The sequence below is a fragment of the Callospermophilus lateralis genome, chromosome Y (assembly GCF_048772815.1).
Source record: "Callospermophilus lateralis isolate mCalLat2 chromosome Y, mCalLat2.hap1, whole genome shotgun sequence".
In the NCBI taxonomy this organism is placed as follows: domain Eukaryota; kingdom Metazoa; phylum Chordata; class Mammalia; order Rodentia; family Sciuridae; genus Callospermophilus; species Callospermophilus lateralis.
The window spans coordinates 10,522,755-10,583,702 of NC_135326.1; the positions used below are offsets into that span (position 1 = coordinate 10,522,755).

General features: G+C 41.6%; 1 protein-coding gene across 2 annotated transcripts; it reads right to left on the reverse strand.

Moving 5' to 3' along the window:
- Positions 1 to 8,472: 8,472 nt before the first annotated feature.
- On the reverse strand, positions 8,473 to 59,895 carry LOC143639744 (uncharacterized). 2 transcript variants are annotated; one of them, XM_077107785.1, is made up of 5 exons: positions 59,731 to 59,895; positions 50,472 to 50,598; positions 50,239 to 50,299; positions 47,526 to 49,618; positions 8,473 to 9,991 (listed from the first exon to the last, which is right to left on the reverse strand). In XM_077107785.1, the coding sequence occupies exons 1-5, from the start codon at positions 59,755 to 59,757 to the stop codon at positions 8,922 to 8,924; spliced, it is 3,378 nt and encodes a 1,125-aa protein (XP_076963900.1). In that variant the 5' UTR covers positions 59,758 to 59,895; the 3' UTR covers positions 8,473 to 8,921. The 2 variants fall into 2 exon arrangements, with proteins under 2 accessions (XP_076963900.1, XP_076963899.1); XM_077107784.1 differs by lacking the exon at positions 8,473 to 9,991 and adding an exon at positions 41,406 to 43,420 and having other exon boundaries at positions 47,369 to 49,618.
- Between the last annotated feature and the right edge of the window lie 1,053 nt (positions 59,896 to 60,948).

The following is a 60,948-nucleotide window of genomic DNA, read 5'->3' on the forward strand; positions in this document are numbered from 1 at the left end:
CTGGGGATTGAGCCCGGGGTGCACAACCACTGAGCAACATCCCCAGTCCTTTTGATTTTTTATTTTGACACAGATCTTGCTAAGTTCCTTAGGACCTCATTAAGTTGAGGCTGTCTAGGTTTGTGATCCCTCTCCCTCAGCCTGCTTGGCCACTGGAATTATAGCCGTGTGACACTGTGCCCAACAACACTGGTATCATACCCTTCTTCCTTAGGTTTTTTTCCTTTCCTTTTTTTTTTGAATGGGGGGTGTCCTCTGAATTGAACTCAGGGGCCCTCAACCACTGAGCCACCTCCACAGCTATAGTTCGTACTTTATTAGAGACTGGGTCTCACTGAGTTGTTTACTGTCTCACTGTCTGAGGCTGGCTTTGAGCTCACAGTCCTCCTGCCTCAGCCTCCTGAGCCATTGGAATGAAGGCATGAGTCATTGCACCTGGATTTCTTTGGTTTTAAAATTATGTTATTTCTTTCAGTTACTTATAGATGACTATAGAATGCATTTATGCACTTTGATATATCATACATACATGGGATATCATCTCTCATTTTTCTGAGTGTGCATGTTGCAGAATCATATTGGACATGCAGTCACCTATGTATGACAGTACCCTAAACACAGAGAAATCCAGCTTGGGTTTTCTGGCTTACTCCACCCAAGGATTAATCATGGGGAGAAAAGCTGAGTTGGATTTAAAATTCAGTGCTGTAAAAGAAGCTTAAGAAAAAACGGGACAAGCTGCAAACACGAGGATACACTTGCAGAGCTGCATCTGCTGATGTGGACAGTGGTGGGTCCACAAACACAGCAGCGGCAAACTCACCACCTGAGCTAGGGGAGTGCTAAGTGCTAGAGCGCCTGCCTAGCATGCACAAGGCAGGATTGGGTCTATGACACCAGGAAAATAAAAAAAAATAAACTCCATTAATAATAGGGCAATGTATATTTTGAGAAGGTGCCTCTCCAAACAATAAATACAAACTACAAGATTTTATAATGCTCTTTAACTTGCCTATGTACAAATATTGAACTAGTTCTTCCACCCCTGTTTTCGCATAAATTATCTAATATACATTTTCCAAGTCAACTCCAGTTTAGTTCAACTGAACTAATAATAATTTGGAAGGTGTGAGTTAATGTTCTTATGATGATCAGCATCATTTTAGAATCTTAGAGCTTGAAGGACGTTAACATACAGAAAGACATGAAGAAGCAACTCTTGCATCTGATATGGTGACACCTGGAAACTGGACACAAACAAGGCACATTTTGATTTACATCAGAGATTCAGGAAACACCCAGGAGCTGAGCATGATAGCATATTTCTGATATCCCAGTGGCCATAACAGGAGGATCACAAGCTTCAACCCAACCTCAGAAAGAAATGGAGGCCCTTAAGAAAATCTTAGCAAGATCCTCTATGAAACAAACAAACAAAAACCAAACAAAAAATTAAAAAGGACTAGGGATGGGGCTCAGTGCTTAAAGACTCCAGATATAATGATGGTAATGTTCCTTTTCTCTTCTCCATTCCCTGACCCTGGTCATTATTTCTCTAAAACCTCTCTCAATTTTTATTTTATCACAACATATGTAAAAGTCATACAATTTTGACGACACAGAAAGCATCAGAATTCCATATAGAAAAAGTTTTCATATTATGAGACCTGAGTTTTAAATCTGATAAAGCCTTTACTGCAAAAAATGGACAATATAACAAAAATGTACTTAATGGAAGGGGAGAGATAAAAACTCTAAAAAAAGAATTAAAATGCTGTGGCTAAAAGTTAATGCAACTAACATTTTTGCACACACAAAAATGCACAGTATATATAAGATTATGTCATAATATGTGAGATTTTACTACAGATGCAAAGAACTTAAAATACAAAAAAGTTGAATCTAACAATAACAGAGATTTAACCTTGCTTTCACATCTTCACACTGATGCCATCCTTACATCCACTCTAGGGTGCATTTTTATCACCTGTGAATAGCCAAAATGTAGGCACATACACTTTTCACACTCCCACAGTTGTTTTCTCAAATGAGAGTGGTTGCTGAAGGCAGTGAAGACTACATCAAGCTGAGGCAGCAGGATAACAAGTTCAAAGCCAGCCTCAGCCACTTAGGATCTAAGCAACCAAGTGAGACCATGTCTCAAAATTGTAAAGAAAAAAAAAAATTAAAAAAAGACTGGGATGTGTCTCAGTAGTTCAGCACCTCTGAGTTGAAAAAAATAATAATAAATAATACAAAATATTCCCGCAAATCTGAACAAGTCTAACTAGATCTGAAACAAGGAATGTCTTTTCACATTTCTACATACGAGGCTTTTCTCCAGTTTGAGTTCTTCCCTGCTGTTTAAAGAGGCCTTGACAGTTGAAAGGGGACCATATCATGTCAAGAGCAGAAGGGGGGAAATTCAAGATGGTGGGTCAGAGACAGGCAGCATCCTGTGTTGTTCCGTGGCCTAGGTCTCACCTCATCGGAATACAGGATTTCAGAGAGCGTGAAAATCCACTATAGAGTGGATTTTCACAGAAATCACCACGCTGTAAGCCCAGTGCAGAATTCAGAGCCTCAGCGTTCAAATAAGACTCTGGACTCCAGACCCAAATCCCACAGCTCTAGCCACAAGCAGCTCTTGAGCGGCTCAGCAGAAACACCTCTCAGCCCCACTGCAGAACTCTAGGCTGCACCCCATTCCCACACAGGCCACTCAGCTTCTACCTACCAACAGCACAAGGACATCATCCAGCTCCCCTTACATCACTGGACACCCCAGCTCTGGAAGCAGAGTGGCTCCATTCTGGATCACCTTTCTCCCCATATTTGGTGAGCATGGCTGGCAGATTGGAACTCCCTCTGAGCCACATATCATCCTGCCAGATCCCCAGGTCATTGTCCACCACCAGAGACTGTAAACCTTTTTACAAAACTACCTATTATATTTTAAATAATAATTGAATCCAACATTTCTGCACATTGAGACTAAACTGTAAATGTCTTCATAACAACAAATTGTTCATACGTGATGTATTGTTGATATTGGGATCTGTTAACATCGTCCTTCCCCACAAAGGAGGGATCTTGCAAACCTACAAAAGCACTACAAATCTATTGGGTAAAAACAATAGCACCTCAGAACCACAGAGCTGGAAAGGAAGACACACAAGGAACATAAAAAGACAAGGGAAGAAAGTGCCCAAACAAATCAAGACAACACCTCATTAGAATCATTGACAGCTACAGCAGAAAAATGGACGCAGAAAGATTTCAGGATATACATGGTTGAAATGTCCTTTGAACTCCAGGAAGATATAACAGAGCAGAGACAAGCAGTAAAAGATCACTTTGATAATGAGCTACATAAACAAATCCAAGAAGTAAAAGATCACCTCAACAGGGAGACAGAGGTTCTAAAACAAACAAACAAACAAACAGAAATTCTTGAAATGAAAGAAATAATAAACTAAACTCAAAGCTCAAATGAAAGCATCATGAACAGAGAAGACTACTGGGAAGATAGGACATCAGACAATGAAGATAAAATGTATAATCTTGAAAGGAACATAGACCATAGAGTGAAAATGGTGAGGAACCAGGAGCAGAACACTCAAGAAATATGGGATAGCATGAAAAGCCAAATTTGGGAGTTATTGGGATAGAGGGAAGCATAGAGGACCAAACCAAAGGAATCAAGGATCTATTCAATGAAATAATATCAGAAAACTTTCAAAACACGAAGAATGAATTGAAAATCCAAATTGAAGAGGCTACAGGATGCCAAATGTACAAAATCAAAACAGATCCATACCAAGGCACATAATAATAAAAATGCTCACCATACAGGAGAGGGAGAGAATTTTACAAGCCATGAGAGAAAGGAATCAGACTATATATAGGGTAAAATGAGTTGGGATACTGGCAGATTTCTTCATCACAGACCCCAAAAGCTAGAAGATCCTAAAACAACATCTATCAAGCTGAAAGAAAATGGGTGCCAACCAAGAATATTGAATCCAGCAAAAGTAAGCTTTAGATTTCAAGATCAAATAAAATCCTTCCATGATAAACAAAAGTAAAAAAGAATCTATAGCTAGAAAACCACCACTACAAAACATCCTTGGAAAAATACTCCATGAAGAGGAGAAGAAAAATAACAATGAAAATCAAAAGAGGAAGGTAGTACCCCAAAGGAAAAACTAATCAAAGAAGAAAATCAAGTCAAGTTAAATAACAAAAATAAAAAATATGGCTGGAAATACAAACCATGTCATAATAATAACCCTCAAAGCTAATGGATTAAACTCACCAATCATAAGACATAAGCTAGCAGACTGGATTAAAAAAAAAGAAGAAGAAGAAGGCACAACAACATGCTGCCTCCAGGAGGCTTATCTGATAGAAAAAGACATACACTGACTGAGGGTCAAAGGTTGGAAAAAAACCATACCACTCACATGGACTGTACAAGTAAGCAGGGTTTTCCATACTCATATCAAATACAGGAGACTTCAAGCCAAAGGGAATGAAACGGGATAAAGATGGACATTACATACTGCTCAAGGGAACCATACACCAAGAAGATGTAACAATCATAAATATATATGCCCCAAACAATATTGCAGCTATGTTCAAAAAAACTCTTCTCAAGTTCCAGAGTCAAACTGACCACAACACAATAATCTTGGGTGACTTTAACACACCTCTCTCACCACTGCACAGATCTTCCAAACAAAAGTTGAATAAAAAAACTATAAAACTCAATAACATAATCAATAATTTAGACTTCACTGACCATATAGAATATTTCAACCTGCATCAAACAGAAACACTTTCTTCTCAGTAGCACATGGATCCTTCTATAAAATAGACCATATACTATGCCACAAAGCAACTCTTAGCAAATATAAAAAAGAAGAGACACTATCATACATTTCATCAGAACATAATTAAATGGAATTGGGAATCAAAAACAAAATAAAAAGTAAAAATTTCTCCATCACCTGGCGACTAAACAATAGGCTACAGAATGAACAATGCATTGCAGAAGGAATCAAGGAGGGGATTAAAATTTCTTAGGCATAAATAAGAACATATAAAAAAACCGATGGAAATCTGAGACACTATGAAAGCAGTACTAAGGGGAAAATACATTGCATGGCGTTCATTCTTTCAAAAAAAAAAAAAAAGTTAACAAATAACCTCACACTAAAGTTAACAAATGACCTCACACTACCTCTCAAAGCCCTATAAAAAGAGGAACAAACCAGCAGCAAAAGCAGTAGAAGGCAAAAAATAATTAAAATTAGAGCTGAAATCAATAAAATTGAAACAAATGAAACAGTTGACAATATGGACAAAAAAGTTGATTCTTTAAAAAAATAAATAAAACTGACAGACCCTTACCCATGCTAACAAAGAGAATGAGAGAGAGAGAGAACTCAAATTACCGATATACGTGATGAAAATGATAATATTACAACAGATCTGACAGAAATACAGAGGATAATAGAAGACATTAAAATTAACAAGCAATTTCTTCAGTCATACGATCTGCTCATATTGAATCAGGAAGACATACACAATTGAAATTGATCAATATCAGGTGAGAAAATAGAAAACACAGCTTACCAAGATTGTGCAATATGATTAAGTGGGATTCATCCTAGAGATGCAAGGTTGGTTCCACTTACACAAATCAATAAAAGTAATTTATCACATCAATAGACACAAAGATAAGAAACATATGATCATCTCAATAAATGCAGAAAAAGCATTTGACAAAATACAGCACCCCTTTATGTTCAAGACACTAGAACAACTAAGGATAACAGTAACATATCTCAATATTGTAAAGGCTTTCAATGCTAAGCCTCAGGACAACATCATTCTAAACAGAGAAAAATTGAAGGCATTTTCTCTAAAAACTAAAACGAGACAGGGCTGCCCTCTTTCACCACTTCTATTCAACATAGTTCTTGAAATGCTGGCCAGAGCACTTAGACAAATGAAAAGAATCAAAGGGATATGTATTGGAAAAGAAGAACTTAAATTGGCACTGTTTGCTGATGATATGATTCGATATCTAGAAGAACCAAAACACTCCGCCAGAAAACTTCTAGAACTAGTAAATCAATTAAGCAAAGTAGCAGGATATAAAATCAACACCCATAAATCAAAGGCATTTCTGTATATCAGTGACAAAGCCTCTGAGAAGGCAATGAGAAAGACTACCCAATTCACAATATGCTCAAAAAAAAGAAAAAATACTTGGGAATCAAATTAATGAAAGAAGTAAAAGATCTATACATGAAAACTACAGAACCATAAAGACAGAAATCAAAGAAGACCTCAGAAGATGAAAACATCTAACTTGCTTATGGATAGCAGAAATAATATAAACAAAATGACCATGCTACCAAAAGCATTATACAGATATAATGCAATTCCCATCAAAATCCCCAAGGCATTCCTCATACAAATAGAAAAACCAATCATGAAATTCATCTGGAAAAATAAGACATGCAGAATAGCTAAAACAATCCTTAGACTGAAGTAGGTGGCATCTCTGTACCAGATTTAAACTATACTACAGAGAAATAGTAACAAAAACAGCATGGTGTTGGCACCAAAACAGACTGGGAGACCAATGGAACAGAATAGAGGAAACAGACACTAACCCAGAAAATTACAATTATCTTATATTAGACAAAGGTGCCAAAAACATACACTGGAGAAAAAAGCATCTTCAACAAATTGTGCTAGGAAAACTGGAAATCCATAAGCAACAACATAGAATGAAATCCCTAGGTCTCAACATGCACAAAGTGCAAATCAAAATGGACCAAGGACCTAGGTATTAAACCAGAGACTCTGCATCTAATAGAAGTAGTCTGTAATATTCATCATGTGAAATTAGGCCCCAACTTCCTATAGCCCAAGAATTAAAACCAAGAATCAATAAATGGGATGGAATCAACCTAAAAAGTTTCTTCTCAGCCAAAGAAACAATCTGTGAGGTGAACAGAAAGCCTACACCCTGGGAACGAGTTTTTACCCCACACACATCAGACAGAGCACTAATCTCTATTACATATAAAGAACTCAAAAAGCTAAGCACCAAAAAAACAAATAACTCAATCAACAAATGGGCCAAGGACCTGAACAGACACTTCTCAGAAGAGAATATACAATCAGTCAACATGTATATAAAAAAATGCTTATCCTTTCTAGCAATTAGAGAAATGCTAATCAAAACTTCTCTAAACTATCACCTCACTCCAGTCAGAATGACAGCTATTATGAAGACAAACAACAATAAGTGTTGGTGAGGATGCGGGGGAAAAGGTACCCTATTACCTTGCTGGTGGGACTTCCAAATTGGTGCAGCCAATTTGGAAAGCAGCGTGGAGATTCCTTGGAAATCTGGGAATAAAACCACCATTTGACCCAGCAATCATTCTCCTCAGACTTCCCCAAAAAACTTTAAAAACACCATACTACAAGGACACAGCCACAAAAATGTTTATAGCAGCACAATTCACAAGAGCTAAACTGTGAAGTCAACCTAGAGTGAATGGATTAAAAAAAAGTGGCATATATACAAAATGGAACTTTAATCAGCAATAATAAAGAAAATAAAATCATGGCATCTGCAGGTAAATAGATGGCATTGGAGAAGATAATGTAAGTGAAGTTAGCCAATCTCCCCCCCAAAAATGCCGAATGTTTACTCTGATATAAGGAGGCTAACTCATAGGGGGTACATAGGGGGGAGCATGGAAAGATTAGATGAATTCTAGATAAAGCAGAGGACTGAAAGGGAAAAGGAGGGGACAGAGGATTAGCAAGGATGATGGAATGTGAAGGACATCATTATACAAAGTACATGTATAAAGACATAAATTTGGTGTCAAATTTCTTTATATACAGATATGAGTAATTGTGGTATATATGTGTAATAAGAATTGTAATGATATGGGGTAAAAATGGGAGCTCATATCCCACTTGAATCAAAGTGTGAAATATGATATATCAAGAACTATGTAATGTTTTGAAAAACCTACAATAAAAATTAATTAATAAAAAAAAAGAATCGTAATGCATTCTGCTGCAATTTCTTTATCCCAAATAAATAAATAAATACATAAATAGCAGACAGGTTTTCCCAGATGTAAATACTTTTTAAAAAAAATTTTAAAAATATTTATTTATTTATTTAAGTTTTCGGCAGACACAACATCTTTGTATGTGGTGCTGAGGATCGAACCCGGGCCGCACGCATGCCAGGCGAGCGCGCTACCGCTTGAGCCACATCCCCAGCCCAGATGTAAATCCTTTTATGTCTTTGAATAAAACTGTCAAAATTAAGTACTGCCCAACATTGCTTATGCACAGGATTTTCTACAGTATTTTTTTTTTTTTTAATACAACTGAATAAAACTAAAACATCTGAACCCTTTGTATTTCTTACTTTCATAGGGTTTATTCATTTCGGCATGAATCTTTCCAGTACTCAGAATAAACTGCAAAACTTAAAAGATTTCCCACATTTTTTACATTCATAGGGCTTCTCTCCATGAGAATTTTCATAAAAGAAAAATAGGTCTAGAACATGAAGCTGAGTATAGCAAATCATTCCCATTCAGAGTGTTTGTTTTCCGGTGAGGAAAATGGCTTTGAAGACAACAAGGAAAATGGAATGATTTGCCATATTTTTTCACATTTAAACAGTTACTCAGCCAGATGTGGTGATGTATGCCTTTAATCCCAGAGACTTGGGAGGCTTAGGCTGAAGGATCACAAGTTTGAGGCCAGCCTCAGCATTTTAGAACAACCCTAAGGAACTCAGCAAGTCTCTGTCTCAAAATTAAAAATATAAAAAAGAATGAGGATGTGTCTCAGGGGTCCCTTCATGTCTGTGAAAGAAAAAGCAAGAAAAAGACTTTTCCACATTGTTGGTATTCATTAGGCTTCTCTCCAGTATGCGTTTTTTCATGTCTGTGAAGATGATAGGATTGAGCAAAGGCTTTGCCACACTGCTTACATTCATAGGGCTTCTCTCCAGTATGCGTTTTTTCATGTCTGTGAAGATGATGGAACTGAACAAAGGCTTTGCCACACTGCTTACATTCATAGGGCTTCTCTCCAGTATGCATCCTTTCATGACTGTGAAGATGATGGAACTGAACAAAGGCTTTGCCACACTGCTTACATTTATAGGGCTTCTCCCCAGTATGAGTTTTTTCATGTGAGTGAAGGTGAGTGGACCGAGTGAAGGCTCTGCCACACTGCTTACATTCATAGGGCTTCTCTCCAGTATGCATCCGTTCATGTCTGTGAAGGTTAGAAGAATAAGTAAAGACTTTTCCACATTGTTTGCATGCCTTAGGATTCTGTCCAGTATGGATTTGTTCATGTCTCTGAAGGTAAGACAAAGTAGGGCAGGCTTTACCACATTGTTGACATTCATAGGGCTTCTCCCCAGTATGAGTTTTTTCATGTGAGTGAAGGCGATTGGACCGAGTGAAGGCTTTGCCGCACTGCTTACATTCATAGGGCTTCTCTCCAGTATGCCTACGTTCATGTCTCTGAAGGTAAGATAAAGTAGGGCAGGCTTTCCCACATTGTTGACATTCATAGGGTTTCTTTTTCGTATGAGTTTTTTTATGTGAGTGAAGGGCAGACAATTGAGCAAAAGCTTTGCCACACTGCTTACATTCAAAAGGCTTCTCTCCAGTATGCGTCCGTTCATGCCTGTGAAGGTTAGAAGAAGTACTGAAGACTTTTCCACATTGTGCGCATTCATTGGCCTTCTCTCCAGCATGGATTTGTTCATGTTTCCGAAGGTAAGATGAAGTAGTGTAGGCTTTTCCACATTGTTGACATTTATAGGGCTTCTCTCCAGTATGTTTTCTCTGATGTATTCGAAATAAACTTCGGTAAGCAAAGTCTTTCCCACATACGTTACATTTAAAAAGTACTTTTCCAGTGTGTGTGATCATGTGACTGTGAAGACTTCTGGGTGAAACCATGGTTTTACCACTTTCTTTACCTTCATGGGATTTCTCTCCAGAATGAGTTCTTTCATGTTTTCTAAATAAAGTGGAGGAATGAAAGGCTTTCCCACATACCTCACATTGAAAAGCTTTAACTCCCCTATGTGTTCTTGTATGTCTTTGAATATCTGTGGGAGAAGATGAGGCTTCATCACATTGTTGACATTCATCAGGTTGCCACCCACTATGAGAATCTTCATGCCTTTGAATGTCATTGGAACAACTGATGACTTTCCCACATACTGTACTTTCACAGGGTCCATCTCCAGCTTGTGTTAACATTTGTGTGTGAACACTTTTGAGAGAAACCAGAGATTTCCTGAATTCTTTCAATTCACATGGCTTCTCTTCACACTCTTCATGCTTGAGGCATTTGGGTCCACATTGAGATGTGATCTGCCTATGAAGGAATGAAGGGCATATGAAGTCTTTGGCACACATACTGCAGTCACATGAATTTACACTATTAAAAATTTTCTTTGCTTAAAAATTTGTATCTGATGACCAGCACATTATTAATACTTGATTATTTCCTGATGTTGTATTTATTTAAGGTCCTAGGTTAACGTTACTTCCAACATGAGGTAAAGCTGAGGATTTTCAAAGTTCAAATTACCAGAAAAATAAAGAGATTGAGAGGAAACAATGCTTTGAAACACAGCTTGCCTACAGTCATTATCCAAATAGTTATACTCACATATGCATTTTGATAATACTTTTTTGCATTTCAAGCACTTTGAGTAGACTGAATATCTATATATCTATATCTATCTATATAATTTACTTCAGTAGACAATAGACTTTATTGATTTAAATGTGGTGCTGAGAAGAAAAGCCAGTGCCTCAAGCATGCAAGGCAAGCTCTCTGCCACTGAGCCACAACCCCAGTCCCAGTGAAGTATATATTTCTGGTAAAAAATCTTAGAAGAATAAATACATTTAAAGTTGTGCAAATTTCTTGCATTGGTTTTAAAAATTATATGACATCCCCAGATTCCCTCAAGGATCCCTCTTGTGAGTACATTTACCTTAGATTAGTCCCAAAATTTTTGATCTGTTTTTCAATGTTCTTCTCATCACATTTGTTTCCTAAAATGCCAAACAAAAACATTATAAATTTCTAGGAGCTAGAAATGCTTTTCCAAATTCATGGTGCATTTTATGCTACATTAATTCACCAACTGATTGTCTTTTCATGTTCTACATAAATAAAAAAATAAACACAAATTCTCTAATTAAGTAAATACACAAATTATTACCTATAGATTCCAGGTTTCTGAGGACTTCCAGCATCACATCTCTGTAAAGGTTCTTCTGGGAAGCATCCAGCAAATCCCACTCCTCCTGTATGAAGTTCACAGCCACATCCTCAAAGGTCACTGAGATCTAAAATATCCCACAAATGTGTAGTGGAGGACAGCAGAGATTTGACAGCATGAGAAATCTATACTCAATATGCATGATGTTCACATGATTCCCTGGCCTCTCAATTAATTCCACGATTTGGTCATTGAAATCTTCAGTGCATTTAATTCCTCATAGCCACTCCAACACTAGACTTGGGCCCCACACAAGGTAAATAGTAGAGTGTTGTACACCCTTCCTTTGTTGAGTTCACAGGAAGTAAGAGGGGCTCCCAGGTCACCCTTACCTTATTTGTTGATTGCATCTCTATCACCTTCCTACCTACATCCGGTGCAGTAGAGAGCTAATATTAGCACTCTCCTTATTACTTAACATTAGAAAAGAAAGCTGACTGAGTAGGAAACTGCTGGGATCACAAAACTCAGCATTTGAAAGATCTTGCCAACCACCATGACTCACTGGGCCTACACAGTTAATATAGACAACATGGTATTTACTGATCTCCTGTTTCCTTCTGAAAGTCAATTGTTCCATTCTTAAAGAAGTGCCTAGAATCAGCCCCAACCCACACCCTCAGAGTATGGAGTCACTAAAGAGTTTCCCTCATAGACAACAGTTAGACAATCTTCCACACAGGTTGTCACAATGTGTTCACTTGGGACTAACCTCAACTTGGGTGATTATACTGAGGACAACTAGAAGTTTGCAGGTGCTTTACTCCAAAAAAAAATTTACTCAATTAGTAATTAAGCACAACGATTAATAAATGCAACAATATAATAATTTTTGGTCGTTAATGTCAAAGCAGAATGGGGTGTGTCAAAAGATGGCATGTATCTCAGAAAGAACATGATGACCCCAAGATGTCACCTTGTACAAACAACAGCCTTACAAAATTATATCAGTTTGAAAAATAGTTTTCTTAACAGACAGCAGAAAATCCTTTCCCAAACCTCATGGCAACCATGAATGTCTAATGATTCTCAAACTCTTCTGAACACAAGATGTCTCACTCAGATCATTTACAGTCATGAGACACACACCACTGATCTGCTCAAGGACACTTTGATCAAGATAGGCCACATGTACAATGGTGGTCTGTCATGAAAGAGATTCCTCATTCCTGTAGCACAGCTGGTACAAGGAAACTTCAGGCACAAGCACTTCCAGGATGTGTTAAAGCAGCAGGTTTGCAGTCCAGAATCCTGAACTATCCCACGCTGACTCCTTGTGAAACAGGCCACTCCATGTGGGTCTCTAAGCAGGCTATGATTTCTGCACAGTGTGGAACAGCCCAAAGGAACACCTACAAGAACACGACCCTGCCACTCAGAAAGAACCATGCTCAAGCACTTAAGACACATGACATTTGAAGCAGGACAGTTTCAACAGAGGGTAGTAGGAGCCCAAGAGAAAGCCTTTAGTGGGCTGTTGTTCATGGCATGGAAAATTATGAGTGACAGTAGGTGTCTTGGAGACAGAGCACAATGATGGTCTAGGGAAACTGAAATCTAAGTTGCAAAGGGTACTTCATCCCACTATTCTGCAGAAAAATATCATTTATTATACATTTAATTGTGAAAGTCTAAAACATTTCAAAAATTTGAAAAATATATAATTAACCCACCCCTCCTCAAAAAAAAAAAAAAAAAAAAAGGCAAGACATGTCAAACAGGCTTCCATGAGACACTTAAGACCTGACAGCAACTTTCTACTGTTATTTCCAGACAACAGAAGTTGAGTTAAAACTTCCTAATTCTTTCTATTTATATTTACTTTTTTAGTTGAAGTTGAACTAAATAGCTGTATCCTATATATTTATGTAATGCTAAGGACTGAACCCAGGATTTTGCACATGCTAGTCAAGTTCTCGACCACTGAGTCAGAACCCCAGCCCCCCTTCTAATTCTTTATATGGCATATTTTACCATATTATCAAAATAAAATAGATAAATAAATGTATTAAATAGAAAAGAAAACTATGAAAGACTCTCATGATCATGAATGCAAAATTCCTCATCAAACAATACTTTACTGAATTCAAAAATAAATAAAAAGAATTATAAACACAGCCAAGAGGAAATCATTACAGCTCTGTAAGACTGATGCCAAATTTAAAACTTAGTTAACATTTTCCAGGGACCAGCATACTACTGTGGGAAGTCAAGCCCAGTGGCACAGATCCACTCACATCAGCCTCTGCAGGGCCAAGGAACGCAACACACATGCAAGGCTGATTCAGAATTAAAAAAACCAATTAACATTATCCATCACAACAAAAAGCTAAATAATAAATATTGATTATATCAATAGTTAAAAAAATCAAGAATAATGAAAAAAACATTCAAGCTCAAAAAAACACAATGTCTTCATAGAGAGACAGCATGATCCTCTATGCTACTGGAATCCACTGAAGAATCATGAAAAACAATGATGTGACATCAGTGTTGTCATGTTAATAAACAGGACAATGATTATACTATTGACAGCAGGAAGCTGGGCATGGAGGCCATGCCTGTGGTCCTTGCCAATCAGGGGGCCGAGGCAGGATGATACCAGGTTTGAGTCCAGCCTGGGCAATTTAGCAAGACTCTGTTTCTAAACAAAAAATTAAGTTTTGGAAATGTAGCTCAATGGTAGAGCAGTCCTGAGTCCAACACCCAGCACCAAAATGAAAACAAAAACAAACACACACCACTTATACAGAACCAATAAAAGAGAAATACTCATATATAAATCTAACAAAAATCTGTGTGACAAAAACTGCTAACTTCTAATAAAAATATTAGAGACATGGAAAATATTTGGAGACACTTTTATGTTCACAGATGGGAGGCCTCAGTTACCATCAATTCTTACCAATTTTAATTATGGATTCAATATAATCCCAATAAAATTATTTTAAGCTATGTTTTCAGTAACAAAAGATCCAGAACAACCAACACAGTAATGAACACTCAGTTCACAGGATGAACACTACCTGAGGTTAACAGCTACTAAAAATCTACAATCATCAAGACACAGTGGTATTTGGCACAGTATAAAATATTCCACTGATCTTTGACAAAGGAGCAAAAGACAATCAATGGAAAATATACTCTCTTGGACAATGCTGCCAAAGCACTGGACATGAATTAACATGTAGAGAAAGAAAACATTCTCATTTCACAAATGTCACAGAGCTCCCATTGGAGCCTCAGTCTCAAAGTAGCACACACAGCTGGGGCTGCAGCTCTACCAAAGCACCTGCCTGGCACATAGGAGGCCCAGGGTTCACTTGTCAGCACCAAAAAATTGCCTATACATTCTAGTACCTAATGCAAAACTCCAAACTTCACTAAAATAACAAAGAAGTACTTACAGAGCAATCTGGGCTGGCATGACAGCTTCATATACAACATCAAACACATGATCTGTGAGTGAAAAACTTGTAAATTGAACTTGATCAAAATGAAGTTTGCGTTTTTCAAAAGATACCATGAGAGAATGAGAAGACATGCTGGAGAAGTGGACAAAATGTTGTCACAACACATAATGACACTGGGTTGGTGTTCAATATACATGAAGAATACTCTGTAAAAAAATGTAAGCAACAAACTTGGAAGTGGGAAGAAGATTTGGGTAGACACTCATTCAATAAAGAGGCACAGTTAACACATGTGTGAGAAGATGCTCACCTGCATATAATTAGGAAACTTCAAAATGAACAATGAGGTGCCACCAGATACTCAACTGAAGGGGTGAAATGCCAAACACTAAAAGCTCCAAAAGACAGTGAAAACATGAATCAGCAAGAACCCTTCCCTTGCTCATGTGAATGGAGAGAAGAACACTCTCTCTGGAAGACAGTCACGCTCTTACAAAATAAACATGGTGCACTCTACAATTAATTCACCACACTCCCAGGTGTCTATGCAAATGAGGTGAAAATTATGCACAGAAAACTTCTCAGCAGTGACTACAGCAGCCATATCCAGAACTGCCCAAAGCTAGAAGCAAGGAAGATGCACCTTTCAATGCTGAATGGACGAGCAGCAGTTTAACCACACCAAAGAACATCACCCAGAAAGTGAGCTCTGCAGCCTGCAAAGATACAGTACCCTTAAAGGCAGACTGGTAAGTGAGAGAAGCCAGTCTGAAAGGCCAAGTGCAGTAAGATTCCAAGTCAAGAACATTCTGGAAAAGACAGATGCACTGAAACTCTTCTGTATGACATTATTATGTAGAGTATGGGACACACAAAATACACCACACAGAGGAGCAACCCTAAGGTCAAGGATGGATTTCAGCTGATGATAAAGTGTTGCTTCATCCACTCTCTGAATCAAATGTAGGATACTGATTCAGTAACTAACAAGCATCCAACATCAATGCAAAATATTGAGATCAGTGTAGAGAAGGGTGTTTGATACTATATGTAATGGCTCATTTGAATTGTCAACTGCATTGGATTAAGAGATACCTTATGATTAAGAGGCCTCTGGGTGTGTCCCTGAGGGTGTGTCTTCAAATGACTGGCATGTGGCACAGAGAACCAAACTAGAGAACCTCCTTAGGTACAGGCAGCACCATCCAATAGGGTGGTGTCTTAGGTGGAACAAAAGTTGGAAGAAGAAGGAAGCAGCAGCAGAGAAAGCCCCTTTCTTCCCCAATGGCTGCTGCAATGGCCTGAGGACATCAGACTCTGCCTTCTTCACTCTCCCAATGTGGACTCTGCCTGTGATTCTCCAGGGAGTTTCCAGAACCTTTGGTCTGGACTAGGGCAGCACCACTGATCCTTCTTGTTCTGAGGCTTCAGCCTCTTGGACTCTGCAGCTACTACTTCTCAAGCTCTCTACCCTGCAGACGGACACTGTGGACTATCCTGCTTTGGGTCAAGTAGGCCAATCTAATGAGTCCCCTTTTATAATCATACTTCCTCTTGATGCTGTTCCTCTAGAGAACACTGACTAGCAAACCATGTAAGCCTAAAATTGCTCTGAAAAACCAAATTGATTTAATAAGGATGTGAATGAATAAGGAAGTGAATGAGAGCCATAAACCTTAACAAATATAAACATAAGAAACAATATTACATAATGAATACCTTTCCCAAATAATAATGCAAAAAATAAAGCAAAGAGGAAAAGTCATAGTTACAAATTTCAAAACTATGGAAAAAAGCAACGAAACTGATTTTCAATACTATTTTCATCTGGAAAGAAACTGAATGATAAAAATTTTTTTTAATATATATTAATTCTTTAGTTCTAGGTGGGCACAATTTTTTTATTTAATATTTATGTGGTGCTGAGGATCGAACTCAAGGCCTCACGCATACTAGGTGAGCGCTTTTTCTCTGAGCCACAATCCCAACCCCTGGATGATAAATCTTTATAAGTTATTCCAACTGCTGGTGTGGTGGTGTGCACCTGTAATTTCAGCCACTAGGGAAGTCAAGGCATGGAACTGGCAAGTTAGAGGCTCTATCAGCAATTTAGCAAGACATCCAGAATGATCCTTAGCACCACAGATAAATTAACAAAAATAAGGTATTTTGCCTCTCTACACTATACAAAATAAAAATAAAAATAAATAGGTACATAATAAATAGGAAGGGCTGAGGACGTGCTCAGTGGTCAAGTGCCTCTAGGTTTATTACCCAGTAAAACACCTGCCCACCTCCAAAATGCTAGCTACACATTGAAATTTATTTTTTTTTTAGGACAACATAAGCATGAGCAAGTCCGTGGCTTCAATCCCAGCACTCAATACATCAGCAAATAAGTAAACCCCAGTCTACAATACTAATTTTCTTGGGGTGGAGAGTAGCTCAGTAGTAAGAACTTGATAGCCCTAGGTTCAATCCTCAACAGTCCATGTACACTCACACACACAAAAAAAAAAAACCCTGAAAATATATGTAATGAGTGATAAAAGATTATAATACAAAAGATACACAATGAGAGGCAACAAAAATAAATGAAAAGACAACACAATTTCTTACAAAAAAGACTGAACTTGCCCATGATCTACACTCTTTGAAAAAACAAAGAGCATTTCAGTAAATTATGTGAAATTCAGGGCATGGATTATTGTGTTTTTGAGGGTGAACTTAGAAAAACTATATCTAAAATGAAAATAGTACACTGAATCTAAGACCAGTGAAAATATTGTACAGGACAGAGAGACTAGAGAGAGCATTTATGTTACTCCCAAGTTTCATAAGCTAAAAGGCCAGCTCCCAAATGGGTGGCCCTAGGAGGAGGTAATTAGGAGGGAACAGCAATCAGGTGACATGGTGGGAATGCTTGTGAGAGGATCAGCACCCTTACTTAGACATATATAGCTCTCCTTTTCAGAAAACAGGTGTCATTTATTATTTCACTGATAAAGTATTCAGTGATTTTTAAATGATCACAGTTGGGTATTTTAAGTATTGCCAAAATTGTCCTTAAAACTTCCAATGAAGATGGGTGTGATGGTGCACATCTGTAACCCCAGTGGTCCAGGGGTCAGAGGCCCAAGGTGATGTAGCAAGACCCTGACTCAAAAGGAAGAATCTAAAAGGGGCCAGGGTTGTGGCTCAGTGGCTAAGCCCCTCTGGGTTCCATTTCTGATACCAAAAACCACACAGCTAACATAAACCTGCCAAGTCCAGACAACAACAGTGACAAGAAACTGTGATTCCTGTCAAATTCAAGAGTTTGTCAACAATTGTTAACTAATTTACATAAAATCAAATTCATAAATTTATCTACCACAATTTTTGTAGAAATGAATTCATTTCCTGCAGCAATAATGGTAGACAGAGTTTCTCTGTATTTTAAGTGGCATTCTGGAATCTAGGACATGGATTTCAATTGGAAATCATTGAAAAGACAAGATCAAATCTCACCAATTTTCTATGCATACTCAGGGGTAGCAAAAGATAAAATAGATGTGTTTATTTTGTTGTTGTTGTTGTTGTTTGATTGATTGTTTTTCTGTTCTTTTTCTTTGGTTTGGGATCAGAGACTAAACCCAGAGGAACTTTACTGATAAGTCACATCCCCAGACATAAGGCCTGGTTAAGTCACTAACGCTGTACTCAAGTTTGCAATCCTACTGCCTCAGCTTCTGGAACATCAAGGATCACAGATGTGCACCACTGTACCTGGATGTAATTGTTTTCTCAATGGAAATGTAACTAGACTTTTTAAAATCCACTTCTTTCTTTCCTATTTAATATTAGTCCATCCCATTTGGCTCTGAATAAATAAACCTGGGCCTCAGATAAGTGAGCACATCATTTCAAAGTGATACACAGAAAGCTTTGGTGCTGAGGGAGCACACATGTGTCAGGCTCAAGGGGCAGGGAAGGTCCCTGACATCTGGGACATGACCTCTCCTGGTCTTGCTTCCTGAAAGCCTCTAGGATCACCCTCCCAGGGACCTAGACCATGACTCCAGTCTACGAGGCTTTTCAGGTTTGCACAGCTCTGCACTGGGGAGGGTGGTCCTTATGCTCTGAGAGAGGTTTCGCTCCTTCACACTGTGAGACTAAAAGGGCAGGAATCACTGGTGACCTGGCCCCTTAGCGCCAGCATCCACAGGCTGACTGGCCACCTCTCTCCAAGGAATGGGAACAGAGCTTGGGAAAAACAAGGTCCCAGGGAAGTAGCTGTCTAGATGAGGCCTTTTCCAGGAGATTCCTCAGCCCAGGGCCCCCAGCAGCTTCCCTGAGAGGCTGCACCCCACACCTCAGGCTGTCCCCTAGGAGGAACTGACCCAGGGCCTGAAGTTCTGTTCACCCTGCAGGGACCAGGGCAGCTGTGGGCACATTGTGGCAGCTCCAGGAGAGGACAGTGGCTGAGGACATAGGACCCTGTGAGACGTCCAAAGGGAACCTCTGCCCAAGAAATCTGACATGGTGTCTACACCTAAGGAAGATAAAGGGAGAAGCACAAGATTTTTACAGCTGTGATCTCAAGTTCTCTATACAATTGCATATACATCAAAGAACCTTCAGAGTATTTGAGTTGGCTAACCAGACCACCATGAGGGTGGAAAGGCAGGATTCTGTAGGGAGAGCAAAAATTATCTTGGGCTATCTTAAGCCCTTTAATAGCCAATTATCTTAATTTCTGTATCAGACCACAATTCTCAAAACTATTAAATTTCTCAGAATATATCACTACTCTTACCGGACATCTAGTCCCCACCATCTACCAAAGTAAGAATGTAATAACAACAGTCAGAAGAAAAAGCATTCGACAAAGTACAGCATCCTTTTATGTTCAAAACATTAGAAAAACTAGGGATAACAGGAACTTTCCTCGACATTGTAAGAGCTATCTATGCTAACCCTCAGGCTAGCATCATTCTGAATGGAGAAAAATTGAAGGCATTCCCTCTAAAATCTGGAACAAGACAGGGATGCCCTCTATCTCCACTTCTATTCAATATAGTTCTCAAAACACTGGCCAGAGCAATTAGACAAACGAAAGAAATTAAAGGCATAAAAATAGGAAGAGAAGAACTTAAATTATCACTGTTTGTGCATGACATGATTCTATACCTAGAAGACCCAAAAGGGTCTACAAAAAAACTACTAGAACTAATAAATGAATTCAGCAAAGTGGCAGGATATAAAATCAACACGCATAAATCAAAGGCATTTCTGTATATCAGCGACAAAACTTCTGAAACAAAAATGAGGAAAAACACTCCATTCACAATATCCTCAAAAAAATAAAATACTTGGGAATTAACCTAACAAAAGAGGTGAAAGATTTATACAATGAAAACTACAGAACCCTAAAAAGAGAAGTAGAAGAAGATCTTAGAAGATGGAAAAATATACCCTGTTTATGGATAGGCAGAACTAACATCATAAAAATGGCGATATTACCAAAAGCTCTCTATAGATTTAATGAAATGCCAATCAAAATCCCAAAGGCATTTCTTGTAGAAATAGATAAAGCAATCATGAAATTCATATGGAAAAATAATAGACCCAGAATAGCAAAAGCAATTCTAAGCAGGAAATGTGAATCAGGCGGTATAGCGATACCAGATTTCAAACAATATTACAGAGCAATAGTAACAAAAACAGCATGGTACTGGTACCAAAACAGGCGGGTGGACCAATGGTACAGAATAGAGGACACAGAGACTAATCCACAAAGTTACAACTATCTTATATTTGATAAAGGAGCTAAAAGCATGCAATGGAGGAAGGATAGTATCTTCAACAAATGGTGTTGGGAAAACTGGAAATCCATATGCAACAAAATGAAACTGAATCCCCTCCTCTCACCATGCACAAAAGTTAACTCAAAGTGGATCAAGGAGCTAGATATCAAATCAGAGACTCTGCATCTGATAGAAGAAAAAGTTGGCTCCGATCTACATATTGTGGGGTCGAGCCCCAAATTCCTTAATAGGACACCCATAGCACAAGAATTAATAACAAGAATCAACAAATGGGATTTACTTAAACTGAAAAGTTTTTTCTCAGCAAGACAAACAATAAGAGAGGTAAGTAGGGAGCCTACATCATGGGAACAAATATTTACTCCTCACACTTCAGATAGAGCCCTAATATCCAGAATATACAAAGAACTCAAAAAATTAGACAATAAGATAACAAATAACCCAATCAACAAATGAGCCAAGGACCTGAACAGACACTTCTCAGAGGAGGACATACAATTAATCAACAAGTACATGAAAAAATGCTCACCATCTCTAGCAGTCAGAGAAATGCAAATCAAAACCACCCTAAGATACCATCTCACTCCAGTAAGATTGGCGGCCATTAGAAAGTCAAACAACAACAAGTGCTGGCGAGGATGCGGGGAAAAGGGTACTCTTGTACATTGCTGGTGGGACTGCAAATTGGTGCGGCCAATTTGGAAATCAGTATGGAGATTCCTAGAAAAGCTGGGAATGGAACCACCATTTGACCCAGCCATTGCCCTTCTCGGACTATTCCCTGAAGACCTTAAAAGAGCTTACTACAGAGATACTGCCACATCGATGTTCATAGTAGCACAATTCACAATTGCTAGATTGTGGAACCAATCCAGATGCCCTCCAATAGATGAATGGATAAAAAAAAATGTGGCATTATACACCATGGAGTATTATGCAGCACTAAAAAATGACAAAATCATTGAATTTGCAGGGAAATGGATGGCATTAGAGCAGATTATGCTAAGTGAAGCTAGCCAATCCCTAAAAAACAAATGCCAAATGTCTTCTTTGATATAAGGAGAGCAACTAAGAACAGAGCAGGGAGAAAGAGCAGGAAGAAAAGACTAACATTAAAGAGAGACATGAGGTGGGAGGGAAAGGGAGAGAAAAGGGAAATTGCATGGAAATGGAGGGAGACCCTCAATGTCATACAAAATTACATACAAGAGGTTATGAGGGGAAGGGGAAAATAAACAAGGAGGGAAATGAATTACAGTAGATGGGATAGAGAGAGAAGATGGGAGGGTAGGGGAGGGGAGGGGGGATAGTAGAGGATAGGAAAGGTAGAAGAATACAACAGTTACTAATAGGGCATTATGTAAAAATGTGGATGTGTAACCGATGTGATTCTGCAATCTATATTTGGGTAAAAATGGGAGTTCATAATCCACTTGAATCTAATGTATGAAATATGATATGTCAAGAGATTTGTAATATTTTGAACAACCAATAAAAAAAAAAGAAAATTTTTTTTCTTCCTTCCTTTCTTTCTGTAGCCCACCAATCTGATGATCCTACCAATGCAATTGGTTAATGTAATGATACACAGTTTCTTTTAGTTCATGTAGGCCAGGCACAGTGCCACACAACTGTAATCCCAGTAGCTTTAGAGGATAAGGGAGGAGGATTGCTAAATTCAAAGTCAGCCTCAGCAAGTTAGTGAGACCATAAGGAACTTGATGAGATCATGTCTCAAAATACAATCTAAAAAGGACTGATTGTGGCTCAATGATTAAGTGCCCCTGAGATTAATCCTTGTCTTTCAGGGTGGAACACATACATCATTTAGGGACACTTGAATCCATGTTCCTGAGTATGGTTATTAATATTTAAATCAAAATGAACTATTTTCCATAGCTGGGATGCCAATGACTTTAATGTCAACAGCTTGAGAAACTGAAGCAGGAGGGTCAGGACTTACAGGCCAGGCTGGGCAACATAGCCAGACCCCATCTAAAAATCAAATTTAAAGAGTTGGGGATGAAGAACAGAAGAATGAATCAAACACTATTATCCTATGTGCATATGTGACTACAGGACTGGTGTGAATCCACATCAAGTACAACCAGAATAAGGAGCAGTTACACACTATTTATGTGTACTATATCAAAATGCATTATAATTCCATGTATAACTAATAAAAACAAATTTAAATAAATAAACGATTTATGTCAAATTGGGGCAGGGGGGCTTGGATCATAACCCAAGATTCAATATCCCTAGGTTCTATGAACAAATGCCTTTTTCCTTTTAAAGTAATTATTTTGACCAAACACAGGGAACTGTTAAGTGATTATTCTTTCCCCTCAAGTATAATAATCAGAAATAGAAAACAAATGCTTTCAAAAGTGTTCTTCTTACCAGGGACAGTGGCACAGTCCTTGTTAGAATGGCCATAGGCCTGAGCCTAAACAATTCCATTTTAAAAGACCTGCAGTTTCACCAGGCACATCCACAGATCCCTCCAGTAAGGCCTCAAACCAGTTCCTTCCCTTCACCCTGATAAAGAGAGTGAAGCCTCTGCCAGGCTCTCCTTGCCTGATAAGAGGGAAAGGGAGATCACGGTGGAGATGATCCCAGGGTAAATGATGTCATTGAAAATAGGGTGGTAGGTGATAAGGATTGAAAGCGTGATCAAAAGCCCCCAAATTTAGTATAAATGATAGAGCTGATGAAAAGGAATTCAGCCATCAAAAACAAGGATGCACTCGAGCTGGAGAGTCTGATGAGGACCTGACATCCCATCACATGGCATCTTTCCTGAGTCTCTGCAGGATCCTCTCTGCTCTCAAACTCTACTGCCTCCTCTGGAACTTGGTGAGAGCTGCACCTCCTCCCTAGAACCCCCTCCTCAACGGGTCCTCTGCTCCACACCAGGAAAAGCCTGCCTTGGTTACAGACCTGGTCACTGAGGTCTGAGTGAGTGTGCATCTGCTGGACTCAAAGCCAAGACATAAGACCTTTGAACTCAGCATGCAGAGGGAATGTCTGTCATGATTAAGTGGGTTGTCCAGTGCTTAGAATGAATCTAGAATTGTTGGCTGTGAATTAATTAACCTAGAATTGTTTGCTGTGTTGATTATGTCTGTGGCAATGCCTAGCATTAAGGATTGTTGTTTTCTTGATTAAGAACCTATACAGTTAAACTGTATTGAGTAATTTGAGTGAATAGAGCATTGAAAGGGGCACAAGTGTGTGGACATTCTTCATTTCTCCCCTGGACTGAATTAGTCACAGTTTTGCCCCCTCCACACAGCCCTGTAATCTCAGAAACGTTGGAGGCTAAAGCAGAAGTGAAGCCAGATTTACAGATAGGTAGTTAGGCAAATTGGGTCTAATATTGGGTAAGATGAATACAACAGAGGCCCTTATAGAGAATGGACTCCTGGCAACCAGAGCAGCAATTGAAATGTTAATGTCCCCAAGGCAGGAATCCATTCTAAGGAACTGTTAATCATAATCCAAAAGCCACCCAGTGCCCTTCCTGCCCAGATTACTCCTCCAGCCCACCAATCTCTCACCTTTTGGACCTTCCCACCTGCATTCTATCACTGCAACATAATGAGAAACAAAGTGTGGGAAAGCGGAAAGAAGAGGCTAGCTATAGAAGAGGGAAGACCTCCCCCTTACAGGGATTCCACCTATTGTTCCCCTTCTTCCTGCGGGGAGAAGTCTTTTCTGCTGTCCTTTAATAAACCTTCTACTTTCCACTCTCCACTTGCCTCAGCGTGCTTCTCTGGTGTTATACTTCAGCATTCGGGGAAGCAAGGACTTGTCACTGGTAAACAGCGGTAACAGAAGGATCACAGGTTGGAGACCAGCTTCCACACCAAGTGTGTGCAGATCTCAAAATTCAGTAAAAGTGGAGGCTGGGGATGTGGCTGATAAAGCTGCCCGAGTTTGGATCCCCAATTAAAAGAAAAGAACTATTCTCTCCAATATTTCACTAGATGAAAAGTGACAATTAGCGGACGGTGTCCATTTGTCCATTTGGACCGAGTGGGAAGAACGAACGTCTGGCCGAGCTGTGAGGTGGGGGGAAGGTGGGTTTTAGAAGGCAGGAGGCGCCTGCAATTTGGAGGACCTCCAGCAGCCTCCGGAGGAGCTCCCCTGGGAGGAGGAGGGTGCATTGTGGCCCTGCTTCCTCCACGTTGGGAAGAGTGGGTCGGGCCACCAGTAGGGAGCAAAGGGGACACCAGGGACCTGAGCCGCCCTTCCAAACCCAGGGAACCAGGGGACAGGGTCCAGGGCCACCCTCCAGCGGTGACTCTGCCACGCTCAGCAGCTCACCTCAAAAACCCCAAACCCAGCTCACCCCATGAGACCAAGGGACAGGGCCACGACTCCGCCGCTCTCCCCAGCTCCCAGGGGAACCAGGCCCCAAGGCAGGTGGTGACGAGTGCCTTCAGCCCTGGTCGCAAACTCACCATTTTTTGTCTTCTGTGGTGACCGGGCGTCCTCTCGAGGAACCTCCAGGCACCCAAGATGGGGGTGGGGGGGGACACAGGCAGCGCAGAGTCACCTGAGTCCCTGGAACAGAGAACTCTCGGCTTGAAGGATGAGAAGCCTAGTCGCTGAGGAAGAAAAGCCCGCGAGATTGCGGAAGCCCGCCCTTCCTCTCCCTCTGCGCACTGATTGGGCAGTTCCCCCAGAATCCCGGATAAATGGCCTCCAGTCCCGCCTCTGTATCGTGACTGACAGCCAACGTCATCCAATCACTGGCCGAAACGGGATAGAGTGACAGATTCTTGGCCCAAGCCCTTTTCAGGCGGAGCTTCCCCGCTGTGCTGGGAACTAATCCATGTGGGAAGCCTTGGCTTAGCCTCTGGTACAGAGGTGAAACCTGGCGCTGAGCTAGGCTTCAGCCATAGAGTGCTTTCTGAGCATGGCGAGGGCCTGGGTTTAACCCCAACACAAAAACAAAGCACAGCTTCTCAGGGAGGCTGAGGCTGGAGGAGCCCAAGGTCAGGTCATAATCTGCAAACAGTGAGACCGTCTCTTTTTATTTTATTTTATTTTTTTAAGTTTTAGATAATACAATCTTCATTTCTTTCTTTTTATGTGGTGCTAAGGATCGAACCCAGTGCCTCATGTGTGTGAGGCAGGCATTCTACCACTGAGGTAGAACCCCACCCCGAGAGACCCTCTCTTAAAATAAAACGAAAAGGGTGGGGATGTAGCTCAGTGGTACAGGTCAAGCCTCACTGGATTTATTTTATATATATATATATATATATATATATATATATATATATATATATATATATATATACACACACCCCTCAGGCAAATTAGAAAGACACGGTCTCCATATTTTTGAAACACTCTTTAAAGCTATCATATATATCACACATATATATGATATCTACTCATGAAAAGAATTTGAAATTTTTTTTAGTAATTCTCATTACCTCCTGGCCTCTGATCTTTGAGGAGGCAGCCTGAGCTATAAAAGGAAACATTTGGGGTTGGGGCTGTGGCTCATTGTTCCATCCCCAGCAGAGAAAGGGTGGGGTGGGGGGAGGCAGGCAAGCCTTTCAAACAGCAATGTGCAATGGAAATAAAATGGGCGCCTTGTGCTCAATGTAGATAGTCTACATTCTACAATTATCAATTCTTATGTACAGATCCCACAAGTCTGCTCAGCTGTTTGCCCTAAAAGCAAAAAGAAAAGGTGTTGATTGAAAGCAGGAAAGGAACTTTGACCAGTGCAGCTACACCAGGGAGATAAGGAAACACTGTCTTACCCTGTGTTTAGGTGCTGACAAGGGCTTTGAGATTTTCTATGAGGGAAATCATTGTCATGAATGTATAGCGGAAATTGTATGCAGAAGTTAGTATTTATTGTAAAAGAATAATATTATATTATTATTGCAGTAGGTGATATGCAAATAATATTATAATATGTAAAATTGTATTAGGTTAGGTTTCAGGCATCTGTAGTCTCATAACATGTCTGTGAGCTCAAGCTCATTTGCCTCCTTGAAACATGTCATTATATTGCACAGACTGACCTCATTATTTTCTCTCAGTATAAAGTCCCCCTCTTGTCTACTCTTTCCATGCCAAAGTTCAGATGCACCAACATTTTCTGGAAAAGCCACAAGCCCATCTGCATTCTGCCTAGGAAGCAATGTACCCCCAGAAGCTGACCCAGCACTCTCAGCTTCCTGGGTTTCAAATGATAGTCAAACCAGAAAGAAATAATAACCCTGCTCAGCTCTGCAAGAAAGCCTGCATATAAAACACAAAAATGTGCCACTTGGGGCCAATACAGCCTGTCATATTAACTCCTATAATGGAAAGTAAATACAATTTTATATTCTTCTCTTAAGTTGGACTTTGTGAACTCTTTCACATCCTGCACAGTGTCTCACATTCATTCTACCTAACAATATTGCCCATGGACAAGGGGGGCTCTTGTGTAAAAAGTGTGGAAACATGGGCACATAGCTGTCCAGAGCTGAGAACTGAATCCCAGGTGCTTTTATTGTCCCCCATGTAGAGATTGAATTGAGGGTGGGGGCACTTTAGCACTGAGCTACATCCCCAGTCCCCCTTTTCATTGTGGTTCAAAGACGGTGGGTGGGAACATAACTGTGATGGATCTGAGAAAATAACCCCAGATGGTGACTCCAACCTGTTATCAGACCAATAAGGAAATAAGAAGTACAAGCATGGTGGTGCAGGACAGTAATCCCAGCCTCTCAGGAGGCCAAGACAGGAGGATTGCTTGCTCAAGCCAGCATCAGCAAAAATAGGGTGCTAAGCATCGCAGTGAGATCTTGAGTCTAAATAAAATACAAAACAGGGCTAGGGATGTGGTGAAGTGGCCAATTGCCCCTGGATGAATGGAAGGATGGGTGAATGGGTGGGAGGATGCATGGACTGATGGGAAGATGTATGTATGTCTGAATGGATGGCTGGATTAATGGGTAGATGGGTGGGTAAATAGACAAATCCATGATGCATGGGAGAGAAAATGGGCAGATGGGTGGAAGCAGGGATGGCTGGTACATATACAGATGGATAGATATATACACAGATGCATGCTCATGGATTTGAGTAATGATAGTGATTTGCTAATCCTGAGAATAAAGGGCTCAGAACATAATACAGTTCTAAAAGCCTGTATGACATCATGTACACAGTTTAGCCAAAATAAAAAAAATTCACCGCACTCTCTAAGATCCTTTGGCCTTCAAAGTCCCCCACTCAGATCATCTCTTTTGCCCCCATTTTGGCCCTGTCTCCCCCACACCCCACTAAGACATAATTTTTTCCCTAGTCCCCAGTCATACTGGGGATCAGGGTTTCTGTGAACTCAGGATATGCAAGTGTCTTTTGCACCCATAGCTTTCAAATCCTTTGGGTCCAAACCCAGCAGTGACATTGCTGGGTCATATTGTGATTCAATCCTAAGCTTTTGAGAGGCCACCACATTGTTCTGCCAAGGGCCACCTGGAGCCCTAGGAGCTGGGAGAGGCAGGAAGGAGCTTCCATGGAGCCTGTGGAGGGAGCTGAACACTAGTGTAAGAGGTGGGTCCTGTCCACATCTGTCTCTTAGAACCCCTGAGTGGGATCTTGTGTAGAAACAGGGTCTCTGCAGAGGTAGTTAGTGAAAGGTTCTGAGATGGGTTCCTTCTGGGTCAGGGGGCCCTTATGCAATGGCAGTGTCCTCACAAGAGACAGAAGAGAGGACACAGACACAGAGATGGAGTCACATGGAGACAGGCAGAGAATGGAATTATGGGGCCACCAGGAGCCCCAGTAGCTGGTAGAGGTAGGCAGGAGCCTCCCTGGATCCTGTGGAGGAAGCTCATCCTTGTGACCAGTGGTCTCAGCCCTTGGCCCTTTAAGGCTGGGGGAGGGGTAGTAGTTTTTTTATTTCAATCTCTTTGTTTTGGGTTATTAATTATAACAGCCCCAGGAAAACCCACACAGACTCAGTATCATCTCAAGTTTTTTGAGAGGGCTAAGACCTTAGCTTTACAGTTGGAAAATGATAATTTCTGTTGCTGAGTTCTGCAGCACTAAGAAATTTAATTGCACTGGTCAATTTTCAATAAATTTTTCCAATAATTAAACACACAACACCACCCCATCAACAAAACTGCACTGTATTTCAGTATATTCTTCCAATAGCAACCAACATCCCCGATGCTCAGTTCATCAGCCAAGGTTATCCTAGATTAGCAGCCCAGTAGGATGTTTGGATTGTTTTATCTTCATTTTATTTTTGGTTTTTGTACTGCACATTGAATGCAGTGTGCCTAAGCCCTAAGCCACATCCCCTTTTTATATCTTATATACAGAGTCTTGCCCATTTGCTCAGGCCCTCACTACATTGCTGAGACTGGCCCCCAAATTGAAACCCTCCTGCCTCAGCCTCTCAAGCCACTGGGTTTACAGGCATGCCACACCACAGCAGATAACACTATGTTTTTTGAGGAGACCTTCAGTCCTGGGAGCAGAGATCTCTAAGAACACAGGAAGCAAGCAAGTTGGGTGCTGCTAGGCAGATTATCAAATAGACTGAGCACGATCATGGGTTAGAAATGGTCTAGGGCCATGGGAGCTGGCTCCCTGGGAAGCAGAGTTTGCGGGAGGTTGTGTGGGTAGGTCCTGATTCTGCTGTGTCTCATTGCTCCAGATAGAGAGTACCCATAGAATGTTAAATAGAGTATATAACATGGAATCTCATTATTTAATAAAAACAGTAGAATTATAATGTAATAACAGATTAGGTCTACATTATAATTGACAACCTATGTTAATGCGCCTGTGTCAATATTCATTTTGAAGTGGCACACACTGTAATTCTGTGACTTGGGAGGCTGAAGCAGGAGGATTGTAAGTTGGAGACCAGCCTCGGCAACTCAGAAAGTCCCTAAGCAACTTAGAGTCTGTGTCAAAATAAAATATATATATAAAAAGGATTAGTGATGTAGCTCAGTGGTTAAGCACTTCAGGTTGAATCTCCAGTACCAATAGTAATAATAATAATTAAAGTAATAATTTTGTTGATACATCTGCAGAATTGAAAGCTTGACATCTAAGAACATGGAGCTTCTGTGAGGACCTGGGCAACAAAGTCAACAGAGTCAAGGGTGTGGCTGGGTCTGAAGAAGGTGACCCAGCCCAGAGGATGCTGAAGAACTCAGAGGTTACAAGGGGGGCTGGTGACAAGGGACACAGCTGGCCCACTGTGCTGGCTTTCTGTTCCACACAGCATGAGTGATGGGAAGGAAGCAGGGCTCCTAGTGATGGCCAGCTATCATCACTTTCCTTACCCAAGATCCACTGGGCTGGAAACGGGTTTGGCCATCAGGCAGAGGTGGAGTTAGCTTGGGTGGTGGCCTGAGGTCATCAATGAGCAGTCAGGGTCTGTGGTCTGAAGGCCCCAGGCTGGGTGTTTTGTTACAGCAGCCCAGGAAGACTAATACAGTGACCAGCAGCCCTCTGACCAGTGCAATGACCTGAGTGTGTCTGGAGCTGCCACATTGGAACTGAGGGTCCCTTAGCTCTGAGTGATGAGCATGTGGAGATGTGGCAAGCCAGCCATGGGTGGGTGTGAACTATGAGCCTGCTGGACTCTGCCCACCACCTCGTGAAACCAGGACTCCGAGTCAGGCATGAGGACACGTGTCTCCCAAGGGTCTCTGCAGAGGTCAAGGATCAAATTCAGGTCAAGCTGGACCACTTGTTCCCAAAGCATGGCAGACCCCTTCCTCTTGGCAGGCTCAGGCGCCCTCTGGCTGGAAGATCAGGGTCAGGAAGTGCGTGTTCCACCGGGTTGCTCCTGTGGAGGGACAAGGATCACAGAGAGATGACTGAGGACAACAGCAGGATTCAGCCAGGGGACCTCAGGAGGTGAACAGCACCAGGAGCGGTGGCCCATGGTTGGGTGGGCATAAGCTGTTCTGTCCTCTCCAGAGCAGAGTGAAGGTGGCCTCCAATAAGATCCCCCCAGACACATTCACTACAATGAGACGTGAGAGTGTGACATCCAGAGAGCAGCTACTGCCTGAGGATCTACACCTAAGACAGGAAAAGCCACCCATCAGGATGGACCCCAGCTGTGACTGATGTCTGTCTGTTCAGTCTGCTCTGCCCTTGCGCCCTCCAACCACAGGCACAGCCCACCAGCTCCCAGCCCTGCCCGGCTTCTGGTCAACCTAGTCCCTTCAGCTTTCCCCTTCCTCCGTCACTATTCTTTTTTTGGAGAAACACAGCTTATTTTAAAAAGATTCTTAGAGATCAAAATTCCTCTTTCATCTCACTCCAGGGACAATGGCAGCTTCTAGGAACACAAACAACAGTGAGTGTGGCGCAGGGGAGGGTGTTAGACCAGGACGCAAGAAAAGACCACTGGCTCCAATTAAAATAAAATTAAACAAGGTTATTATTTTGACCAGCCGGGCTGCCTCGCCCACCCAACACTGACCCTGAGACCTGTCTGCACAGCAAGGCCTCCTCCACCCATCTCCCTTCCCTCCTGTCATCCTCTCCACCATCCTGACACCTGCTGGTTCCATTCTGTACTCCAGAGGCTCCACAGTCCTCAGCAACCTGGCCCTTTTCTGGGTCTCTACTTGAGGAAGATGCCCCTGCACTGCAAGGAACTGAGTAGCTTCTCTCCCTGAATCTCTCTTACTGCCAGTTTAATCCCCAGCCAGCGTACAGGCCCTTAATGGGGACAGTTTCCTTGCCAACAGCCCCTGGGACCTCTCTTTCACGTCTCTGCAGTCACTCTCTGCTCTCTGTGCTGTGCTCCTGTGCAGAAGCTTCATCCACTTTCCTGAGTTTAGAGTCCTCTCTTTGATGCAGGGGGTCCTGTTTTCAACAATTCGCTGTGAGCAGAGTGCCCCCTGCTGGCCGTCCTGCGTTATGACCGCTGTTTTACAAGCCTCCTCCATGGTGTTCAATCATGAATCCCCAAGTGCTTTTGTGTCTGGTGCACTGCTTCATGTCTGGGTCTGTGCGTTTGCTTATGTACATTGCTTCCGGGGAAACCGGGCCTTTGTGTTTGTGTGGGCTCTGTGTCATCCAGCAACGAGGCCCACGGAACAGGGTCGAGGACAGTGTGGCTAGAGAGTCACGAATCAAGACCTCCAGACACCAATCAGGAAGCAGGTCTGATTTTATTGCGCAGTTACCATGTGTATACACTCGGGCAGCAGCTAAGCACATTACACGCAGCCACCAATACAATTTCTGAACAACTCTAGGAGACCAAAGTAGGCCCCCCAATATTCCCTCTGGCCTACTGATGATTCCAAGGTTGCTCAGTTGAGCTACTGTGGGCACAGGAGTGACTCTGAAGAGCCACAACCAGTCAAGTAGCAGGCCGTGGAGCAAGTGCAGGGTCTGCAACAGGTGGCCTCACACCCAGGGAGGGGCCTACAGGGTGAGCAGCCTGCCGCTCACACCCCTACCTGGAGGGGAGTGGCCTGCCACTCAGGTGTCCTTCATGTATGCCACATATGCAATTCTCCATGCACTTCTCCCCACGTCTCCCCCTCAGACTTGCCACAAGGACTTTTGCTAGCATTCCTTATTTTTGTTTGGTGGCCTTCAGATGCTTGCATAAGCATCTCAAAACACAAGAAAAAAGATATTACTGTCACACTCAGTAGGGCCAGGGTAATAGCGTTATAAAGGTTAGTAACTTGGCTCTCAGGGTTTTCCAATGTTCAGCCAATCCCTGGAAGAAAGAGGAGGCTGTTGAGACAGACACCTTAGTCCCCTTGATTTGGACCCTGGTCTCAGTGACGTCATGCAGTTGTAACACAGTGAGCATCCCAAGCGCCCTTCAGGAACTGGGAAAAAGTGGAGAACTGCAAGGTTTCATTGTCAGATACAGCGTATTGGGTGATGCAAATACTATGAAATTCAGGGTGACCGTGAGCCTTAGCAACATAAAGAGAACACTTCGTGGCTCCTGGTGGAGGTCTGGTTCTTGCTGAATGAGGCAAATAGTGGTTCAGTTCAGTTTATTTAAGTCATTTTGAGAGGCGAAGGCTGCTGCCACACAGGGGACACATTGTTTCCAGTGTGCACAGTGTGGGTCCCCTGAATGAGCGCAGCAGTGGCAGTGGCTGTGGCGGTGATGGCGGCCACTAGGGCAACAATCCCAGCAATGATGAGGGCAATATCACTCCTTGTCCAGTGCAGGATCTCACTCAGAAGAGTCTTCCTCTGCATGTCCCATGAACTCCTCCACTCCTTGGACTGGTTCACTGGAAGCCAGGCTGTGGGGGGCATCTGAGGATCAATACACATTTAGCTTTCAGAGCAGGTGTAGACAGGTTGGGAGCCAGCAGGATGCATTTTCTGCATAAGGGATCTCTGCATGAGTGATATTTACACCATCAGAGGCAGTGGTTATGAGCATGGCAAGGGTGGTGTGACATAAGCTTGTGCATAGTGGGTATGGGTATACTTAGGCCTGAAGGCATATGTTGGATTTAGGGCCCTTTATCGACCCATTCATGCAGCCTGCTGATGCCTATTTGAAGGGTCTAGTGGCCAGCAATATTGGTGTGATGCGAGATTGATTTCCTGCATAGTGGTTGATGACAGATTGTCCCAGGTAGCAGTTACTCCATAGCCCACATGGTATTTGGGCACATAGGTTACATTCCAGGGAGCTGTGCCCACCCAGGCACTTAGGTATTGATCTTCCCAAGAGAAATTTCTCTTACCAAGGTGATTAGGTGTGGCTGCCACACATGGATTCCATGGGGTGCTGTCATTATCAGAGGGGGCTTTCTAAAAAGTGTTGTTGGGCATGTTGGCAGCCAGGGTTTCTGGCACTTGCCATGGGGCGGTGTCTATGGCTATTGGTACTGTTAACTACCAACTGTCAGTGAGAGACAGCCAGCATAGGACTTGTTATATTGATCTACAAATGTTTCATTAGCAAGAACAAAACAGAGAGGAACGTCCTGTGCTGCAGTCTGGCTGAGCACGAAATCATGAGCCACTCACAGCTTTGTAGATTCAAACAGCAATTCTTCATTCCTGATCTCACACCAGCCCTCTACAAACACATTCTGGGGAAATCCACGTTCTCTGCCCAAATCCACACCTCCACTGGGCTTCTGTCTCCCAAAAATACTGTCTGAATCCCGTGAGAACTCAAGAGGAACTCACGCAGCAGGATACGCCCTATTCCCAGCAGGAATAACCTTCCTAAACCGGGAACGCCCTAAACTCGGATTGTCCTAAAACGAGAACGCCCTAAACCCGGATCCACCCTGGTCCTAGAGCAAGGTGACCTTACATGCAATGTCCCTGCAAAATGTCCTATTTCCACGAGTCCTTCCACTAAGCAACATGGGGTATGCTGGCAAGGAAATTGTCATACCTACTTGGCTAATGGCTCCCAGCATCCCCCTCTTCTGATTAATTAAACAACAAGTAATGTGGCTTAAGGACCGTGCCTGGTAGGTTGTCCAATTCAACATATGGTTCTTACCCGTCATCGGAAAACTGACCTTTAGGCGTCAGCCTCCTGTCTTAGGTTGATACCACTGCAACTGGATCATACCCGTCACTGACTACCGGTCCAGCATACAGCCATACTTGTGGATAGGTCTATGCACCAGTGGGGGGTGAGGTTCTTTGCCTCACCTCTGTTGGCCCCCAAATTTGGCCTTGATGCCAGTGGGGGAGTGAGGTTAATGTGGCTTAAGGACCGTGCCTGGTAGGTTGTCCAATTCAACATATGGTTCCTACCCGTCATTGGAAAACTGACCTTTAGGCGTCAGCCTCCTGTCTTAGGTTGACACCACTGCAATTGGATCATACCCGTCACTGACTACCGGTCCAGTATATAGCCATTGGCCCCCAAATTTTAGACCACCACTAGCAGAAGGGAGGAGGATACAAAAATGCCATGACACCAAGCCAATTGACGGCTCCTTTGGAAAAATTACATCACTGGTGACCCCATCAGCAAAGATATGCCAGCACTACCACAATTAACATGGGGTGCGCTGGCAAGGAAATAAAAATTGCATCACTGGTGACACCATCAGCAAAGATATGCCAGCATTACCACAATTCGCCGCACCAAACGATCGTTACATAGTCCAGGCAAGTTCTGCAAGCAGTTCAAAGTGGAGGAATCTATCAATATGTCCATCTCCTCCCAAAGTCCGTTTCCTCCCAAAGTAAGTTGACTCCTTGATTGAGCATTACTTGTTGAGTTATATTCATTGATGCATCAGTTTATACAGTTTACTGTGATAGCTATCACAGAAGCTGTAGTTTGGTTTTATCTTTGTCTTCACTGGCACTGGGATGAAGATAGGAATTCTGGCAATGATGCTAAAGAGACATTATCCTGAAAAGAATTATTAAATATAATGAAAAGCAAAGGTGAAAGTAAACAAACATATCTGTTAACTTCCTTTAAAAACAATGCTTAACAGATATTTACCTGATTTAAATTAGTAAACAAACAGATCTGTTAACCACCTTCAAAAACAATCCTTAACAGCTGTTTACCTAATTTAAATTAAGCCATTTAAATCACGTGAATAAAAAAAATAATAATTTGGATCCATTTTTCATGAGCGCTCCTCATATATAAAATATGGACATATGCACACACAGACATACAACACAAAACACAAGAGTACAACACATAAGACAATAATAAAGACCTTGTAGCTTTACCTAGGTGAAATCTCCATTGAAATGTTTAAAAACACCACAGTCAAAAAATAAAACTGATCAGAAAAACATTAACCTAGGTTTGTATGAGCTCAAAAATAAAAATAGAACCTTATGATGTGGAAAAATGCAATAATAAAATAGATATTGAAAAAAGCATCCTGGTTAATCACTGTCGCAGATGTAAGAATAGCCAAGCTGGAGCTCTGGATATCAGCTGTTATGGATTTGAGTCAAATCATCTTCTTTTCGATCTGTAGAAATTGTTTTAGTTAATCTCTCTGGAATCCAAATCGGCTGCTGTTCTCCCTGGGGAAACACACAAACAGAGCCCCGACTCCAGACAATCACTGGGTCAGGACCTTTCCATTGACCTGCTAAAATATCTTTCCAAAGTACTTTAGGCTTATGTACATTTTTTGGATACATATGCCTTTCCACAGCACTAAGCCCTGATGAATCCAAATTTTAAAAGTTTAGAGTAAAAAGTGTTATTTTAAGTTTATCTTTGGGGGATATATACCCCCTTCCAATTCCCTCTTTTTGCTTTAATAAGTACGTTTTAATAGTTTGATGAGCTCTTTCAAGTATGCCTTGTCCCTGTGGATTGTATGGGATTCCTGTTATATGAGTAATACCAAATGATGAGCAAAATTCTTTAAAAGAGGTAGAGGTATAGCCAGGACCATTATCGGTTTTTAACTGTTTAGGAACGCCCACAGTGGCAAAATTTTGTAAGCAATGAGCTATAACATCTTTAGTTTTTTTCTCCAGCATGAAGGGAGCCCATCAAAAATTCGGAAGAAGTATCAACTGTAACATGTAAATATTTTAATTTTCCAAATTCTGGCAAGTGTGTGACGTCCATCTGCCAAATATGGTTAGGTATCAGTCCTCTAGGATTGACTCCAAGATTAACTTGTGGTAAAAAGGTCACACAATTTTGACATTGTTTTATTATATGTCTGGCTTGTTCCTTAGTTATTTTAAAACGCTTTTGTAAAGTATTAGCATTAACATGGAATCTTTTATGAAAATTCGTAGCTTCTTCTAGTGTAGAGAAAATATGTATGTCATGTGTAGTTTTATCTGCTAAATCATTGCCCAAACTAAGGGCTGCAGGCAATCCTGTATGTGCCCTAATATGTCCTATAAAGAATGGATCTTTTCCATCCCAGATTAGACTTTGTATAGTGGAAAACAAAGAGAAAACAGTAGAAGAAGGGGAAATCCTACCAGCATCTTCAAGAGATACTATAGCATTAACTACATACTGACTATCAGAAAATAAGTTAAATATAGAATCTTTAAACATCAAAAAGGCTTGTAAAATTGCATTAAGCTCTACCTTTTGAGCTGATTGTTTGGGTACTAAAAATGTAAAAGTTTGATCAGGGGTAACTACAGCTGTTCTACCATTATTTGACCCATCAGTGAATATATTTGGAGCATTCATGATAGGGTTTTTTTTTTGTCATTTTTGGAAAAACTACAGGATGCTTAGACCAAAAATACAACAAAGGATTAGATGGTAAGTGATTATCAAATGTAACATTAGATTTACACATGATTATTGCCCAAGTATTTAACTCATTAGCTAACTCCTCAATTTGATCCATAGTATATGGAGTAATAATTTTATTGGGAGAAATTCCAAATACTCCCTTCGCTGCTTTTATTCCTTTGAGTATTAATTGTCCTACAGCCTCAGGATACCTAGTAAGAATAGTGTTAGGAGAATAAGATAAATGTATCCACAATAATGGACCTTCTTGCCAAAACACTCCTGTAGGAGTACTTGAAGATGATGTTCCCGTAAACTGGGAGCCCAGGGTGAGGTGGGCCGCTGGTGGTGAAGACTGTGTCTTCCTGAGGACGACTGCATTCTGAACACAGCTTTGATGATGTGGCCATAGGAGATTAAGAGAAAGACCACAGGAAACAGCATGATGCCCACATCCAGGACAAGGACAGTGCCCTCAATAGCCACCATGCTGACACAGGCCACACGGATCAGGATAGGCATCTCACACAGGAAGTGATCCTTCTTCTTGTGTAACCACAGGATCACTGACACATGACCAAGGAATTGACTGCACCACAGCCTGGAAATCATGATCACGGTGTAGGGCAGGGGCTTCCAGATAGCCACTAACCTGTCATAGGCCATGACACTCGGCAGCAGTCCCTCCACTCCACCCAGGCCCAGGAACAGAAAGAGCTGTACTGTGCCCCTGCAGAGCTGATGGTCTTGTTGTGGACACATAGGTTGTGCAGCAGCTGGGGATGGAGCTCGGGTGAAGCTGAGGTCCAGGAAGGATGAAGGGGGTAAGCAGTACACGGGCGTGTGGAGGTGTGCCCAGCTGCGACACCAGGATGATGGAGTGTGGCCCAGCAGGGTCAGCAGGTGTGCTACCAGGAGGACCACAAAGAGGACCCTCTTCATTTGGGGAAATTGGAGAATCCCAGGAGGATAAAGAGGCCCTGGGAGCTGCCATTGGTCCCATCGATCTCTATGGCCCCTGAGGAGAGGTGTCAACAGCAGAAGCGGCAAGGGCTGCTGGAGTGTGGGCTCCTAGCCAGGCTTAAAGCAGCACCGTGAGGACTTGTTTACTGACTCACATAACCTCTATCTGTGCTGTGCAGGCTCTGCTGGGGTTATTATTATTATTCCCTAGTTATAGAAAGGAAACGGAGACACTTGTGTGAAGTGAATGTCCCACGTGGGGGGGCAGAGCTGGTCTGCACCCAGGAAATGTGGCTGCCATCTTCACCCTTATCCACCCTCGATTCATTGTTACTGCAGAACAGAAGGACACACACCAGAACACATTGGGCCTCACCCCCATTCAGAAAATGAGGTGTGGCTCCAGGAGTAGGCGTCACCCAGTGGGGTCGAGTTACACCCACCTGTTCCTTTGGAATTCTACTCTTTGCCCTTTTGGGATAGAATGTTCCATGGAACCTCCCCTGGTGTGTCCCCTTCCCTTGCTCTGTCCTTGATCCTCACACAGCACATGAGATGGGCGTGGCCTTCCAGGATGTCAACCTACTGGCAGCAGACATCAGGAAGACTCCACCCCCTGAATCTTGACCCTATCCTCACTTGAGTGGCTTCTCCCCAATAAAATGGGGCTCCAGGCCTGCTCTCTCTCTTTCTTGTCTGCCTTGTCTCCTTTGGGGGAGCTGGGTGAGGGAGCCATCACAGAACAAAGAAAAAGACATTTCTCTGTCTCTGTGTGATAATGTCATGCAGCCCAGTTCACCTGGAGTGACCCTGACTGGTTTAGTCCTATGTCGGGACAAGTGGTGTCCTGTACTTGAACTTCAGTGTAAATTTTAGAAATTTAGTGAGTTTGGAATTTCTCTCCAGAAGTTAAGTGCTCTTAGGATTTCAGAGTGTTGTGGATTGAATTGTAGAAAGTAAGTGAATTAGAAGAAGTTGTGATGTTAGACTCATAAGATCTGGGAATTTTTCATCTGTAGAAAGATAAACATAAACTATTTTTGCCATTCTAGAAACCATAAGTAAATACAAAGAGTTATGAAGGTGATTCATGGGATATGTTGCTAAGGTCGGTGCTCTCCTATGGGAAAATTGTTTTTCTGAAAAGTTTTGATTGTTTTTGTGTATTTTTTTAAATTTTAAAGTATTAGGTAAAGTGTTAGGATGGCCCTAGGCCTGAGCCTAAGCAACTCCACTTTAAAAACTTCAGTTTAACCTGCAGTTTCACCAGACACATCCACAGATCCCTCCAGTAAGGCCTCAAACAAGTTCCTTCCCCTCACCCTGGTACAGAGAGTGAAGCCTCTGGCAGGCTGTCCTTGCCTGATAAGAGGGAAAGGGAGAAGATCAGGGTGGAGACCACCAGGCCACAAGTTTCTGACCTCGGGGTAAATGACATCACTGAGAAATCCAGTGGTGGCTGGTAGGGATTCAAAAGCCCCCAAATTTAGTATAAATGATAGAGCTGATGAACAGGGATTCAGCCAGCTGAAACAGGATGCAGTAGAGCTGGAGAGCCTGCTGAGGACCTGACATCCCACCACTTGTCATCTTTCCTGATTCTCTGCATGATCCTCACCACTCTCAAACTCTACCGCCTCATGTGGACCTTGGTGAGAGCCCCAACTCCTCCCTATGACCCCCTCCTCAACCGGTCATCTGCTCCACGCTCCACGCTAGGGAAAGCCTACCTTGGTTCCAGACCTGATCACCGAGGTCTGAGTGAGTGTGCATCTTCTGGACTCAAAGCCTAGGACTTAAGACCTTTGAACTTAGCATGCAGAGGGAATGTCTGTCACTAGCCTGTCCTGATTAAGTGTTTTGCAGTGCTTAGAATGCATCTAGAATTGTTAGCTGCCACAGCCCGGCTGGCTGGGCAAAATACCGGGGGGGGGGGGGTGGGGGGGTGGGGGGGGTGACGAATAACTTGTGTATGTTGATGCAGCAGGAATGAGAGCCGTTTATTGTAGAATAAGAGCAGTATTTATACATTTTACACAGCTTATCTAATTAGCATAAAATAGATACAGCGGTCAACCAATTAGAAATCTCCACACTTAATGGCTTGCTTTTGTTACTTTACAAACCACTCCCTCTGGCATTTGGCCAGGCGCCATCCATACTTGTTTACAGACTCTAACAGTTAGCTGTGGATTGATTATGTCTATTGCAGTGCCCAGCATTAAGGATTGTTTTCTTGATTAAGAACCTATAGAGTGAAACTGTATGGTGTAACTTGAGTGAATAAAGCACTGGAAGGGGCAGAAGCCCGTAGACATTCTTTATTTCTCCTCTCGACTGCATACATCACAATATTGCCCCGTTGCATCATAAAGATTTCTTGGAATCTATATTCTAGGAGTCAATGTTTGGAGGTTAAGAGGAAAAAGGAAACATTTTTCTTTTTTTTTTTTAATTTTATTTTTTTATTGGTTATTCAAAACATTACAAAGATTGCAGAATCACATCGAGGAAACATTTTTCATGGGGCGACTTGATACAGGGGATTTTCTGCTGGTAGAGAGGCAAATTGTGTTTTTCTGCTATTTTCTCAAATGTGCTCAAACAATTTGTACTGAGACTCTTCCCTGCACTCTTGTCCCATTGGGGTCGGAACAGCTTTAATTAACTCAGCTGCAGGGCACAGGACCAGCCCCTGCTCCCTAAAAGGTCTTAACTAGCACCACCCAGCTGTCCTTTTGACCCTTAAGCAACCTGGTCTGGGGGCCAAAGGCAGACTGCATTAGGGTTGGACAGTAATGCTGGCCTCTGCCTTTAAATCACTGTTTTAAAGTGCCCACGCTCTGGAAAGGGAAAATGTAAAAAAGATGGGAGAACACGAGGGCCGAGGGGAAGACACAGGGAAACAGCCCATTAAGGAGTAGAGAGCTGACACCTAACCTTGGGACCCAGGCAGCTGCTGCAGCCACAGCCAGTTCCCAGCTGTTCCATCACCATGGTAACCATGGGAGCCTGGGGGGGGCGGAGCCTGGCTTCCTCATCAGGCCTTTCCCATTTTCCAGGGCTTCCCATTCGTCCTTCCTCTGTCACCCAGGCAGGGTTTCTGGTCCCGCCTCCCAGCCACTAACCTGTCCTTCCTGCTTCACTGTTGTCTGCCACTGGAGCTGCAAGGAGCCTGCATTTTTAAGAATGTGCACCTGAAATACTTTCAGGCAAAATCTGACTCCACAGGCTTCTCTGTTGCTGCCCTAAGCCTGACTCGCTCTGAAGCTAAATAACTTTGTGTGTGTGTGTGTGTGTGTGTGTGTGTGTGTGTGTGTGTCAACAGCTTCCTTTACAACCCTTCCTTTTGCTCTTCAGGGTAATATAACTAAGTAATGTTCCGTTGAGGAGAGGTCACAAACATAGGCTTCTTATAATTTTGGAGTCTATGGGAATGCGTTTTGCACCCCACACACACAAAAGCCAGCATCTGAGATCTTTTCTCGCAATGTTTCTGTGATGACCAAGAAATCCTTCTTCTCGTTCCTGACTACATAATTACAATAAACAAATGTATACACAGGGATTTCTTTTAGCCACATCACGTGACGTCCCAAATAGAATGAGTGCACACTAGTCCAAAGTAAAATAAATGGATCCAAACACAGGATTTAATGAGGCTTATCTTAAAATTCCACGGTTGTAAGATACTAAGTTAAACTTTTATTATGAATGTATATCTTTCCAGTTATTTGGATCATCCATAGTCCTTAATTCATGAAATAATTAACATATATGTCTTATTTTTTAATAGATTTTTATTTTCTTCTAATCATTTTTTCTTCAACAGAAAACACATAAGTTATATTTCTTATATATGCTCTTATGCTCTGCATTTTATGGTACAGATATTTAAGATAAATGTGTTTGATTTTAAAATATCTATTTCAAGAGATACAACCATCAAGTAATCTCTAATTCTCAAATTTTGTACAAATTTTTATAAGATGATAAATAGATACGATTCTGTCAACACAAATGTCCAACAGCTTTAACTGTATTTTCATTGAGAAACTTCTTATTAAGGTACAATAATTTGCTTAGATTCTAAGATTTATAAAAAATGTTCCAAAGTATACACAAAGAAGGATTTTTTGAGAAGGAAAAGAAGATGTTTCTACAGAGAGGAAACACACATGTTTGCTAGTATGATTATCCAGTTCTAAGTAAAAGAAATAAAAGGATGTCTACTAGGAGGTCCTAAGAAGAAAGAAATCATCTTTGGGTAAATAAAAAGGTCTTTATATTCTAAATTTTCATAATGAAAGGGTTTTTCTAAATAAGGATATGTTTATATCATTATGTAGACAGATGACATGGAAAGTTAAAACATTTGAAAAACAGATTTCTGTATAACTGGACTGATTATATATATTTGGACTAATCAATTGTAGGATTTTTTAGGCTACTTCCCTGATTTTATTATGCTGATGTAAGCTAAGGTTTTTCTCCACATTCTGACATGACAGAGCTCATTAAAATATTAAACTTATACCTAAAGTTTGTGCTGTTTGACCAAGAACCAGTTTATAATGAATCAAATTTATACAACCTTAATCAAACAGTGTTTTAAAATGCTGACTTATATTCCAATTTTGACACTTCTAATTGGAGAGTAAATTTGACTGATTCAAAGATATCAGTAATTGCAATGATTGGTGCTGATTCTTGCATATCATTTCTGTTTATTGGATGTTTGTAGGATTTGAGAAAACATTATATTCAAAATGTTCTCCACATTATAGCCATATGTGAGTTTTGAGCAATAAAACTTACAAACATTGTTAGAAATTCATTTGTATTATATACATTCTGTAACTGGACCTATAGTCGGTGAAACACTGTAAGACTTGTATACTATTCCCTACATTGGGAAGTAATTTTAATCATAATTTTAAAAGGACCATTAAGAGACACCAATTTAAAGAATAATATTCTAAAACATAAAGATATTCTGTGTAAAGAATAATAGTAAAGAGGAGACACAGGTGTAGCAAGGCCCACAGGGACCTTGGAGACCTTCTTACCAGGTCCTTATTGTCGTCCCTTGATTGAAGCTGTGACATCCCAGTTTTGTGCGAGTGGCAGCCTCAAACCTATGTGTGTCTGATGTTGAACGGTGGAGCCACCATGGGGTGAATAGGGAGCCCCAGTCAGGGCACCTCTCTGCTCAGATGAGGGGTGACTCATGTTGGGGTCCTGGTGTGGCCCTGTCTCTGGTTCACAGGGAAGCAGGATGCTAAAATGTTATTTAAATTCCACACATCCATAAGACAATTTTGTACAGACCTGAGCAGTTTATTTATATCATAGATGGTTTTTAGTCCCCACACTGTTGGTATAAAATAATATTTTCAGTTCCTACACAATGCTTAATGGACTTGCAGCTAAGTCCCGGGGAAAGGGGCAGACCTTTTATCTGTATCACACAGAACAGACTTTCTGAGTCCATCTGCTCAGGGCCTCAACGTCTCCTTGTTTCTCAGGTTGTAGAAGATGGAGTTGAGCATTGGGTGAGGGTGGTGTGGAAGACAGGCAGAACCTTGTTCCCTGCTGAAGACCAGAAGGATCATGGCTGTGGGTGAGAGCAAAGGGTGCTGAGTGGAAGGTCACCACAGTGAGGCGGTGCTGCAGAGGGAGAAGACATTCTTCTTCCCTGTCCCAAGGCCATAAAACAGAGAGCAAGAAGTACTTGACCACAGAAAAAAGGGATTCCAATGAATGCAAACATAAGGAGATGTCACGCAGATCAGTGAGGGACAGCCAACACACCAGGAAATAGAGAGCTGTGTGGAGGAGGACATCCAGGAGGGTGAGAAGAATCATGGACAGGTTGTCAATTAGAGCCATTAGGAAGATGAGAGCAATGCAAATGTAGAGAAAAGACTAAATCCATTTTTATATCTTTATTATTTGGGGTTGGGGATTGAGCCTGGGGTGCACAACCACTGAGCAACATCCCCAGACCTTTGATTTTTTATTTTGACACAGATCTTGCTAAGTTCCATAGGGCCTTACTAAGTTGAGGCTGTCTAGGTTTGTGATCCCTCTTCCTCAGCCTGCTTTGCCACTGGAATTATGCCTGTGTGACACTGTGCCCAACAAGACTGGTATTATACCCCTCTTCCTTAGTTTTTTTTTCCTTTCCTTTTTTTTTTTTTTTGAATGGGGGGTGTCCTGTGAATTGAACTCAGGGGCCCTCAACCACTGAGTCACCTCCACAGCTATAGTTTGTACTTTATTAGAGACCGGGTCTCACTGAGTTGTTTACTGTCTCACTATGTCTGAGGCTGGCTTTGAGCTCACAGTCCTCCTGCCTCAGCCTCCTGAGCCATTGGAATGAAGACATGAGCCATTGCACCTGGATTTGTTTTGTTTTAAAACTATTTTATTTCTTTCAGTTACATATACATGACTATAGAATGCATTCATGCACTTTGATATATCATACATAAATGGAATATCATCTCTCATTTTTCTGAGTGTGCATGTTGCAGAATCATATTGGACATGCAGTCACCTATGTATGACAGTATCCTAAACACAGAGAAATCCAGCTTGGGTTTTCTGGCTTACTCCACCCAAGGATTAATCATGGGGAGAAAAGCTGAGTTGGATTTAAAATTCAGTGCTGTAAAAGAAGCTTAAGAAAAAACAGGACAAGCTGCAAACACGAGGATACACTTGGAGAGCTGCATCTGCTGATGTGGACAGTAGTGGGTCCACAAACACAGCAGCGGCAAACTCACCACCTAAGCTAGGGGAGTGCTAAGTGCTAGAGCGCCTGCCTAGCATGCACAAGGCAGGATTGGGTCCATGACACCAGGAAAATAAAAGAAATACACTTCATTAATAATAGGGCAAAGTATATTTTGAGAAGGTGCCTCTCCAAACAATAAATACAAACTACAAGATTTTATAATGCTCTTTAACTTGCCTATGTACAACAAAACACATGAGACTTAGAAAAGAATGTGTGACACAGTGGTGGTCCCAGAGTCATCAGCAGGCCAAGAGGCATCAAGGAAAAGGAAGATATCAGCTGCAGGGCACACAAGGGCACATGCCTATGGTCCCAGCTGTAGGAGGCTGAGGCAGGGTGACCCCAAGTTCAAGGCCAGCCTCACTCTCTAAAAAAATAACATTTAAGAGGGTTAGTGTGAAGCTCAGTGGTGGAGCCCTCCTGGGTAATGTCTGAAATAAAGAAGGGAGAAAAGGGGGAAGCAAGAGATATTTCACTAATCTGTACAGAAGGCAGGAGTGGAGAGGCCTCAACTAACACACACAATGTGTCTGAAACTTCTGAATGACACAAGACTAAATTGAGAAGTCAGGAAATAACAATTGATTTTTGAGAAGGAATAGTGGGCAGCAACATTGTGAGAAAGATCAAAGAAATCAATAGTTGCATGACACAGTGAGGATGAAAGCACCGCACTAGGGAGGGTATGTAGAGAAAAGGGTGACTTGATCCTGTACATGTGTGCACGTGGGTGTGAGTGTGCATGTGTGGGTGGCACAACTCACCCCTCCCAGGTGTTTTTTCATGTGACTTGCTGCTCTGGAAAACCCTCACATGAGCACCAGGGCATTTCTGATAGCCTCTGTGACCCTGCTAAAGTGCTTTTCTGGTGCCTGGTGCATGAAAGGGAATAGTAACTGAAGTTCATCATATCATGAGCTCTTCATAGAAATGAATAATTGGTTTCCTTAAATATTTAAATAGTTCTTCCGCCCCTGTTTTCAGCATAAATTATCTAATATACATTTTTCCAAGTCAACTCCAGTTTAGTTCAACTGAACTAATAATAATTTGGAAGGTGTGAGTTAAAGTTCTTATGATGATCAGCATCATTTTAGAATCTTAGAGCTTGAAGGACGTTAACATACAGAAAGACATGAAGAAGTAATTCTGGCATCTGATTTGGTGACACCTGGAAACTCGACACAAACAAGGCACATTTCGATTTACATCAGGGATTCAGGAAACACCCAGGAGCTGAGCACGGTATCATATGTCTGAATTCCAGTGGCCATAGCAAGAGGATCACAAGCTTCAACCCAGCCTCAGCAAGAAATGGAGGCCCTTAAGAAGTTAGCAAGATCCTCTATGAAACAAACAAACAAACAAACAAACAAACAAATAAAACAAAATAAAAAGGACTATTAGCCATGCTAAAAAAGAGAATGAGAGAGAGAACTCAAATTACCCATATACATGAGGAAAATGATAATATTACAACAGATATGACAGAAATACAGAGAATGGAAGACACTGAAGTTATCAACAAATTTCTTGAGTCATACGATCTGCCCAGATTGAATCAGGAAGACATACACAATTAAAACTGACCAATATCAAGTGATAAAAACAGAAAACAGAGCTTACCAAGATTGTGCAATATGATTAAGTGGGATTCATCCTAGAGATGCAAGGTTGGTTCCACTTAAGCAAATCAATAAATGTAATTTATCACATCAATAGACCCAGAGATAAGAATCATATGATCATCTCAATAGATGCAGAAAAAGCATTTGACAAAATACAGCACCCATTTATGTTCAAGACACTAGAACAACTAGGAATAACAGTAACATATCTCAACATCGTAAAGGCTTTCAATGCTAAGTCTCAGGAGAACATCATTATAAACAGAGAAAAATTGAAGGCATTTTCTCTAAAAACTAAAACGAGACAGGGCTGCCCTCTTTCACCACTTCTATTCAACATAGTTCTTGAAATGCTGGCCAGAGCACTTAGACAAATGAAAAGAATCAAAGGGATATGTATAGGAAAAGAAGAACTTAAATTGGCACTATTTGCTGATGATATGATTCGATATCTAGAAGAACCAAAAAACTCCACCAGAAAACTTCTAGAACTAATAAATGAATTAAGCAAAGTAGCAGGATATAAAATCAACACCCATAAATCAAAGGCATTTCTGTATATCAGTGACAAAGCCTCTGAGAAGGAAATGAGAAAGACTACCCAATTCACAATATGCTCAAAAAACAAACAAAGAAACAAACAAAAAAAAAACTTGAGAATCAACTTAATGAAAGAAGTAAAAGATCTATACAATGAAAACTACAGAACTATAAAGAGAGAAATCAAAGAAGACCTCAGAAGATGAAAACATCGAACTTGCTTTTGGATACGCAGAATTAATATGTCAAAATGATCATACTACCAAAAGCATTATACAGATATAATGCAATTCCCATCAAAATCCCCAAGGCATTCCTCATACAAATAGAAAAAGCAATCATGAAATTCATCTGGAAAAATAAGACATGCAGAATAGCTAAAACAATCCTTAGACTGAAGTAGGTGGCATCTCTATACCAGATCTTAACCTATACTACAGAGAAATAGTAAGATAAACAGCATGGTGTTGGCACCAGAACAGACTGTTAGACCAATGGAACAGAATAGAGGACACAGACACTAACCCAGTATGAGTTTGTTCATGTGAGCAAAGATGAGAGGAGTGAGTGAAAGCTTTGGCACACTACTTACATTGATAGGGTTTCTCTTGAGTGTGAGTCCCTTCATGTCTGTGAAAGAAAAAGCAAGAAAAAGACTTTTCCACATTGTTGGTAGTCATTAGGTTTCTCTTCTGCATGAATTCTTTCATGTATGTGAGGTTCACTGGATGTGTCAAGGGGTTCTCCACATTGTTGATATTCATAAGTCTTCTCTCCAGTATGCGTTTTTTCATGTCTGTGAAGATGATGGGATTGAGCGAAGGCTTTGCCACACTGCTTACATTTATAGGGCTTCTCTCCAGTATGTGTTCGTCCATGACTCTTAAGGTGACTGGATGTAGCAAAGGCTTTTCCACACTGTTGACATTCATAGGGCTTCTCTCCCCTATGAGTTCGTTCATGTCTGTGAAGGTGAGAAGATTCAGCAAAGGCTTTGCCACACTCTTTACATTCATAGGGCTTCCCTCCAGTGTGAGTTTGTTCATGTTTGTGAAGCTGAGAAGATCTAGCAAAGGCTTTTCCACACTGCTTACACTCATAGGGCTTCACTCCAGAATGTGTTTGTTCATGTATGTAAAGGTGAGAGGCAGTACTGAAGGCTTTACCACATTGTTGACATTCATAGGGCTTCTTCCTAGTATGAGTTTTTTCATGTCTGTGAAGTTTAGAGGAGTTAGTGAAGGCTTTGCCACACTGCTGACATATATAGGACTTGTCTCTAGTATGTGTTCGTTCATGTCTGTGAAGTTTAGAGGACTTAGTGAAGGCTTTGCCACACTGCTGACATTCATAGGGCTTCTCTCCAGTATGCATTCGTTCATGTCTGTGAAGGTTAAAAGCAGTAGTGAAGACTTTTCCACATTGTTGACATTCATAGGGTTTCTTTCTTGTATGAGTTTTTTTATGTGAGTGAAGGCTAGATGATAGAGCAAAAGCTTTACCACACTGCTTACATTCATAGGGCTTCTCTCCAGTATGCATCCATTCGTGTCGGTGAAGGGAAAAAGAAGTAGTGAAGACTTTTCCACATTGTTGGCATTCATTGGTCTTCTCTCCAGTATGGATTTGTTCATGTATCTGAAGGTAAGATGAAGTAGTGTAGGCTTTTCCACATTGTTGACATTGATAGGGCTTCTCTCCAGTATGCGTTCTTTCATGTCTGTGAAGGGAAGAAGAAGTAGTGAAGACTTTTCCACATTGTTGGCATTCATTGGTCTTCTCTCCAGTATGGATTTGTTCATGTATCTGAAGGTAAGATGAAGTAGTGAAGGCTTTCCCACATTGTTGACATTTATAGGGTTTCTTTTTCATATGTGTTCTTTCATGTCTGTGAAGTATAGAGGAGTTAATGAAGCGTTTGCCACACTGCTTACATTCATAGGGCTTCTCTCCAGTATGAGTCCGCTCATGTATCAGAAGGTAGGAAGAAGTACTGAAGGCTTTCCCACATTGTTGACATTCATAGGGCTTCTCCCCAGTATGAGTTTTTTCATGTGATTGAAGGCGATTGGACCGAGTGAAGGCTTTCCCACATTGTTGACATTCATAGGGCTTCTCTCCAGTATGCGTTCTTTCATGTCTGTGAAGGGAAGAAGTAGTAGTAAAGACTTTTCCACATTGTTGGCATTCATTGGTCTTCTCGCCAGTATGGATTTGTTCATGTATCTGAAGGTAAGACAAAGTAGTGTAGGCATTTCCACATTGTTGACTTTCATAGGGTTTCTCTCTTGTATGTTTTCTCTGATGTATTCTAAATAAACTTCGGTAAGCAAAGTCTTTCCCACATATGTTACATTTAAAAAGTACTTTCTCAGTGTGCGTGATCACCTGACTGTGAAGACCTGTGGGTGAAACCAAGGTTTTAACACCTTCTTTACACTCATGGGATTTCTCTCCAGAATGAGTTCTTTCATATTTTCTAAATAAAGTGAGGGAATGAAAGGCTTTCCGAAATACTTCACATTGAAAAGCTTTATCTCCCCTATGAGTTCTTGAGTGTCCTTGAACATCTGTGGGAGAAGATGAGGCTTCATCACATTGTTGACATTCATCAGGCTGCCACCCACTATGAGAATCTTCATGCCTTTGAATGTCATTGGAACAACTGATGACTTTCCCACATACTGTACTTTCACAGGGTCCATCTCCAGTTTGTGTTAACATTTGTGTGTGAACACTTTTGAGAGAAACCAGAGATTTCCTGAATTGTTTCAATTCACATGGCTTCTCTTCACACTCTTCATGCTTGTAGCATTCGGGTCCATAGTGAGATGTGATCTGCCTATGAAGGAATGAAGGGCATATGAAGTCTTTGGCACACATACTGCAGTCACATGAAATTACTGCATTAAAATTTTTCTTGGCTTAAGAATTGGTATCTGATGACCAGCACATTATTAATACTTGATTAATTCATGATGTTGTATTTATTTAAGGTCCTAGGTTAACGTTACTTCCAACATGAGATAAAGCCTAGGTTTTTCAAACTTGTTCAAATTGCCAGAAAATAAAGAGATTGAGAGGAAACAATGCTTTGCAACACAGCTTGCCTATGGTCATTCTCCAAATAGTTATACTCACATATGCAATTTCATAATACTTTTTGCATGTCAAGCACTTTGATTAGACTTAATATCTTTATATATATAAAAATTTATTTCAGTTGACAATAGATTTTATTGATTTAAATGTGGTGCTGAGAAGAGAAGCCAGTGCCTCAAGCATGGAAGGCAAGCTCTCTACCACTGAGCCACAACCCCAGTCCCAGTGAAGTATACATTTCTGGTAAAAAATCTTCTAAGAATAAATACATTTAAAGTTGTGCAAATTTCTTGCATTGGTTTTAAAAATTATATGACACCCCCAGATTCCCTCAAGGATTCCTCTTGTGAGAACAATTACCTTAGATTGCTCCCAAAATTTTTGATCTGATTTTCAATGTTCTTCTCATCACATTTGTTTCCTAAAATGCCAAACAAAAACATTATAAATTTCTAGGAGCTAGAAATGCTTTTCCAAATTCATGGGGCATTTTATGCTACAATAATTCACCAACTGATTGTCTTTTCATGTTGTACATAAATAAAAAAATATAAACACAAATTCTCCAATTAAGTAAATACACAAATTATTACCTATAGATTCCAGGTTTCTGAGGACTTCCAGCATCACATCTCTGTAAAGGTTCTTCTGGGAAGCATCCAGCAAATCCCACTCCTCCTGCATGAAGTTCACAGCCACATCCTCAAAGGTCACTGAGATCTAAAGTATCCCACAAATGTGTAGTGGAGGACAGCAGAGATTTGAGAGCATGAGAAATCTATACTCAACATGCATGATGTTCACATGATTCCCTGGCCTCTCGATTAATTCCACGATTTGGTCATTGAAATCTCCAGTGCATTTAATTCTTCACAGCCACTCCAACACTAGACTTGGGCCCCACACAAGGTAAATAGTAGAGTGTTGTACACCCTTCCTTTGTTGAGTTCACAGGAAGTTAGAGGGGCTTCCAGGTCACCCTTACCTTATTTGTTGATTGCATCTCTATCACCTTCTTACCAACATCCTGTGCAGTAGAGAGCTAATATTAGTACCCTCCTTATTACTTACCCTTAGAAAAGAAAGCTGACTGAGTAGGAAACTGCTGGGATCACAAAACTCAGCATTTGAGAGATCCTGCCAACCACCGTGGCTCACTGGGCCTACACAGTTAATATAGACAACATGGTATTTCCTGATCTCCTGTTTCCTTCTGAAAGTCAAATGTTCCATCCTTAAAGAAGTGACTACAATTAGCCCCAACCCACACCCTCAGAGTACGGAGTCACTAAAGAGTTTCTCTCATAGACAACAGTTAGACAATCTTCCACACAGGTTGTCACAATGTGTTCACTGGGAACTGAGCTCAACTTGCGTGATTTCACTGAGGACAACTAGAAGTTTGCAGGTGCTTTACTCCAGAAGAAATTTACCCAATTAGTAATCATGCACAATGATTAATAAACACAACAATATAATAATTTCTGGTGGTTAATGTCAAAGCAAAATGGGGTGTGTGGAATGGCATGTGTCTCAGAAAGAACTCGATGACCCCAAGATGTCACCTTGTCCAAACAACAGCCTTACAAAATTATATCGGTTTGAAAAATAGTTTTCTTAACAGACAGCAGAAAATCCTTTCCCAAACCTCATGGCAACCATGAATGTCCAATGATTCTCACACTCTTCTGAACAACAGATGTCTCACTCAGATCATTTACAGTCATGAGACACACACCACCGTACTGCTCACAGACACTTTGATCAAGATAGGCCACATGTACAATGGTGGTCTCTCATGAAAGAGATTCCTCATTCCTCTAGCACAGCTGGTGCAAGGAATCCTCAGGCACGAGCACTTCCAGGGTGTGTTAAAGCAGCAGGTTTGCAGCCCAGAATCCTGAACTATCCCACGCTGACTGCTTGTGAAACAGGCTACTCCATGTGGGTCTCTAATCAGGCTATGATTTCTGCACAGTGTGGAACAGCCCAAAGGACCACCTACCAGAACACGACCCTGCCACTCACAAAGAACCATGCTCAAGGACATAAGACACATGACATTTGAAGCAGGACAGTATCAACAGAGGTTAATAGGAGCCCGAGAGAAAGCCTTTAGTGAGCTCTCCTTCATTGCATGGAAAAAGTATGAGTGACAGCAGGTGTCTTGGAGACAGGTCACAATGATGGTCCAGGCAAACTGAAATCTAAGTGGCAAAGGGTACTTCATCCATATATCCTGCAGACAAATATCATTTATTATACATTTAACTGTGAAAGAGTAAAACACATTTCAAAAATTTAAAAAATATATAATTACTACCCCCCCTCCAGAAAAAAGAGTCAAGGCTCTGACATCTCAAAGAGGCTTACAGAAGGACTTAAGACCTACCACCAATTTTCTACTGTTATTTCCAGACAACAGAAGTTGAGTTAAAACTTCCTAATTCTTTCTTTTTATATTTATTTTTTTACTTGCAGTTGAATACAATAGCTTTATCCTATTTATTTATGTGGTGCTGAGGACTGAACCCAGGACCTTGCACATGCTAGGCAAGTTCTCGACCAATGAGCCACAACCCCAACCCACCTTCTTATTCTTTATATGGCATATTTTACGATATTATTAAAATTAAATAGATAAAGAAAAGTATTAAATAGAAAAGAAAACTATGAAAGACTCTCATGATCATGAATGCAAAATTCCTCATCAAACAATACTTTACTGAATCAAAAAAATAAATAAAAAGAATTATAACCACAGCCAAGAGGAAATTATTACAGCTCTGTAAGACTGATGCCAAATTTAAAACTCAGTTAACATTTTCCAGGGGCCAGCATACTACTGTGGGAAGTCAAGCCCAGTGGCCCAGATCCACTTACATCAGCCTCTGCAGGGCCCAGGAACGCAACACACATGCAAGGCTGATTCAGAATTAAAAAACCAATTAACATTATCCATCACAACAAAAAGCTAAATAATAAATATTGATTATATCAATAGTTAAAAAAATCAAGAATAATGAAAAAACACTCAAGCTCAAAAAAACACAATGTCTTCATAGAGAGACAGCATGATCCTCTATGCTACTGGAATCCACTGAAGAATCATGAAAACAATGATGTGACATCAGTGTTGTCATGTTAATAAACAGGACAATGATTATACTATTGACAGCAGGAAGCTGGGCATGGAGGCCATGCCTGTGGTCCTTGCCAATCAGGGGGCCCAGGCAGGATGATCCTAGGTTTGAGTCTCCCAGCACAGCCTGGCAAGTTAGCAAGACTCTGTTTCTAAACAAAAAATTAAAAGTTTTGGGAATGTAGCTCAATGTTAGAGCAGCCCTGAGTCCAACACCCAGCACCAAAATGAAAACAAAAACAAACACACACCACTTATACAGAACCAATAAAAGAAAAATACTCATATATAAATCTAACAAAAATCTGTGTGACAAAAACTGCTAACTTCTAATAAAAATATTAGAGACATGGAAAATATTTGGAGACACTTTTATGTTCACAGATGGGAGGCCTCAGTTACCATCAATTCTTACCAATTTTATTTATGGATTCAATATAATCCCAATAAAAAATATTTTAAGTTATGTTTTCAGTAACAAAAGATCCAGAACAACCAACACAGTAATGAACACTCAGTTCACAGGATGAACACTACCTGAGGTTAACAACGACTAAAAATCTACAATCGTCAAGACACAGTGGTATTTGGCACAGTATAAAATATTCCACTGATCTTTGACAAAGGAGCAAAAGACAATCAATGGAAAATATACTCTCTTGGACAATGCTGCCAAAGCACTGGACATGAATTAACATGTAGAGAAAGAAAACATTCTCATTTCACAAATGTCACAGAGCTCCCATTGGAGCCTCAGTCTCAAAGTAGCACACACAGCTGGGGCTGCAGCTCTACCAAAGCACCTGCCTGGCACATAGGAGGCCCAGGGTTCACTTGTCGGCACCAAAAAATTGCCTATACATTGTAGTACCTAATGCAAAACTCCAAACTTCACTAAAATAACACAGAAGTACTTACAGAGAAATCTGGGCTGGCATGACAGCTTCATATGCAACATCAAACACATGATCTGTGAGTGAAAAACTTGTAAGTAGAACTTAATCAACATGAAGTTTGCGTTTTTCAAAAGATGCCCTTGAGAGAATGAGAAGACATGCTGGAGAAGTGGACAAAATGTTGTCAGAACACATAATGACACTGGGTTGGTGTTCAACATACATGAAGAATACTCTGTAAAAAAAAGTAAGCAACAAACTTGGAAGTGGGAAGAAGATTTGGGAAGACACTCATTCAATAAAGAGGCACAGTTAACACATGTGTGAGAAGATGCTCACCTGCATATAATTAGGAAACTTCAAAATGAACAATGAGGTGCCACCAGATACTCAACTGGAGGGGTGAAATGCCAAACACCAAAAGCTCCAAAAGGCAGTGAAAACATGAATCAGCAAGAACCCTTCCCTTGCTCATGTGAATGGAGAGAACACTCTCTCTGGAAGATGCAATTACAAAATAAACATGGTGCACTCTATGATTAATTCACCACACTCCCAGGTGTCTATGCAAATGATGGGAAAATTATGGGCACAGAAAACTCAGCAGTGACTACAGCAGCCATGTCCAGAACTGCCCAAAGCTAGAAGCAAGGAAGATGCACCTTTCAATGCTGAATGGACAAGCTGCAGTTTAACCACACCAAAGAACATCACCCAGAAAATGAAGTCTGCAGCCTCAAAGCACCCTCAAAGACAGACTGGTAAGTGAGAGAAGCCAGTTTGAAATGGCCAAGTGCAGTAAGATTCCAAGTCAAGAACATTCTGGAAAAGACAGCATTATAGATGCACCGAAACTCTTCTGTATGACATTATTATGTAGAGTATGGGACACACAAAACACACCACACAGAGGAGGAACCCCAAGATAAATGATGGATTTCAGCTGATGATAAGGTGTTGCTTCATCCACTCTCTTAATCAAATGTAGGATACTGATTTAGTAACTAACAAGCATCCAACATCAATGCAAAATGTTGAGAACAGTGTGGAGAAAGGGTGTTTGATAATGTGTAATGGCTCATTTGAATTGTCAACAGCATTGGATTAAGAGATACCTTATGATTAAGAGGCCTCTGGATGTGTCCATGAGGGTGTGTCTACAAATGACTGGCATATGGAAGAGAGAACCAACTGGAAAACCTCCTTAGGTAGAGGCAGCACCATCCAATAGGACGGTGTCTTAGGTGGAACAAAAGTTGGAAGAAGAAGGAAGCAGCAGCAGAGAAAGCTCCTTTCTTCTCCAATGGCTGCTGCAATGATCTGAGGACATCAGACTCTGCCTTCTTCACTCTCCCAATGTGGACTCTGCCTGTGATTCTCCAGGGAATTTTCAGAACCTTTGGTCTGGACTAGGGCAGCACCAATGATCCTTCTTGTTCTGAGGCTTCAGCCTCTTGGACTCTGCAGCCACTACTTCTCAAGCTCTCCACCCTGCAGATGGTCACTGTGGACATCCAGCTTCAGGTCAAGTAGGCCAATCTAATAAGTCCCCTTTTATAATCACACTTCCTCTTGATGCTGTTCCTCTAGAGAACACTGACTAACAAACCATGTAAGCCTAAAATTGCTCTGAAAAACCAAATTGATTTAATAAGGAAGTGAATGAATAAGGAAGTGAATGAGAGCCATAAACCTTAACAAAATATAAACATAAGAAACAATATTACATAATGAATACCTTTCACAAATAATAATGTAAAAAATAAAGCAAAGAAGAAAAGTCATAGTTGCAAATTTGAAAACTTTAGAGAAAAGCAAGGAAACGGATTTTCAATACTATTTCCGTCTGGAAAGAAATTGGATGATAAGCCTTCAAAAGTCATTCCAACTGCTGGTGTGGTGATGTGCACCTGTAATTTTAGCCACTAGGGAGGTCAAGGCAGGGAAACGGCAAGTTGGAGGCTCTCTCAGCAATTTAGGAAGACATCCAGAAATTTTGTGATTCTTGGCCTTCATCAACTATAAATGGGGGGACTGGGATTGTAGCTGAGTGGCAGAGCACTTGCTAGCATGTATGAGGCACTGGGTATGATCCTTAGCACCACAGAAAAATTAGCAAAAATAAGGTATTCTGCCCCTCTGCAACTATACAAAATAAAAATAAAAATAAATAGGTACAAAATAAATAGGAAGGGCTGAGGACTGGCTCAGTGGTCAAGTGCCTCTAGGTTTATTCCCCAGTAAAACACCTGCCCACCTAAAAATGCTGCTCACACATTGAAATTCATTTTTGAGGACAACATAAGCATGAGCAAGTCCCTGGCTTCAATCCCAGCACTCAATACATCAACAAATAAGTAAACAACAGTCTACAATACTAATTTTCTTGGGGTGGAGAGTAGCTCAGTAGTAAGAACTTGATAGCCCTCAGTTCAATCCTCAACAGTCCATGTACACTCACACACACACACACACACACACACACACACACTAAAAAAGAAAAAAAAAACCCTGAAAATATATGTAATGAGTGATAAAAAAGATTATAATACAAAAGATACACAATGAAAGGCAACAAAATGAATGAAAAGACAACACACTTTCTTAAGGAGACTGAACTTTCCCATGATTTAAACTCTGAAAAAACAAAGAGCATTTCAGTAAATTATGTGAAATTCAGGGCATGGATTATTATGTTTTTTGGGGTGAACTTAGGAAAAACTATATCTAAAATGAAAATAGTACACTGTATCTAAGACCAGTGAAAATATTGTACAGGACAGAGAGAGTTGAGAGAGCATTTATGTTACTCCCAAGTTTCATAAGCTAGAAGGCCAGCTCCCATATGGGTGGCCCTAGGAGGAGGTAGTTAGGAGGGAACAGGAATCAGGTGACATGGTGGGAGTGCTTGTGAGAGGATCAGCACCCTTACATAGACATATATCTCTCTCCATTTCAGAAAACAGGTGTCATTTATTATTTCACTGATAAGTTCTTCAGTGATTAAATGATTACAGTTGGGTATTTTAGGTATTGCCAAAATTGTCCTTAAAACTTCCAATGAAGATGGGTGTGATGGTGCACGCCTGTAACCCCAGCGGTTAAGGGGTCAGAGGCCCAAGGTGATGTAGCAAGACCCTGACTCAAAAGGAAGAATCTAAAAGGGGCCAGGGATGTGGCTCAGTGGTTAAGCACCTCTGGGTTCCACTCCTGATACCAAAAACCACACAACTAACATGAACCTGCCAAGTCCAGACAAGAACAGTGACAACAAACTGTCACTCCTGTCAAATTCAACAGCTTGTCAATGACTGTTACTAATTAACATAAAATCAAATTCATAAATTTATCGACCACAATTTTTGTAGAAATGGATTCATTTCCTGCAGCAATAATGGTAGGCAGAGTTTCTCTGTATCTTAAGTGGCATTCTGGAATCTAGGACATGGATTTCAACTGGAAATCATTGAAAAGACAAGATCAAATCTCACCAATTTTCTATGCATACTCAGGGGTAACAAAAGGTAAATGAGATGTGTTTTTTTTCTGTTTGTTTTTCTGCTGTGTTCTTTTCCTTTGGTTTGGGACCAGAGATTAAACCCAGAGGAACTTTACTGATGAGTCACATCCCCAGATATAAGGGCTAGCTAAGTTGCTAAGGCTGTCCTCAAGTTTGCAACCTCATGTCTCTATCTTTGGAAGAGCAAGGATCACAGGTGTGCACCAGTGTACGTGGGTGGAAGATTTTCACAATGGAAATGTAACAAGACTTTTTAAAATCCACTTCTGTCTTGCCTATTTAATACTAGTCCATCCCATTTGGCTCTGAATAAATAAACCTGGGCCTCAGATAAGTGAGCGCATCATTTCAAAGTGATACACAGAGATCTTTGGTGCTGAGGGAGCACACATGTGTCAGGCTAAAGGGGCAGGGAAGGTCCCTGACATCTGGGACATGCCCACTCCTGGTCTTCCTCCTGAAATATCCCTCCAGGATCATCTTTCCCGGGACCTGCACCATGACTCCAGTCTATGAGGCTTTTCAGGTTTGCACAGCTCTGCACTGGGGTGGGTGGTCCTTATGCTCTGGGGGAGGTTGCGCTCCTTCACACTGTGAGAGACTGAAAGGGCAGGAGTCACTGCTGACCTGGCCCCTCAGCACCAGCATCCACAGGCTGACTGGCCACCTGTCTCCAAGGAATGGGGAAAGAGCTTGGGGAAAACAAGGTCCCAAGGAAGTAGCTGTCTAGATGAGGCCAGTTCCAGGAGATTCCTCAGCCCAGGGTCCCCAGCAGCTTCCCTGAGAGGCTGCACCCCACACCTCAGGCTGTCCCCTAGGAGGAGCTGACCCAGGGCCTGAAGTTCTGTTCACCCTTCAGGGCACAGGGAACCTGTGGGCACCTTGTGGCAGCTCCAGGAGAGGACAGTGGCTGAGGACATGAGACCTTGTGAGGTAACCAAAGGGAACCTCTGCCCAAGAAATCTGACACGGTGTCTACACCTAAGGAAGATAAAGGGAGAAGCACAAGATTTTTACAGCTGTGAACTCAAGTTCTCTATAGAGTTGCATCTACATCAAAGAACCTTCAGAGTACTTGACTTTGGCTCACCAGACCACCATGAGGGTGGAAAGGCAGGGTTCTGAATGGAGAGCAAAAATCATCTTGGGCTATCTTAAGCCCTTTAATAGCCAATCATCTTAATTTCTGTATCAGACCACAATTCTCAAAACTATTAAATTTCTCAGAATATATCCCTACCCTTACCGGACATCTAGTCCCCACCATCTACCAAAGTAAGAAGGTAATAACTACAGACAGAAGAAATTTCTTTTTTCTTTTTTTCTGTTTTATTTCCCTGTAACCCACTCATCTGAGGCTCCTACCAGTGCAATTGGTTAATGCAGTGATACACAGTTTCTTTTATAAAAGTTCATGTCGGGCCAGGCACAGGGGCACACAACTGTAATCCCAGCAGCTTGAGAGGCTAAGGGCGGAGGATCGCTACATTCAAAGCCACCCTCAGCAACTTAGGGAAGCCATCAAGAACTTGGTGACATCGGTCTCAAAATACAATCTGAAAAGGACTGACTGTGGCTCGGTTCAATCCTTGTCTTTCAGGGTGGGACACACACATCATTTAGGGTCACTGGAATCCATGTTCCTGAGTATGCTCATTAATATCTGGATCAAAATGAACTCTTTCCCAGAGCTGGGATGGCCAGTGCCTTGAATGTCAACAGCTTGAGAAACGGAAGCAGGAGCGGGAGGACTTACGGGCCAGGCTGGGCAACGTAGCCAGACCCCCATCTGAACACCAAATTCAAAGAGCTGGGGACGGAGAACAGGAGAATGAATCACACACGACTGTCCTATGTGCACAGGCGACTCCAGGACGGGTGTGAAGCCACATGGAGGTCAAGCAGAAAAAGGAGCAGTGACCCTCTATGTGTGTGTGTGCGGTGTCAAAGGGCATCACAACGCCGTGTGTGACTAATAAAAGCAAATTTGGGTTAAATAAATAATCTATGTCAAAGTGGGGAGGGGGGCTGCCTCCTCCACGTGGGGAAGAGTGGGTCGGGCCACCAGTAGGGAGCCAAGGGGACACCAGGGACCCGAGCCGCCCTTCCAGACCCAGGGAACCCGGGGACAGGGCCCAGGGCCACCCTCCAGCGGGGGCTCCGCCGCGCTCAGCAGCTCCCCTCAAAAACCCCAAACCCAGCTCACCCCACGAGGCCAAGGGACAGGGCCACGACTCCGCCGCGCTCCCCAGCTCCCCCGGGCACCGGGCCCCGAGGCAGGTGGTGACGCGTACCTTCAGCCCTGGTCGCAAACTCGCCATTTTTGTCTTCTGTGGTGACCCGGCGTCCTCTCGAGGAACCTCCAGGCACCCGAGATGGGGGTGGGGGGACACACAGGCAGCGCAGAGTCACCTGAGTCCCCGGAGCAGAGAGCTCTGGGCTTGAAGGATGAGGAACGGAGTCGCTGAGGAAGCAAAGCCGGAAATCGCGGAAGCCCGCCCTTCCGCTCCCTCTGCGCACTGATTGGGCAGTTCCCCCCCGCGTCCCGGATGGACGGCCTCCAGTCCCGCCTCTGCATCGTGACTGACATCCAACCGCATCCAATCACTGGCTGAAATTGGGTAGAGTGACAGATGCTAGGCCCCAGCCCTTTCCAGGCGGAGCTTCCCCGCTGTGCTGGGAACTAATCCAGGTGGGAAGCCTTGGCTTAGCCTCAGGTACAGAGGTGACGCCTGGCGCTGAGCTAGGCTTCAGCCCTAGAGTGCTTTCCGAGCATGGCGAGGCCCTGGGTTTAACCTCAACACACACAAAAAAGCACAGCTTCTCAGGGAGGCTGAGGCTGGAGGGGCCCAAGGTCAGTGAGACCTTCTCTTGAAATAAAAGGAAAAGAGTGGGGGTGTAGCTCAGAGGTCCAGGTCAAGCCCCTCTCAATTTATTTTATATATATAAATAAAAATAATGGGACCTCAGGCAAATTAGAAAGACACGGTCTCCATATTTTTGAAACACTCTTTGAAGCTATCATATATATCCCACATATATATGATATCTACTAATGAAAACAGTTTGGAAATTATTTTAGTAATTCTCATCACCTCCTGGCCTCTGATCTTTGAGGAGGCAGCCTGAGCTATAAAAGGAAACATTTGGGGTCGGGGCTGTGGCTCAGTGTTCCATCCCCAGCAGAGAAATGGGTGGGGTGGGGGGAGGCAGGCAGCCCTCTCAAACAGCAATGGGCAGCAGAAATAAAATGGGCGCCTTGTGCTAGTATCTACCATCGATGTAGATAGTCTACATTCTACAATTATCTATTCGTATGTACAGACCTGACTCTGCTGATCCCACAGAGTCTTGCCCATTTGCTCAGGCCCTCACAACATTGCTGAGACTGGCCCCCAAATTGCAACCCTCCTGCCTCAGCCTCCCAAGCCACTGGGTTTACAGGCATGCCACACCACAGCAGATAACACTATGTTTTTTTGAGGAGACCTTCAGTCCTGGGAGCAGAGATC

What these genes read in the sequence shown, in the direction of transcription:
- LOC143639744 (XM_077107785.1), bottom strand. Translation starts at nt 59,757, where the DNA reads ATGGCGAGTTTGCGACCAGGGCTGAAG. An exon ending in AATTTTGGGAGCAATCTAAG is followed by an intron (nt 49,619 to 50,238) that starts GTAATTGTTCTC and finishes ATTCCTTCATAG; the next exon opens with GCAGATCACATCTCACTATG. An exon ending in GACTTATGAATATCAACAAT is followed by an intron (nt 9,992 to 47,525) that starts GTGGAGAACCCC and finishes ACACTGGAAAAG; the next exon opens with TACTTTTTAAATGTAACGTA.